Source organism: Rosa chinensis, chromosome 1, assembly GCF_002994745.2.
Source record: "Rosa chinensis cultivar Old Blush chromosome 1, RchiOBHm-V2, whole genome shotgun sequence".
Classification (NCBI taxonomy): domain Eukaryota; kingdom Viridiplantae; phylum Streptophyta; class Magnoliopsida; order Rosales; family Rosaceae; genus Rosa; species Rosa chinensis.
Window position 1 is genome coordinate 28,005,873 of NC_037088.1, and position 72,089 is coordinate 28,077,961.

The 72,089-nt window shown below is 37.4% G+C and overlaps 4 protein-coding genes, 1 long non-coding RNA gene and 1 pseudogene across 6 annotated transcripts; 1 reads left to right on the forward strand and 5 right to left on the reverse strand.

Moving 5' to 3' along the window:
- Positions 1-471: 471 nt before the first annotated feature.
- Positions 472-7,368, reverse strand: LOC112164280 (annotated as a pseudogene).
- Positions 7,369-13,713: 6,345 nt separating this feature from the next.
- Positions 13,714-14,088, forward strand: LOC112164290. Its single transcript, XM_024300512.1, has one exon. It carries the CDS (start codon positions 13,714-13,716, stop codon positions 14,086-14,088), a length of 375 nt encoding a protein of 124 aa, XP_024156280.1.
- A 1,177-nt stretch (positions 14,089-15,265) lies between these two features.
- On the reverse strand, positions 15,266-22,775 carry LOC112204010 (pentatricopeptide repeat-containing protein At5g04810, chloroplastic). Of its 2 annotated transcripts, none has more exons than XM_024344900.2 (10): positions 21,829-22,775; positions 21,440-21,567; positions 20,634-20,774; positions 19,624-19,710; positions 19,206-19,359; positions 18,596-18,655; positions 17,741-18,169; positions 16,769-17,064; positions 16,421-16,550; positions 15,266-15,931 (listed from the first exon to the last, which is right to left on the reverse strand). In XM_024344900.2, exons 1-10 carry the CDS (start codon positions 22,690-22,692, stop codon positions 15,404-15,406), a joined length of 2,817 nt encoding a protein of 938 aa, XP_024200668.1. In that variant the 5' UTR covers positions 22,693-22,775; the 3' UTR covers positions 15,266-15,403. The 2 variants fall into 2 exon arrangements, with proteins under 2 accessions (XP_024200668.1, XP_040372808.1); XM_040516874.1 differs by having other exon boundaries at positions 15,830-15,946.
- A 6,358-nt stretch (positions 22,776-29,133) lies between these two features.
- On the reverse strand, positions 29,134-31,119 carry LOC112182353 (rac-like GTP-binding protein ARAC7). The gene is made up of 7 exons (XM_024320838.2): positions 30,920-31,119; positions 30,534-30,621; positions 30,316-30,425; positions 29,992-30,055; positions 29,831-29,895; positions 29,680-29,745; positions 29,134-29,578 (listed from the first exon to the last, which is right to left on the reverse strand). Exons 1-7 carry the CDS (start codon positions 31,016-31,018, stop codon positions 29,468-29,470), a joined length of 603 nt encoding a protein of 200 aa, XP_024176606.1. The 5' UTR covers positions 31,019-31,119; the 3' UTR covers positions 29,134-29,467.
- An 18,024-nt stretch (positions 31,120-49,143) lies between these two features.
- On the reverse strand, positions 49,144-51,395 carry LOC112182544 (probable 2-oxoglutarate-dependent dioxygenase SLC1). Its single transcript, XM_024321049.2, has 4 exons — positions 51,024-51,395; positions 50,322-50,569; positions 49,506-49,866; positions 49,144-49,401 (listed from the first exon to the last, which is right to left on the reverse strand). Exons 1-4 carry the CDS (start codon positions 51,309-51,311, stop codon positions 49,150-49,152), a joined length of 1,149 nt encoding a protein of 382 aa, XP_024176817.1. The 5' UTR covers positions 51,312-51,395; the 3' UTR covers positions 49,144-49,149.
- Positions 51,396-59,454: 8,059 nt separating this feature from the next.
- Positions 59,455-60,360, reverse strand: LOC121050953. The gene is made up of 2 exons (XR_005804506.1): positions 60,183-60,360; positions 59,455-59,518 (listed from the first exon to the last, which is right to left on the reverse strand). It is a non-coding gene; the product is annotated as an uncharacterized LOC121050953 (long non-coding RNA).
- Between the last annotated feature and the right edge of the window lie 11,729 nt (positions 60,361-72,089).

Consider the following 72,089-nt stretch of genomic DNA (forward strand, 5'->3'; position numbering starts at 1 on the left):
TATGGTCTTAATGGTGGTGTGTCGCCCAAGTCACTGCGACTTGCTATGCAAGTTTACTTGCAGGCCACGCCGAAATGCATCTATAAATAGGCGACTCGACATCGAGGTAAATCATCAAATTCCAATTATCTCTACTCCACAACTAAGAAACGTACTGACTTAGGCATCGGAGGGTTTTCTGCAGGTAGCCCCTTCTCCTCAAGCCGACGGTCAAACTCGAGGTCAACGCTCGAGGGAAGCTTCTCGATTGTTCCCAGGTCAGCTTCCGCTCCAGTCCGCATTAATTGTTAGGTCAAACTCCTCTACAGAATTTTTCACCTCCAACACATAGCGACTAAACAATAATAAAGGTGGCCGGGTTACTGCATTTATTCTCAAAAGTCACAAACCAAATATTCTCTTCATAAAATGAAAACTAACAATCTTGAACAAAATCTCATTCAGAAAAGAATGATTAATTTAATTGAACGGGATCAAATGCAGAAGCCAATGATGTAAAAAGACATGGCATTCCCCCAAAGCAATCAATGTCTACTTGATCTTCTTCTTCACCTCAACTAGCTGGTTGTTGTGTCCACACTTCTTCCTATAGTTGACAACACCGCAATGAAGGAGTGCATAACACTTGCGGCAGATCATCTTCTCTTGGTTATACTTTCTAGTTAATGCCATGAGAGAAGGCTCGATAATACCACCACGAAGCCTCAGAACCAAATGCAGAGTTGATTCTTTCTGAATGTTGTAATTAGCAGGAGTATGACCATCCTCGAGTTGCTTTCTGATGAAAATGAGCATCTGCTGGTCCGGGGAGATACTTTCCTTCTCTTGGATCTTGGCCTTGACGCGCGTTGTCGATAATGTCGCTAGATTCAACCTCGAGGGTGATGGTCTTCTCGGTTACCGTTTTCACAAAGATTTGAATTTTCTCAAGCTCTGTCTCTCTCTTGCTCTCTGTCTCCGTGTAGGGCTAAAAGGGATGCAAATAGTATTCATCCTATGTAAAACGGCATATAAAAACATTCGTCGACTTATCCTTGACGTTTTCATTGCAAAATCAGCCTTCAAGAAATTGAGAATACCATAATTTCATAGCTCCAAAGTGTTTCAAAAAAAAAAAAAGTGTTTCAATCAACATGAGAGTATTTAAGTCATTTTACCTTACCAAAAGGTTAGTTTTCAACTATTTCTTAAATGTGGGTCAAAACTCAAAAGTCATTTTCAAGGCTGAAAATTGGTCATTTATCAAAATTTCTCCATTTAATTGTGGGAGGGAATTCCCACTTCTTAATTGTAAGGGCCTTTGGACGCAATCTTTCGAGGATGATGCTGCTGGCGTGGCATTCCCCAAGTACGTGCATGGCCCATGCCACAGTGGGCATGGGATTGAAAGCACTGCCCAAACCATATAGAATTGTTCCTCTCAGTCCATAGTGACCGCAAGCACGTGATGACGTGAAAAAGATGTCAATCAGTTCTCTTTCCAACATGCATGCCATATGCCCATATCAACAATCCAAGATTGGATTCGCCGCTGCATGGTTACGTGCCCTAAGCCCTAGAGGGCTATATAACCAAAAACATGCCACAATATTATTACAGTCTTTGAAGAGATGCGATTTTAACTCACCATGGCACTGATGGCAGAATGCGCAGTTATAATTTTCCAACGGCACCCTCTTCTTCTTTAGAGCTTCCTTCGTAGGAACAATTTCTCAACATAATCTCCACACAAAGCTTCTAACCTTAGGCTGAATTAGCTTGCCATATAATCTTCCACAACGCCTTCAACTCAACATGACCAGTAGAGGTAGAAGCCTGCACAGGCATGGAGGCAACTTTCCTAGCAACATGATACCCACTCTTGACTGTATAGAACCCATGCCTATCAATTGGTCTTAGCGAACTGAGAGGAATTTTACAAATAATTTTCACCTCCTCAGACTGATGAAAACAACTCTTCTAACCAGACTGGAGGCCCAACTCAGTCTGGGTGTCCAAAATTTTTTGGGTGGTCAAATTACATCCAAATTGGGGGTCAAAAATCATGGCTTCTGGTCTTATTGGGTTTCATATTTGGGATCCAGGACGATTAGCCCGACTAATCATTCTATCTGTAGTGGGTCTATGTACTATGTTTATGTTTTATAGTATTATAAGTTGGTTAGGAATAAGTGAGCACTGGTTGTCTAATGAGTGGTGCTACCACGTCTTAAACTTGCCGTAGAGTTGGTAAAGGAAGGTATGTATTTGTGCAATTCTGACTTGAGTTGAATGAAATTGATGACGAGAAATTCTTAGGTGGGGGTTTCCCCACCACGTGGCTTTAGGGCCAACTAATCAGAAGAAAGAAAATTTTCTCTCTTTTCCGAAACTGCCCATACTCCCTAAAGTGTAATACCCAAAACACCCCCCTATTGGGCAGTGATTGGTCTGCCCCATCACGTGGCCGTGCGGTTGCCCCACACAAGACATCCTCATTGACGACTTTGGTTCAAAAAAAAAAAAAAACGCATATCTTTTTTCATACACCCAACATCAAATTTTAAGAGTACGTTAAAGTACCAAAAGAGACATTTATATCCAAACTAAAGAAACTTTGGTTTCTAGGTTAGGCAAACAAAACGACTAATGGTACAAGAGCAATTCATGTGTAATGAAATTTGCCAAAAAAGAAAAAGAAAAAGAGTACAAGAGCAATTAATGGTACAATTCCAGGAAGGAGTTGTCGCATTGGGTATCAATGAATTCAAGCATCTACAAGAACAACACAACAATGAATCTATTAATATAAGGACAAACCTTCTCATCCATTCATACTCATTTTGAGCACGTAAGAGTAAAAACAAAAACAATAAATCTAATGAACGAACGCAACTAAGTGAGGACTCTGTTGCTGCTAGGTACAGACTGAGGATCTCATGTAGTGAACAAACTGAAGAAACTCTTATTAGTTAGACCATACATGAACTAGACCGACCATATTGCTAGTATAGATCTCGTTGCGCTCTTCATCATAGAAGAGAGCAATATTATCTTCCAATGTCATGCAATGTGCAATGATTCTCAATTAATTCAGTATGCATGGGATTGAGCCTTCCTATCAATTACTTCAATTAATCCTCTGTTCATAAGTCATATATATAGTCTGTTTGTTCTTATCAAGTTTTTTTTTAATTATTTTTTTTATTTTTTCTATCAAGTTAAGATGGTATATATAAAAAAAAGGGATGTGTATTTAGTGAATAGGTATGGTGTATTGTGAATGGGGATAATTTAGGAAGTATGAGATTGTCACTACTACAAAAATTGCATCACACAACGGTGGAAATCTGTTGTGTGATTTGGGACATGTCTGTCGTCTATCTCGGTGTTGTGTGATGAGCACACTCCAACAACGGTGAATCACCGTTGTGTGTATATCATAGACACAACGCTTCAGTTATAACCGTTGCACCGATTCTGCCAATGTCAATGCCAGAAATTGGACTCAGCGCATTCAATTGTTGTTTCGATAGTGGTTAGACAACAGAAGTAAGTATGGACCGTTGTTGGTTAACTTCTCACACAACAGAAAAATGACACTCAGACAACGAAAGTAATACCATACTGTTATTGGTTAACTTCTCATACAACAGAAAAATATAGGAACCGTTGTGTGATTTAACATTGGACAACTGATACCTAGTTATTCTGTTGTGTGAGTATTAATGAGACGACAAAATTTTATAGATACCGTTGTGTGATTAAAATTGATTTGTTGTGTGATTAATGATATATACGTATCATACAACGTAATGTAATTGACTGTTGTTTGATTACTTTCAGTTCTTTACCTGAAATATTTGCTAAAAAATAATGCACAATACAAGATTTAGGCATTGGAACACTCTATTCAACCATCTAATGTACCAAAAGAGCTAGCATATGTCAACTACCAAAAAAGCTAGCATGTCAATCACCTATACATTCATGTATCCAGAAGGCATTCTAGCTAGCTAGCTTGATGGCTGTTGCATTCTAGCTAATTACATTAATAGATAGCAAAAGTTGATACAATCAAATAGTCGCGATCGAGAGAAACTTTGCCACTAACGTTCTCCCATACTTGCATAGTGTAGTGCCAAGGCAGCAGCACCTAGTGTGTCGGGTGGAGCATCCAACAGCTTGTCCTCCAATTCCAACTTCTTTTTCAGAATGATCTCTTTGAGCTTACTTGACTTGAGCTTCTCCAACCTTTACACTTCAATTTCAACCTGCAGAAAGAAAGTTAATACTATTAATTAGCTCATATAGAATAGAGAACTCTAATTTTTGTATCTCTAATGAGAGAAGATTAACTAGATTGTCGAGCATCATCTCGATTGTCCAATTATATGTTTATCTCAATTTTGTGCGACAAATGAAAAACCAATTCAGACTCCCAGGGACTCTTTTTTAATAACAGCCAAGCATATAAAGATAATCAGTACTGTGCAGAACAAAAATCAAAAGTATACTGAATGGATGCTTCACTCTTGTTTTCAGATTCATTCCTTTCCTTTCTTTCCTTAAGTGGGAACTTTTCCAGTTTGCTTGTCCCTTTTCTGCTGTACTGAAAGACAATGGTTTTCAAAGACTAGCAATAGACAATTTGATTTTTCATCTAATAATGTAGGAAAAAACCTCCACATCTAGACTACAAATTGGTTGGCTATAAGGGCAATGCAATGAAACTACCATCAATTTTCAGAAAGTACAGTGCAAATTTAATTTGCGGCTTATAGCCTACATCATAGGCTTCATAGCTATAATCACTCACATAATAGAGGTATCAGGCATTGATGGCAATGGTATGTTGTCACTCCTCCTGCAGCAACTGCATTGTAGGGTTTTATAAAACTCCAAAAGATCCACTTGAATCATTTTCCGTGAGTCTCCAATTAACGGCTGAAATAAGTAAGAAATTAAGAATTGAAAGGAGGTTTTTAGAGTTCCAGAACTAAGTTACAAAATACAGAAGTGACAAGCATGCTAGATCAAGACACAATATCATTGATAAAAGAAATGCCAATGCTAATCAATTCAATTTTGTGAACATGATATAAACACAAACCTGCCAAAAGATACCTATATATTCTAATTTTCATTATAACAAGTTGCTTATATACTAGTGAGAGATGCCATCAGAATGCTTACCGATTGAAGGTTTTCAACATTTCTATAGCAAACAATTTCATGAAAAGGTGTACCTTCATGAAATCCCTGTCGGGAAGGATTTAAAAAGAAAATGGAAATATCTTAATCCCGGTCATGGTTGAAATACAAATATTGAAAAGAAACTTGGTTTCCGTATATGGTAGCCCCAAACTTTGGTCTAGCCTCAACTTCCAAAAGTCAGTTCATATAAAGACAGAGCGCAAACTTTTCCCATGATGACTAAAGATAGACATATAATGAATAAGAAACCCTGTACTGACTCAAGAGTATAGGGAATGCTTGAACTAAACCCTTTCTTTTAAAACTTTCTTCTAATGCAGATAAGACTTTAAGTAGTAAGTTTCAAAAAAGACAAGTTTTGTTACAATAATTACCTAACCATGCAATGTATTAGTATAGAAGCTTTTTCATTTATTGATTGTGATTCACCAATCTTTAAGCGACTCCGAGATGTATGTCTTCTGTCACATGAACAAAGCAGCATCGTCACTAAAAACAGAAGTTCCAACTCTCAAACATATTTGTCATATAAGTTTTAGTGGAAAAGAAAAGGGCAAAGAGCGAGAGAGAGAGAGAGAGAGAGAGAGAGAGAGAGAGGTGAAATTAAATAATACCTGGATATCTCCTTCAACTCCAATTTACAACTTCCTTCGTCAAATTTTAATATTGACTATAGCTCCTTTAACTTGTCATGAATCTATTTCAAGCACATGAATGATATTCATCAACCGATCCCATACAAATTTAGTATCAACAAATATCATAGTTTAAAGTATATAAGAGCAACAATTAGATGAGAAACATGAAATTTACGAGGTAACAATTTTATAACTACTCAGCCACTACAAGGCATTCAGAGTAGTAGACACATAGGCCACCCATATAAACTTTCTTCTACAAGAGTTAGGCACAAAGTATATGTTGGGTTAAAATAAAAGACAAAAGGATAACATGTGCATCAGATTCCAAATTATCTTCTGTGAATCTATCCATATTCAACTTTTCAAATGGTAATTACATATTCTGTGACAGAATTTTAATTCCTTCAAATACTTTCACAAAAAGTAGTCTTCTTTTCTCCCAGAGGCAAACTTGTCAAGCTACTACTGTTCTTGTTTACCCATTTTACTCAAAGAATCCAAGTATCTCCTAGGTTATGAAACAGGAGGGACCCAGTTCCAAAATATTTTCTCTACCGATGTAAATACCATCCACAAGCTCCCAGGTAACTACAAAACTCTATCAAAAGCTCTTAAGAAAAAGAATCCCATGTAATTTTCTTAGAGACCCATGTATTTGGAGAATTCAACAAGTATGTAATGACCTGACCCTCATGAAATTCTCTCACTGAAGTAATTAACCCATATGCTAAAGAAAATCTTATACAATGCTAGTACTCATGCTCAACTAACAGGGACTACAGAAAGCAAAGAAAAAGAATACAATAAAAATCGAACAAACAACATGAAAAAGAAAAACCCTGAGGCTACTTTATAGTCTGCACGAAAATGCCACTGATTTTACTGCCAATCAAGCAATCAGATACTTTTCCTTCTGCAATTATCATACAACCAGATATATAATCAGCTGTGTCTCTCCACAAAAGAGTTACACCCAACTCATAAGATCAAGCAATTCTCATGAAATCTATATACAGAAATAAAATCAACAAACACAATACCTCAGGAGAATGGCTTTGCATATGCTTCTTGAGATACGCAGGTTTCTTAAAACTAGCACCACATTCTTCACATGTATTAGACTTCTCCACCACAACTTTCCCACCAGCCTTTGCCATTTCCATCTCATCCTACAAACCAAAACACAAAGAACCCAAATTTAAACCACAATCAACAGACCCAAAACTAGAAACAACCCAATTTCAAAATCTGTTCCAAACCCAGAACCCTATCTTCCTCATAATTGAAAACCCAATCCTAAAAATCACAACTTTAATTGTAAAAACCAAACCTTGATGGGAGTGTAGAGAACGGTGACGAAGGAGATGGTGGCGGTGAGGAGAAGCTGAGAGGATAAGATGCCGTAGACCTTGCGTATGAAACCCTAACGGAGCTGGTTCTCGCCTTTACTGAGGTCGGGGTGCAAGACCTCGTCGGACTAGATGTCGACCTCATTGAGCTTGCCGGTGGTGCTCACCTCTATGCAGTGCATCGTGTTCATGGCTTCTCTATCTTTTTCTCTCGTTGATGTCATCCCACCAACAAGATCGATTTCAATCAAAGATGAAGAGCGAGCCCTAATTGGTGAATTAGGGTTTCAAAAATAAGAGTAAATCGGAGGTCAAGCAACACAGTGACAAAGTAGAGTAAATCGGAGTCGGGATAGAGAGACTTGGGGGAGGAGTTGGTGAAGAGGAGAACAGTGACGAAGAGAATTTGGGTCGAGATGTCGAGTAAACCTTAAAAATTCCTCAATGTCACTCCCAGACAGAGGAGAGAGAAAGTGGATCTAGGGCACTCTTATCTCCTCCATCACTGAAGAGGATTTTGATTTCAGGGGATAAAGAATAGAAGCAAGGAGATCGAGAGACTGAGATAGTGAGAGGGGTTTCATGGAGGGGGAGAGAGAGACAGAGGGGTTTCACGACTGAAAGAGCTCAAGAGGTGGGTTTCATGGAGAGGGGGGCAGAGAAAGGGATTTCACGACTGAAAGAGCTCGAGAGAGTTTAGGTTTCATTTTGTTTCATTTTTCTTTCGGACACGATGTGGCTGGGGCTGGGCAGGAGGCTAGGTACAATTAAACTTCAATAAATTCTAAAGTTGCTCACACAACAGAAGCCTAACAAACTGTTGTAAGAGTGCACTATATAAAATCAAAATGTCAAAACATGGAGGGAAATATGCTGCAGACCGCACTTTGGCTCAAAATGTTTCCGCCTATGTTCCCACTTCACACAACAGAAAAGTATAACTTCTGTTGTCTGATTTCTACAGCTTCCATTAGGTTTACCTTGTGGAAGACATTCAAGTAAGCTTCCTCAAAATTTGGCATCCAACTTTCAATCACACAACGGAAATCTCAAGTACTGTTGTACCAAGTAGCCCAAATTTCAGATTTCAAGAGGCAACCAAGACTCGAGAGTGGAGGAAAATCTGCCGCTAAATTTTTAAGACTCAGACAACGGATAATACTTAATTATGTTGTGCAATGTAGGTCTGAGAAAAAAGTTATCATTTTGTTGACATTCACACAACAGAACATCACTAATACCGTTGTGCAATAGAGTTTACTCAAACACACAACAGACGATTCTTGTTCTGTTGTGTGATTAGCTTTTTGTAGTAGTGTGTGTTTCTAGTACATGTTGGAAATTTGGTTGATGGATGTTACTTGAGTCACCATATTTTGATTCTCCTACAAAATCACACGAATACAACATATATTAGTAACAAATAATAATCATAATATTATTGTCATAATAGATAAAATAACAAGGATTATAGAACTTATCTCTTCAATTTATAGGCTTCCGAAGGACATATTACTCGAAAAGAGTTTTAGGTTGAGGCGTGTGAACACTGCCCTTAAGAGTAGATTTCACCCCTCGGAGACAATGTCTTAGTGTAGCAGGTTTGTGGCGCCCTACCCTCCAGGGTACAACAACCTCGATCCTTGTAGGTGTACACTCACAATACTCGGATCGTATCGAGCAGCTTGAAACTTTCTTTTAATGGAATAGATAAATTAAAGGAAATACATGAATTCTTTGAGCTTGGAAAGGTAATAAAGGAGATTGAATTTCTGCTGTGTGTTTTTATCTAGAAAGCTAGGGATTATATATATGGCAGGAATGATCAATGCGATGACAATTTAACAATAGCAATTAAGCTATGTAACTTATGTAACCGAAAGGAATATTATGACATTGATTAGGAAGAATCAAAACGTCAAAATAGGAATGACATTTAAAATCTGTAACTTATGTAACAGAAAGACAATATATATCTTGACATTGATGAATAAACCAAAACGGAAGAAAGCAAATAAAGAACCACTATAATTGCAGACTTTGAACAAATGAATGATATATGAGTAAACTGATGAAATCTTTGTGTCAATCACAATCAAAGAGAGTTAATGACTATTGTCATTTGCAATTAAATGTCCAATGGAGGTTTCAAATATAGCTGGTATTTTGAAATATTCTAACTAAATTCCAACAATCCCCCACTATTTCAAAATACCAAAATTTCAAGGAAAGTGAAAGATAAGGAATACCAAAAGAAAGTGAGAATCAATGCATCAGAACTGGTGTCTTTTGGACTATGAACCAGCCATAGGACAAATTAGTCGTGACCCATGAAACCTTGGTGAAAATAAAATTTTCTATGAATCAAAATTTCTAATTGTGAATCAGACAACTAACCATCCACATTAACTCTTGGATCAAGCTGTTCGAAGCGGGGTGGCGCGAATAGGCCATGCGCCCTACCTGGATATTCATGAATGCTCTAGAGAGTATGCCTTGCTCTCATAGGAAGCAGCCCCACTTCCACATCCATGTAGGTGAATCCATCAAGTGTGTACTGCAAACAAACACACCACCCAAATTTTTGGGCTATAAAACTCATTAAGAACATTTGTTCAACCTTACACATTACAGTTCAAGCACTATTTATTTACACCATAGGGAGGGACAATCAATAGTTTTATTTGATAGTGCAACACTGACCAACAAGTGACTTGTTCTTACCCATATGAACCTACTTCATGGGATCTCCAATCACATAGGTTGGGTTACCATCACTCTTGATCTTTGTCTATAGGCATAAGCCATATCCCCCTTGATGTATTAACCACTAGTTTTGGCCTTTAGCCTAGTGGTTTTGTCAGAGTATTGGCCAAAATCAACTCTGACGTACACAGCTTATTGAATAATCTCAACAATAAGTGATCTTTATTGGATTTTTAGTTATCCAATCTCATTTAAATATAAGAGCCGATTTTTCTTATTTTTCCTTGACCCCCGCATTTTTGAGTCTGCCTGAATTAGCCTCAGGCTCATAAATATAGGTAAGATAATATCAAGCCATATATATATATACACAATGAATCTTCACCGATCAAGGACTTAGAGAATTTAATAGGCAAAATTATGTATCCGATTTCGTGACTTTGGATACTTTAGCCACCCCCACATTTGTAGCCATCAAGTGTCTCTTAATTCTTGATCAAAATTAAATTTGTTCATAGAGATACATTGAATGTCTATTTTCTCAAAGCATAAACCGAAGGCAGCAATCAATGAGATAGTTTTTCAAGGCGTCAGCATAAGGGACAATATCGCGGCTTCAATTAATAAAAACCGCATATATTTATTTGTTTTGAAGCAACATTGACCGAAAGGCAACGAAAATTCGAAAGGCAACCCAAAACCTTAAGGCAGCATATGGAGCTAATCATCTTAGCAAATATGGCTAGGGAACCATGTTTAGAGAATTGTTGTCTTTGCATTATATCCGGAAACACCAATAATATAGAATTAAGAAACTATTTTCTCGGTATCCAAATTCCCAAGGCAACCATGTTCATTACCATTAAAGTATGAGGCAACCGTTATATCTAATCCATAGGATAGGGTCTGATTCATCATTCAAGATGTAAATGAGGCAATCCTTATTACTTGTAACCAAACTTTAAGGCAATATTTTTTCCTTTTTCGAGGACATCAAATGTAGGGACATTAATATTCCGAGGCAGCAAATTGTCATAGGCAACCATCAATGTAAAATTGACAAAATAATTTCTCAATGCATTATTCATGATAACACATTTATTTTTCAGGCAACCGAGGCATCATCTTAATCAAGAGGCAACGGAAATATTGAGAGGCAACAACTTTATTATTTCCGAAGAAACAATAATCCGAAGGCAACATTTCAAATTTTTTTTTTCTTCCTTGAAGAAAAAATACTTTGAAGGGACGTATTCCGAAGGCAAAAACAAATGAACAACTTTTCGAGTTATAACGGTAAAAATATATTTTAGTGCATATAAAATAATTATGGTTCAAATCATATAACAGAGAATTAAAAACGCTTGCTAAACCATAATATTAATAGCAATTAATGATGCACAATAAATGGTACGAAAATAGTAAAACGATATTATATATAGCTATTGATATAGAAAAGTAAATGTGCAAAACGGTTAGTTTTTAAGTTACATAATGCATTGAACAATGAAGTGAATGCAAATTAAACTAAAATTAATAGTTGTACACAACTTAAATTATCATTACACCATGCATTACTAACCCAAAAATGCACATTATAAGATCAACATTCAAATGCAAACTGAAAACCCATTAGCAATTAAAATATATACACTTTACCATCGTAACATATATTAAAAGACGATAAATTATAATAAAACCATGTATATAACTGTAACCGTGCAAAATAAATAGTATTCATAGACAAAATCTTATTGGAGCAAAACAATAATGTACGACTGCATGTAAAACGGTTTTGTTTTTCAAGGGACAACAAAGGCACCAAATGAAAGGAATGAATGCAATAGATTAATAAGAGTCCGAGCATATTGAGATCTTATTTGAAAAGCAAAGTAGACATTTAATAATCATAAGCCAATAAAAAAATTGAAGTTTAATGCACGATTAAGATGCAATGAACATCTTGCAATATGTGTGAAGCTAACTGCCATAATAATCATTCCAAACCAAAAGAACAAACTCTCTCCTAGATATAACTTAGGATATAGCGTTGACTCCATCCTCAAGACAACCCATAATATGTTCTTTTCAAATTTTAGCGCGGAAAATTAATATGTTTAATGAGAAAGAGTTATACTCACAACAACTAAATGAATATTAGACTTGTCTTTATGTCCAAGCTTTATTTCCAGAAGGGAAACATCCACCAACGATTTCGATGTCTACTCTTAAGATTGTTGGAAATTTGGTTGATGGATGTTACTTGAGTCACCATATTTTGATTCTCCCACAAAATCACACGAATACAACATATATTAGTAACAAATAATAATCATAATATTATTGTCATAATAGATAAAATAATAAGGATTATAGAACTTATCTCTTCAATTTATAGGCTTCCGAAGGACATATTACTCGAAAAGAGTTTTAGGTTGAGGCGTGTGAACACTGCCCTTAAGAGTAGATTTTGCCCATTGGAGACAATGTCTCGGTGTAGCAGGTTTGTGGCGCCCTACCCTCCAGGGTACAACAACCTCGATCCTTGTAGGTGTACATTCACAATACTCGGATCGTTTCGAACAGCTTGAAACTTTCTTTTAATGGAATAGATAAATTAAAGGAAATACATGAATACTTTGAGCTCGGAAAGGTAATAAAGGAGATTGAATTTCTGTTGTGTGTTTTTATCTAGAAAGCTATGGATTATATATACGGCAGGAATGATCAATGCGATGACAATTTAACAATAGCAATTAAGCTATGTAACTTATGTAACCGAAAGGAATATTATGACATTGATTAGGAAGAATCAAAACGTCAAAATAGGAATGACATTTAAAATCTGTAACTTATGTAACAGAAAGACAATATATATCTTGACATTGATGAGTAAACCAAAACAGAAGAAAGCAAATAAAGAACCACCATAATTGCAGACTTTGAACAAATGAATGATATATGAGTAAACTGATGAAATCTTTGTGTCAATCACAATCAAAGAGAGTTAATGACTATTGTCATTTGCAATTAAATGTCCAATGGAGGTTTCAAATATAGCTGGTATTTTGAAATATTCTAACTAAATTCCAACAGTACAATGTTAAATTAAAAAGGTTAATATGTGGTGTATTAAGTAGAAAGATGTGTATCCAGCATTTAGCAATGAGTGAATAAAATTTTTCTATATATATACAGATCCTATCCAGAGCGGACCTCCACTTTGAAATTAACGTGTGAAGTTTGAGTTTTTGGTCACTTCTCGGTCGCATATCCACATCTCGACCGTTCAGTTTTTAGGTACTAGTGTATAGATCATCTCTGTAAATTTTCAGCCAAATTGATGATCGTTAAGGTATCTAACTCGCTTAAATCAATGGACGGACTGAATCTGTTAACCTGAACCGTACTAGCTTTAAGGCAGTTATCAATGCCTTAACGATCAATTTTTTTTTTAACGATTATCATTTTGGTTGAAAATTTGTATAGATGATCTATACACTAATACCTAAAAACTGAACGGTCGAGATGTGGATATGTGACAGAAAAGTGACCCAAAACTCAAACTTCACACATTAATTTTAAAGCGGAGCTCCGCTCTAGATAGGATCTCTGTGTGTGTGTATTAAAATAGCTGTAGAACACGTCACATCCAGAATTCTAACACGCCAATGACTCAATCATTCTCTAACACGCTTTCTAGTGACCCACAAAGTCATACCAGTTTCTTGCTCAAGAATCTTCTCAGTTCTATAAAAGGAAGCCCTAGCCTCTTCATTAGTCACCACCATATTCATTTCTGTTGTCTTGTTGTTGTAGTCATGGGTAGAGTCAGGAGTTTGTCACTTGTAAGCCACCTGAAGAAAGCAGTGAAGAAAGTGAGACTCATTTTGCTTGGCCTTAAACTACAGAGGTGGCGCATAGCTTCAGTTCTTGGATGCGCTGCAACTAAAAGCCGGTGTTTGAGCTTCAATGAAAGATTGGGTTTGGAGGGCTGCATAGAAGTTGATACATCTGATTATCAGAATAGCTCCCACTTGAGAAGAATTCATAGCACAATTAGTCGTTCTTCTTCGATTGATTATGAGGATGTTGATCAAAGGGCTGATGCTTTCATTGCTAATTTTCGACGGCAGCTCAGATTAGAGAGACAGGTTTCTCTGGAGCTACGCTACTGCCGGAGTGAGAGCATTTAGAGACAACAAGGGAGTTCATTGTTTTGTTTAGCTTTATTTTCAAAGAAATAAGGATGTACAAATTTGATTCATTTATTGCTACTACTACTTTTTCTTTTGGCAAAGATTGCTACTACTACAGTTGTTGAAGTAATATATTGTTATTAGTTGGATAGAATTCTTTTACTTGTGTAGCCTGTCAGTGCTCATTTCAATGACCTATATGGAAAGATAATAGAAAGAGACAGAGAGTTTGTGGAAAACCTCACACAGAGAGGATCAATTGTATTGCTTATTTATATTACATCATATACAGGTAATAAGGTAAGTATTAAACACAGAGATTTACAGAGGCCTAAACTTAGGCATCAACTAGACTTGGCCTCCAAGGCTGGAATCATTTAGAGGACTCTGACAAGACACAACTGTTCATCATACCCCCGCAAGCTGATGGGGCAAGCACGCAGAGGAAGCTTGGAGAGCAAGAACAAGAAAAGAGCAACAGACAACCCTTTGGTAAGGAAATCAGCAATCTGGTCTCGCGTACATCGGTAACCAACTTGAAGCTCATTCCAAATAATTTTCTCACGCACATAGTGATAATCATCCTCAACATGACGAATGCGAACGTGAAAGCCTGGATTAGAGGCTAAAGCAATTGCACCAATGTTATCACACCACAATTTGGGTTTTGGGACAAGAGAGAGGAAGACGTAAGTCAGGAAACAAGGACCGAAGCTAAGAAATGTAAGCAGCAGTATATGCCAATTCCATGTATTCAGCCTCAGTACTAGAGTACGTTGCTTCTTAGAACTCCAAGCAATCAAGTTAGGACCCAAATAAATACAAAAGCCACCCGTAGAGATACGATCATCGTTCCCCAGCATAATCGGCATCACAATACAAGCTTATTTGCAAGGAGCCAGCGGATAAAATAAACCATGAGAAAACATGACGGTTGGATATTGTTATTACTTATAGACATTTATTGGAAGGAAAATTTGATAGAAAGTATTCCATAAATATTGAATGGACTGATTTTGGAGGGAAAATAATAGTCATTTCTGTGGTAAAATCTGAGCAAAATGTCTTGCCTGCCCCTGCACTGAACAGAGGATTAGCGGCGATTAGACGGAGTTGGAAAAAATTGAGACCTCACTCATGATAAAAACCCTACTACCTAAAGGGCGGCTACTCATCCTGAAAACTGATTTCTCAGCCAATCTACTTCTCCCCATCTTTACAATAACAGCCGGATCCATGAATTATGGGTGCATAAGGCATAGCCATTTCTTATGTTAATTGTTAATTACAACAAAAGCTTGATTCAGAACCATTATCCGTGCTTTAGACTATCCTCATCATTCATCATAACGTTATCTATTCTACTAGCAAACTCCATGTCATCATCATCACCATCACTAGTAATGTCAACTTCATCATCACTGTCTACGTCGGAACTCACGTACAAAGTATGACAAGAGTTCCAATCAGGAGGGAAGGTCTTCTGCAGGGCTTCGGTAAGCTCACCACCTGTTCTTTCAATTTTGCGTAAGCACCTCGACCAGTGAACTGCAGTTCCCATATCTACAGTCAATCCAGATTCTATCATCTCCTTGCAGATAGACAGAAGACCAGAATAAATGTAAGCTTCAGCAACAGTAGCCCTTGACAACAGTGACGTCATCAAGCAATGGTACACAGCTTTGTCTGGCTTCAATCCAGCCAACTTCATATCTTTGAAGCATCTCAAAGCCTTCTCCGGTAGAGAAGCACGCGCCCAACCATGTATCAATGTGGTATAAGTTTTAACATTTGGCTTCACTCCAAAAGTTTTCATTTCTTCAATTGTTTTTGCAGCTCTCTGAAAGACAATTCACTTAAACATGGAATGGCAGAACTAAATCGATAAATTGAAACTAAAAGGTTATCTGTGTCTAATTTTGGTGCTATAGGACCCCAACTGAAATCAGAAATATGATATGCAATAAATCGAATCACTTGGCCTGACAGGGTTCTAAAACACATATGGGAATGTGAATCATCTTACTTTGCTTTTTAATGATGCAAGACAGCCCAAAATTCATTTTGTAGAATATAATAATTCAAAAAATAAAATAAAAACACAAAGCAAAAGATATGACGGAGCCACATTTGGAAGCTTAAGTTATGACAATGAAGGAATGAGAAAAAAAAAACCTTGGGTATTCCATACCAAGGGTTGCTGGAAGCAGGGGAAAGGGGTTAGAATTAAAAAATGAAACAGGAAAAAACAAAAGTGTTACACTACCGGAAACCATTCCACATCAAACAGTACAATAGGAATATACAAGAATTTACTAAAGTGGATTACCTGCATGTCTCCGGCCTTGCAACAAGCATTTATGAAAGACGTGTAGGAGTGGATATCAGGTTGAACCCCTTCCCGTTTCATTTGCTGCATCAAGTCAGCAGCCTCCCAAACATCACCTCTTCGAGCCCATCTGCACCAAGGGGAAAAAATTAAGTCAGCAGACACTGTACAGGTCAAAAAGGCAGAAAATAGAATCAAATAAAAGGAATAGATTATACTGGACAAGGTCATATAAATTTGCATGAACATCTACAAGCCAACTTTTAAAATAACAGCAGGTTAAAGACAGATGACAGTGTGATTGTTTGAAGTATATCAGAGGACATCAAGATTTTTAACAAACCATACCCATCAACTAATATGTTGTACACGAAGGTGTTCCTTGGAATTTTTTGAGCACTCATTTCCTTGGTGACAGCTAAAGCACTCTGCATTTTGCCTGCTTTGCAACATGCCTTCAGCAATGCCTCATATGTGAAAACATCAATCTCTAGGCCATCATTCCTCAATTTGGAAAAATACTCAAAAGCTTTCCCAGTATCACCTAAAGATGCATAACCATTCATGATAGTTGTGTATGTGTGTTCATTTGGACTAATTCCTGCAAGTGTCATCTCATCCAATATTTCAACAGCCTTCTCCATCTGTAAAACAAAAGAAATGATGTGTAGGGTTAACACTGGAGTGAAGAGGCATTCTGAACAAAATGATATAAAATACCAGGGTAAAGAACACAGATGATTAATCAAGGGAGTGCTTCCAGACAATAAAAGTAACAGCAGAGTCCCGAATGGAACAGGAAATCTCGTGTCCAATTATCTTATGTCATACATTTTACGACAGTTTTGAGATAAACGACAGAATCATGCATTACTCAGGAAAAATTATCCATTTGGTAGATGTGCTAATTCTACCCCCATGCCCTTATTAAGAGGGATCTCTTTTAAATAGATGAAAACCATAAGGTACTACATGTCAAACCAACTCTATGAAATCCAATGATCTGAACCTGTTGATTTGTTGCATCCACATTGAAGGATCAATCCATAAAAAATATTTAACCAAATCAGAGACCATAACTCATGTAACTATAAAACAACAATAGAAAGATTCCCCAAAAGGAAACCCTGAAATGATATCATGATAATCAAATGGTCACCCGATGTTTTTCAATAGTTATCTAGATTTAAGAGGTTTAGATAACTGAACCACAATCTAGAGTGTCCAAAACAATGCGATTCCTTTTAGTTCTCATCAAAAGGAATCTCTCTTAAGAAGGGCCCTCATCATGTTAAAAATTATATAGGTCAAGAATATTACCTGCCGCTTCTCCACAAGACCAAGAACTAGAGCATTGAAAGTATGGACAGTTGGAATGCATCCACTCATCCGCATCATGTCAAAAATCTCTAGGGCTCTTCTCATATCTCCAGCTCTTGCAAAACCATGTATTATCGGCATAAACGTACGCGATGTAGGTCTATGCCTCTCCCTCTGCATTTCTTTGACGGTGCGAACAGCGCGATTCATGTTACCCATTCCACAAAATGCTGTTATAATGTTATTATACAGGACTACATCGGGCTTCAAACCATCCCTCATCAAATCTTCTATAACTGCAAATGCATTAGCCCAGTCTTTTAACTTCAAGAATCCATTGATCAACATGGAGTACGTCTTCATGTTATGTTTTATGCTAGCTGTTTCCATCATTTTGCTGACTTCCAATGCCTTAGAAACTTTGCCAACCTGAAAGTAGCAGGATTAAAAAATAAATATATAATTAAATCAGAATCTATACTCTCGCAAGAATCAAGGCATAGGAAGTATGCAACTGGAGGGAAATAAACTTGGGTCATTTTGGTAATTAAGAATAATGTGTTAGCTTCTCTTCAGAGTGAGAATGTTTTAACCACTGTTTCAAGTTTGACTGCCTGAGAGGATCAGCAGGTAAATTGATAGAAGATTTTCAAGTTTGATTGATTATTGATGTCATAAAAAGAAAGACGCAATACTAGAAGGTATTCTGACCCTACACTACCAAAAGTTTTTTTTTTTTGGTTGGCAAAGTGGTGTATTAAGTAAACAGAAACCCTTAATAATAGCTGAAAAGTCCTGCATCTGTGGAAACAATCAATCATCACTTTTATGTGAAAAGAATAAACACTGCAATACCTTGATGTAAAGATTGATCAGACATCCATAACTGATGACAGAAGGTGTAAAGCCGCATTCCTATTGACATCAGAAAGTGTTAGTGTCTATAATAAAAGAGACGAGTCATTATGTACATTGAACAAATATGTATTTTGTGTAATATATGGTACTTATCTCTTCTAGAAATATATAGCAAGTTAAGATATTTGATTACCGTAAAAGATAACTTTTGAAGTGTGAAATGAAAGAGTTAAAATTTGATGGTCAATCAAAGGGGCAAATATGAAGGATAGGCTACTTCCCTGTATCCTACCATGCATCAGGACTAGTTTCTAGGGAGAGTTATTATTTAGCTGGCAACTACATGTTCATTTAATGCTAATTACTGTTCTATAAGATGAGAGCGTAGACCTTTTTTCATAACTAACCGGTAGTTTTACATGAAATGCTTTTGCATTTCTATAACCAAGATTTAAAAAGAAAAATGTCCAGTTAACATCTACCAATATTTCTATAAAAAAAATCATCACTTATTAATCACTTCAACATTGGACAATGGACTAACGGCACAGGCACACACAAACGCCTATCCGCATACGCATGAGAACTATTTCACCTAATATTGTACCTTCAGTCGCTCAAACACAATCAAACATTTATCTTCATTGCCAACCATTGTGTAACCATCCATCATGGTGTGATATATGTCGATAGGAGCATCTATACCTGCTTCTTCCATTTCTCGTACCAATGCCTCAGCTCGATCCATATTACATGATTGACTGTAGTTTAACAAAATATATTGAAAAAAGAGAAATCAACTTGACATAAATGCAAGAAGTCCTCAACATCGAACTTGGAGCAATACTGCTAGATAGCAGACGATAAGGTAACTTGACTTAAGACAATTTCAACGAAGACTTCCTAACTTCCTCATCTTTGAACTTAGGGAAACTGGGGTTGTAATACTAAGAATTTGTCTATGCATAATGACCAGCAATTATACAATTATAAGAATATGGATGACTGAACTTTGGAACACTCACCAATGAGCATAAACAATATTCCCATAAATGATTGCATTTAAAGTTGTATGTCTCTCTTTGGCCTCCTTAAACCAGTGATCTGCAGCTCTTTGAAATGACATAAATGATATTAGAGCATGATACACTTCAAATAAAGTTCAGAACAGAATTACTAGAGAATGTAATCAGTCAGCGTATATTAATGAAATGAAAGCCTAAATTGCTGAAGTAGTATGTAGGAAAGAAGCAAGGTAAGGCAAGTGGAAAAGACACTATCCTTCGATCAATGTCGACATAGTGGTTCTTCTTTTCTATTTTTTTCTTTAATTAACTGTAAGTAGTTACAGCCTTTTCCTTGATTTTCTTTTTTATACATAAAAATCCTCAAATCCCCCAAACCTACTTTAAAGATCTGGGCTTAAAATCATCAGGAGGCAGAAAACCTTGCAAATAGCTCGGTAGATACCATGAGGAGATATTTCAACTCCAGACAATAATATCGGAACAAACCTTGTATCATGACCATTCCTACAAATTCCTCATTGGTTTAGTACTCCAACGTTTAACAACCAGAAAGAGCCAGTGCACTAAAATAGTACACATTCTTTTCCATTCATAGAAGAGGGTTAGAAAAAATGAAAACTTTTCTATGAATTATATATCTTACTTGCAGAATCCCTAATTTCAGGAAAAGAAAAGAACAGAAAAAAAGAAAGAAAGATATAGGACATGTATGGGAAGGGATTTAAATCGCCGCAGGTATGGCTTCTTGGTCGCTAACCTATGGGGAATTGACATCCCTAGTCATGCTCAACTCAGAAAACCACTTATGTCAACAAGCTTAATGGAAGTTAGGATTTGGACCAATCAAACACCTGATTAAATGGTTACGGGGTTAAGTGGCACATGTTAAATGTTAACAACTATAATGAGACAATGGGCAAAAGTTCAGGAAGCGTCACTCAAATTGATCGACCTGAATTACTACTTTATTGACATAATGCAGACTAGTAATGTACATGGTTACTTACTCGGCATTGCCAACTTTTGCAAATCCCCCAACAATAATACTGTAAGTCACCAAACTCATTTCAATGCCCTCATCCTTCATTTTTCTAACACAAGATAATGCTTCTTCCATGTCTCTGCCAACTGCATAAGCGTGAATCAGGCTGCAAGCAGGATAGAAGCTTTAATATTGGAAAGAGTGTGGTATAAAGTCTACCTATTAATATTATATCTTTGGATGTTGGACATATTACAATTCACAACTTTAAGATATTTGAACATCTACTGATCCGGTAACTTACTTAAACATTTTGAATTCAAATAACTTACAGGTTCCAGAACCCAAGTGCTTGACTTTACTTGGATAAGAATCACTGTAACATGATTTCCAAATTTTAAGGCTATGCAACATGAAGTTAGTCCACACAATTCCCACCCTCCCATGTATTGAACCCATAGAAAGAAAGAAAGTTCATTGCAACTTAAAAAGGCCAGATGCTTAAAAATCTCCTTACGTAAACAGGCTGAAATATATCTTACTCTTTAGTAAACAGATGTGAGAAATGAAACATTGATACTATTCCAGTTTGTCTCAAAATAGTCTAGTACACCTCAATAGAGCCTTTAATTCAGGAGAAATGATCTGAATTAAATAACAAAAGAAAACCGATTACACTTTACTGAACTCAAATTGAAAAATCTCTAATTCACATCAAAAGTGGGATGCCAATCACATCACTCCATATAGACAGTACCTAGAGTCTGGCAAAGTATCTCTAGCATCACTAACTACCAACTGTAATAGACAATATCTTATCTGGGGTATTACCTTGTGTATACATGTGAAGTCGGCTCTATTCCTCTTGCTCTCATGCTCTCAAATGTTTCACGAGCACGATGCATGTCCCCTCGCCTAGCATAATACTTGACCATCAGACCATACTCTCCTCTAGAAGGCTGAAATAAACAAGAACAATAAACACAGAATTAAACTTTTGTATTACTTTTTGACCACATTATTAGCTATTCATCATCATCACGCCAATGCAAGAGCAGTGTTCTTATTATTAACATGTGCATTTGAACTCATTGTTCGAAATCACTACCACATACTTAAAAGGAAAATGTAATACCGCATGAACTAATAGCACAGAGAATATACGGCATAACAACGAATCCGAAATGCATATGAACTGCAAGCATGTATGTTAATGAGACCTTGTTAATCCTCTCAAAAGTCTGAACCACAGCCTGCCAGTTCTCCGGCTCCGTCTCCATAACCTTGCGCAAGGCATTGCGAGAGCTCTGCCTCTCCTTGTGCCACTTAGACCGAGCTCGGTACTCAACACCGTCGCCGGAGTCTTGCTCAATCCACCGCGTCCTCTGCTCAGCTTTGTCCTTCAATCTGCCCCCATCGTCCAACTTAACAGTCAGAACCCTCCCGTGAAACTCCACGCCGTCAAACTCCACCGCCTTCATGGCAGACTTGGTCGCATTGGGGCCGCCGTATATAACGAATCCGAAACCAGCATTTCTCTCAGTGCTGTCGTGGCCCTTGATCAGAATCACATTCGTTATCGGTCCGAATTGCCGGAAAAACTCGGAGACCTCGTTTTTCTTGAGCCAGTTGGGCAAATTCCCCACGAAAATCTTACCCTCTTGCCGGAACTCGACTTTGGGTAGCTGCGATTTCTTTATGGGTTCATTGTACTTGACTGCTTCTTCTTCGTCGTCGTCTTCTATGTCTGGTGGCGGTGGAGGAGGAGAGAGCTTGCTGGTGAGCCAGAGCTTGTTGGTGAGAGAAGAGGTGTTAGAATCGGTGGTGGTAATAATCGGTGGAGTGGGGACATGGGTGGGATTAGTGAGGTTCTTGAAGGGGTTAGAGGGGATTTTGGAGATGGGTTTGGTGGGCTGAGGAGGAGGAGGAGTGGTGATGGTTTTGGGGCGACGAAGTGGGTTAGATGAGGAGAGAGGGGAGGAGGAGGCTTGGGAATTTGGGGGTTTGAGAGAAAAGGTGGTGGTGGTAGTAGTGGGTTTGGGATTGGGATAGTAATAGCGTGGGGTGGACACTGAAAACTCCATTATCTGCTTCTGCTGCTTTACGAGCTCCCAGTTATCGGTACCGACTTCATATTTTAGTACAGTGTTCACTCTTTCCCTTTGGACTTTTGGAGGCAAGTGTACATGTATAATTATTTATTTTATTTTATTTTTTAAGCAAGAAACTATTAGGAAACATGCTGGACTACAAGTGGGACGGACGCTGCATGATTTCTCCTGATAATAGACGGTATCAACAACATTGCGGCGATTCAAGCGTTGAAACTTTTGATTCAACAGAAGCATCCCTCAATCATCTTTCTTTCTGAAACCAAAGTGGACGATTGAGATTACATGAATAACTTGCGGCTGCAGTTAGGACTTTTGAATTGTGATGTTGTTTTTAACGTTGGACTCTCTAGTGGAACCGCTATCTTTTGGGCTGATAGGTTGGATGTTCGTTTTCGTTTAAAGTCGACTCACCACATTGACGTGGAGATTAGGGCTACGCATGGGAGTGGGATTGCCTATCCCCTTACTCTATGATCACCCTATTACTACAGATTGACATTTGACGTGGTCCCTGATTTGTTCCTTGTGCGTAGAATCCTTGTTGCCATGGGTGGTGATTTAGGATACGAATGAGTTTAATGAGGGGTTGTGCGACGAGAAAGGCAGATGCAACCAATCCAGAATGCACTATCTTAGTTTGATCTCTTCAATTTAGAGTTTGTGGGTTCCCTATATACTTGAATTCAAAAAGAGAAGTAAGTTGGACCGTGTTATGGCTACTGCTACTTGGACTGACATATTTGCAACGGCGCTGATTGTCCATCTACCACCCATACATGAGGATCATATCCCTTTTTTGCTAGGTGTGCATTGATTCAATCCTCATTGTCAAGGCCAACGTGTGCACAGGTTTAGGTTAAAAAGCTTTTGGACACAACACACTACTTGTCAGGCTGCAGTGATGCAGGGTTAGTATACTCATGTGGTATGGTTACGAATGTTTCAATTAACTAAGAAAATTCTGCATACCAAGTTCTCCTTGAACTATTGGCAGAGATTTTCTTTTGGGAATAGAGGATGGGAAATTGAGTTGTCTCGGGAAAAGTTGCATGTTTTGATTGACTTACCTGTGACAGATCGAAGAACATCAACATGAAAACATCCTACTAAACTTCAAGTTGGATGGACTTTTGGAGGAGAAGAATGCGTACTTGAAGCAACATTTTAAATTTACATGGTTGTCGAAGGGTGATTGAAATACAAAGTTTTTTCACCGTAAGGCTTCTAACTGTAGAGCCAAGAATAGATTACAGAGATTTTTTTTTATCATAATGGGGTATGGCAGGATTCGATGGAGGGTATGGAAAGTGTTGCACTTCATTACTCTTGTGAAATTTTAATTAAAACTCACAAGTGCACGAATCGTTGTTAGTATAGTGTACAAGTACAAAGTCGTTCCAACTGAGAATTGATAATCAATTTAAATCTTAACTCAATTATTCCAAACACAAAATCACATAAACAATCAAGCTAAAGAAGATATGATTTTTGAATAAAGAAATAATGTGAATATTAAATAAAGAAACAAACAACAAAATATAAGTTTAAAAAGCAGAGATGATACAACTTAGGGTATCAGAATGAACCACTAATAATTCTATTTATGTTTCAATGCAATTAACAGATTCTTTTGTTTCTTTTTATGACAATTCCCGTATCTAGCTCTAGGTACGGCACTTAGAACATAGGTTTCCTTAAGTGTATGATTCTCTCCAGATACGGCAAAGATCGTATATCCTAGCATGCAGTCTATCCAAGTACGGCATAAGTTTAACACATAAAACTCATTACATTCTAGAAAACAAGGGAATCATGCAAACTGTTACTTCAGGTACGACAATAATGTAATTCACAACTCTTAATCACAAGAAGCTAATTTGAATTATATTGTTGGTACGCCTTAAATTCATCTTCTAATTACTAGATGCAAAGCCCTAAGGTGATCAATCAAAGAACTTTAACATAAAGCATCAATTCAATTAGTGACTAAGAATTCATCATAAAGAAACTATAAATCCATCAATAAATCATCAAAGTACATAAACAATCATGATAGAGCATCATCCTAACCCTAGAAAAAGGTTTAGCAAAAAATAACTAAATAAAACAGGAAAAATTTAAAACAATGGAAGGGAAAAGAAATTCCCTGGATGAATTGTCTCTGCTCCTTAGGTATCTTCAATGTACTCCTGAAACGTCCTCCTCATGTGAAATTCGTGCTCCCTTATAAAGGGAAGATTCCTACTCATCTTTGGCTTCAAGTTTCCTTGTAGGACTTGGGAGACTCCTTTCTTGATTTGAAATGGGAAAAGTTTGAAATATCTCTAGTAAAAGTAGGAATAAGTTTATCATTGAATTGTCATCTAAATTAACATCCTTGAAATATTGGGATTGATAATCTTGTGCCACGGAACTTGAGTTCTCCACAAACGTTTGTAAAATCCCGAGCAGATTTCCTGTTCTGACCTATCTGCACTCAAATGGACATAACTTTCTCTAAAAGTATCGAAATTAAAATCTGTAAAATTATATAGAAAGTAGACATCTTTAGCTTTGCGATGATATAAGGCTCATTGTCTGATTCGATCTAAGAATTTCCCAGTAATTCGGAGAAGTTGGATGTTCTGCAGTGGCAGATTCTGGATCTTGGGATTGCAAATCGCATTTCAATCCTGGTTAGCTCATTTTAGCTTCTTTTCTTCTTTTTGCGAAACAAACCTCAAAAACACTATAAGATGTAAATGAATCATAAATAAAGAGAACTAAACATAAAAACCAAGATTAAGAGGCATATAAATATAGGATAATATGAGCACATCAATTACTTCTCAAAGAAGTTGACCATAATCATATGCATGTTGTCGTTGACCTACTTCAGACCACAGTTACTGTAAGAATGATCGAATGAGGAATCTAGTGCATCCTACTCGTCAGTTGAAATCTAGGCCCAAGTTTTCCAGATATATCCCATAAAGGCTTCTAGCCCTGATAAGATACCTCCTTGTTTTTTTCATAAGTATTGGGATGCATGCTGTGAGAGGAGATGTACGTTGTCGAAGCAACTCGTATTTTTGTTGAGTTGAAGAGAAACATCCAAATACGTACGTGTCTTATTTTTTTCAAGGATTAAATTCAGTTTACTCCCTCAAACATAGGGTCAAAAATCAGTTTGGTTCCCCTTTTTTTTTTTAATCACGATGGTCTTTGTACTTCTAATTTCCATCACTCCCAAATTTCAAATTTGATTCCGAACATGACGTCACAAGCTGACTTGGCACCGACAGCAAGGCCCACTTTTCAAATTTTGAACCCTCAATAAGGACAAACTGTCCAAACTAACCTTCATTTTGATTTTGCTTTAATACACACCGTCACACCTTCATTTGATCTTCCACTACATTCTTCCTCTTCCTCTGGTAATGGGGTTACGCTCGTTCCAACAATCAAAACAGATTTACTATCTATTCCAGCAATCACCATAGCTAAAAGATTGATGCTTGTTACTACTCAAAGCTAAAACTGACCAGCCAGAGCAAGATTATGATAAGCACCAGCAGCAACTCACACAAATTTGAGCCCCTTTTTCTGGTTTCAATTTCATCGGAACCGGAAAGAGCTCGTCGGATTCCTAACCAGTTTCGAGACGCCTAAACATGCCTTTCCCCCATGAAATCATCCACATTGTATTTTTTGTCGATTTTGGACCATGTCGTTCTTCCCTTCAAACTAGGTTCCTCATTTTATGAAGTTGCTGAATTAATCAAATTAAACAAGAAACCATAAGCTTTTCTCCACTACTACAAAAATTGAATCAGACGACGGCTAAAAACCGTCGTCTGATATGGAGGCAAACCGTCGTATATCGAGGCGCCGTCTGATGAAGGTCGATTGTAGAGAACCGTCGTGTGAAGGGCTCGGCAGCATGGCAGCAGCATGTCGACAGCATCCCAGCAGCCTGTCGACAGCATTAGCTGTTGCGTGACTATTCTTCAGACGATGAGCGACTTTAGAAACTGTTGTGTGATTGCAACTCAGATGTCGTTTTATTTTATACTCGTTGTGTGACTTTCATTCAGACGACAGTTTTTCAAAATATCCATCATTTATTTTAAATTCAGACGACAGTTTTTATTTTTGGGTCGTTGTGAATATTGTGCACATACGACAGTTTTTTTGTGGTTATTGTTGTCCTAATAGAATGATTCAATGCATTGTATTTGCTGAAACTGAAATAAAAATGATCAAATTAACAGTAGCTGATCAATATATAGAAGAAATTGTTATATATAATCCACATCATGCACCAAAATAGATTGTGCAAAGGCAACCTTTCATCCACAAAAGGAGTACATATAATACTACTTTCCTAGCAATATACATCCACAAATTTACTTAAGGAGTCTAGCTTTGCAAGCTTTATTGCTCTCATGGCCTCATTGGAGTCTAGCTTTGCAAGCTTGTGTAGGAGCTTTTGGCTCTCTTTCTGTAGTTCCAGCTGCATATAGATCAATAGTTCAGCGCGGGGCACACATGCCAGACCTGGTGCTTGCATGTTGCTCATCGTATCCAGATCATTCTCATAGTTTATATTCACCTTTCCCAGGCATGTTATACCAAAATCATGATTCCATAGTAAACGCTTGTTAGTCCATAAATTACTAGCATCATGATTGTGAACAGCGTAACTGCAAAATAACTTATTTTCAATCACAACATCGGACACATACAAGCTATACATATCAACATACACAATTAACCTTTGCTGGCACGAGTACCACCGTTCCATCTTTTTGAAGGAACAATGGTCTTTCAAACTATTGGGCATGAATTTAGATTAAGAAAAGCATAACAAGTGCAAATCACATTCCACAAACTATCGAAATAGCAACAAACAAGGAATGGAAACTGATCTAACCTATAATTTCCAGCAATAGCAGCGAGGCCATCAGTGGTAAAGCTTTCATAGCTAACAATAACCAAAGACTAAACAACTCGAGGAATGAAAACTGATCTTACCTTGTTTGAGCATATTTCTCAGACTCCATCAGAAACTAGGCATACATCCAATGCAGACATTTCTAAGCTGTCCATCTTGGTTTAAGACTAAATATTACCAAGCTATATGATGGGGCAAGGTTCCTTAAGGCACTAGGCAGTTGTTCATTGGATGAAAACCTACTGAAGATGTTGAGATACAATGAAGTTGGCTGTTACAACTTACAACTCAGTATTTCAAATAATGACTTCTGAATTATGATTGCAAAACAAAATGAGATCAGAAATTGGCCCAATTGTAATTCCATAACATGTGACAAGTGAAATAGGGGACATATCTGGTAAATTGGACAGTGAATAATGATAGTAAAGAAAGAAAAATTTTAAGAGAAAGCTATATTCACTTGAACTTCAAAGAATAGACAGCAATGAGTTATTCAATTTTATAGCACATGACAATGAGGAAAGAAAACATACTACTATGTCAAATTGTCCACATGTCCACTTCGTTGGAGCAAAACTAATTGTGGAATAATTGCAACTGTCTCCAAGTATATCGAAAATGCCTAGAAGACCTGAAAATAGTTTTACTTCAGCATTAGAAGCAGACTGTTGCAGGTGCTCTGTTTAGGACGTTGGAGCAGGGACATATGTGAGCAAAATTTAAATACGTGCTGATACTATAACTATACAAAATCTTACAACATATATTCGGGACCAAGAATAAAAGTTCAAAAATTTAGATTCTTGCCAGAAAATACTTGCTGATACTATAACTATACAAAAATAAAATAAGAAGTCCCAATCAATTATGTAACTAGTCAACCTGTCCCGATAAGAAGGTATTGCCCATGCCGATTTATACTTTTTAATAGGAGAACAGCCAAAAGTAGCATATTGATTCTAAACCTTTTACAACAATAAAGATATAGATAGGCATTATGTCCCACTGCTGGCTCATTTTGAAAGCTTACAATCCCATGCCAATTTATACTTTTTAATATCAAACTTATCCCTTCATCGAAATCATGGAAATAAATTAAACATCAAGTTCATGAGCATATAATCCCATATATGGTCACTCACATCTATTCCAAGAACCATAGTGACACCATACATGTAATCTGTGTGCTTATCGGTAGTTCTACAGCAGTATTTGCTCTGCTTTAATAAATAACTTCTCTGACATTCATATGTGCATTACACACAGAGTTAAACAGAGGGTAAACTATTTTAGCATGCAACACATGGACTTGTCCAGCACTATTTATTACGAGTTATCAAATATATATATATATATAGACACCCACACACACTCCAGATATCTACAAGAATAACAGAGAACACAAGCATTGAAATTACATTTGAACTATACACAACTGTATATTACTCGCATACATTTGACACCCTGGTATCTTCATGTCTTTTCATATTAGTTCCTTGGACCACAGGAGAGACTACGGCAATGAACCGAAGCAAGCAAAGCATTTAATGGAATTTTGTTTTTTAACAAAAGCAAGCATTTAATGGAAGGAAAGATACAGATTCTAACCACTTTTGTCCTATGAGGTCTTTTGGCATATTTGATATTGTAAATGAAGTTATTTTTACTTTTTCTTCCATGTTCTCACATGAATTTGTTACCTGGTTGATGAAACAAATCAGTCTGGAGGGGATACTTGTCATGTTTATTATCCTAGAGAAAAAGACATTGGAGCAACAGAAAACATCATAGGGATGCAAGAAATACTTACACAAATGAGCAACCAGACCTTCGGTGCCTTTTCTGCTTAACTATATCCTTCCTTCTTGGAGGTTGAAGAACAGCCTTGATGGCAGTGTCAAACACCACTTTGACATTCTAATCAATCAAGTAGAGTTCATCACTCAGTTTTAGATTCGAGAATATCCTTTAAAAAGATTAGACATGAAATAACCCCAGAACTTAGGCTTTAACTCTACCTGTTGGGTCTTAGAGCTGCATTCAATATAAGCTGCGGCTCCTATTTGCTTTCTTAACTCCTCTCCCTATATACCAAGCATAATGAGCTTCTTATGCTACGCTTTTATGAAAATACAATACGAAAATGAACCAATACACACAAATCAGTACCTGAGCAGAAGTTATGATGTTCGATCCCATATGATCAGCTAGATAGTGCATGTCCTCACGAAGATCTAATACAAAGAAAATATAAGCTTGGCAATAAGAATATGAATTCTAAATGCATTACTTGTTGGGAAAAAATTTGCAAAAGTTAAATTGTTGCCTACCAAGCTTTGTCCCAACAAGGACAATTGGAACATTAGGCGCAAATCGGCGAAGTTTTGGCATCCACTGAGAAGCACATTACAATGGACGAAGTTAGTCAGTGAACATCAAACTAAAACCAGAAGAACACAATTCAATAATTGATTTAAAATGATGCTTTCCCCATTTGAAAACTCCTAAATTGCAGAGCAAAAGTAAAGTAGTTTGAAATGAAATGGCTTTACTTTTTTTACAGCTTGATCCAAGATCATATAAAGCGCAGTGAACCTTTTAAAGAAAAAGTGCAGTGAAAAGAAAAGAAAAGATATTGGCCATGAAGTCAGTACCTTCTTAAGAACATTCTCATAGCTAGCTCTACTAATTAGAGAGAAAGCCAACACAAATATATCTGCACCTCTGTAACTTAGTGGCCTAAACCTACTGTAGTCCTCCTGACCTTTAAACCAAACGCATATAATTAGTCAAAACCGAAAAAATTAGCCGAAACACCAACTCCAAATCTTGAAGACAAGAATAAGCACTACAGAAGAAAGAACCAAAATACCTGCAGTGTCCCATAGCCCCAAATTGACAATATTTCCATCCACAGCCACATTTGCACTAAAATTGTCAAACACTGTGGGTATATAATCCTGCCACATAACAAAGAACAGAGATTTACAGAGATTACTAAATTACGAGCCCAATCTCAACATTCATTACATACAGTAAAATTAACTTTTCACCTTCTTTGTGGTTTTTAGCTCAATGTATACAGTAAAACTTCAGTACCCAAGACAAATAAGCAAAAAGAGAGAAGAAATTTGAATTAAAAAAACAAACCACTTTGGGAGTTGAGGCAAACCCAAAACAGAAATCTCATGAAATATCCATAAATGCAAGAATTAAAGAAAGAAAGAGAATTTCTTAGATGGGTATTTAAGGACTCACAGTAGGAAACTTGTTGCTGGTGTAGCAAATTAGCATGCAGGTCTTCCCTACAGCTCCATCCCCAACAGTAACACATTTAATGAACTTTGAAGCACTCATTCTTTCAACCCCACAAATTCAAAACAGTAGCTCTTTAGCTAAAAGCACTGGGACTTGTATAATCTTCAATAAAAGTTATGTCCTTTAAGGAAACCCAGAAGAGGAGACCCCAGAATTAACCGTCCAGTTGTGTCCTTTAATGTACACAACTGTATACATTACTCGCATACATTTGACACCCTGGTATTAACCGTCCAGTTCTCAACAATCTCATCCCCAAACTTGTCATCAACACTAGTTTTTTGAACTATACACAACTGTATCACCAATTACAGATGAAACCCACAATTCGTAAGATCTGAGTAACTGTGTTTATCCTCTCCACGACACAATATTCAACAGCCTGAACTGAGATGCACACACACACTAGAGATTAGGGAGAGCAAAGAGGGCAAAACGCAACCAGACCAATCAAAACGCAAATTCAAGACGAATTGAAGAAAACCAAACCCTAAAGATCGGATTTTGAAACTGAACAGATTAGGGGAATCGAAAATTGGGAGAAAGATGAAGTAGATGACCTGATCGGAGACCCCAGAGAGCACCTCTATTTCGAGGAATTGAGCCAAGCTCTCGTCCTCGTCCTTGATATCGTCATGCCGGTACCGGCGGGAGATTGAAAAACCAAAGAAAATTTCAATCTGAGAATGGGTGGTGAATCTGATTATGTGCAGATTATCAAATGTATCCAAGCTCGTATCTGCAAATAACAACAATCCCAAAATCATTGACAAACCGAAACCAACCTCAAAATCCCAAAATTTAGAAAATCAAAAAGTTAGGTCATAATAGAAAAGAAGAGAAATTGGATGAACAGTTTACCGGTTACTGCTGGAAACTAAAGGCTCGATTTGAACGAAGAGAGTCATCTTTGGGGCCGGAAAGACTTCTTGCAGATTAGGTTGATGTGGAAACTGGTTTGGTTGTCGGAGAGAGGTCTCAATATGCTGGATTTGGGGTGTATAGGTGTAGAAGATAGAGGGAGAGAGGAGAGAGGTCTAGGTTATGGGGAGATGCTGTCGAGAGAGTGAGGGTTTGGCTATAGGTTTTGGTTTTGGTTTTGGGGAGACGATGTCGAGAGTGAGGAGCTTTGGGTCTGTGTCGAGAGAGAGAGAGTGAGGCGCTGTCGGAAGTTGAGGAAGGAGCTGTGGGTTTTTTTTGTTATTTTTTTGTTAAGTGTAGGGTTTCAACTTTCAAGCCCAGCCTATATCAATTTGAACAAGGACTCACACAACAGAATTTAATAAAAACGTGGTATGAATGCAGCCATTTAAATTTTAGGCTTGTCTCTTAACTGTGAATTGGACTTCCCTCGAGGGGTTGGAGAAAGATATGGTGGGAAATTTCCCTCCTTTATGTCAGACATATTCATTAGACCACAGTTTTATTGTTTATCGTCGTATGACTAATACATGTTGGGGAAAATTTAGGGCTTCAGGTGAGTTTGGCACCACATAACATGGTGGGAAACTTGGCGCTCAATTTTTTGTAGGGTCATACAACGGTTTTGTCCTTATATGTCTTCTAAACTAATTCATAATTCCATATCAGACGACGGATTTTTTAAAACCAACGTCTAAAAAAATAAAAATCAATCAGACGACGGAAAACTACAATGCGTCGTCTGAGAGGCGTCGTCTGATTCAATTTTTGTAGTAGTGCTCCCTCCAAATCAATGTCCACATAGTACGTTTCACTAATAACGATCACTTGCAAGTAACAGAGAGATAAATACACATACCCATCACCTGAAATCAAGGACGGAGTGGGACTGAAACAAGGCATTTCGAGGTCGTTTAGCCATACATGGATCAAGACCAGACCCACCATATCCACCACTCCAAGCATGACCATCACAACCTGGTTTTCAACCAGAAACCCGAACACCAAAACGAAGTACTCTCCATTGCTTCCCTCACCTTCTCACTCTAAAACCCAGAGAGCCAGAAGAAGAAGAAGCAGAGTGACAACGACGAATTTTGAAGTCAAAGCAGCAGAATTCCGAGCAGGAGAGCGACGACGAAGGTAAGGATGGATCGGTTGAGTGATTGTGCTAATGGAAATGGAGGTTGGAGAGGAGAGATCTGGAGGCCACAACTTCCAGGGTTGGGTTTTTTGTTTTAAGAGAGAGAGAGGGTACATTTTTTTGGTTTTTTTTTTTAAATCTTTTTATTTGAAAATGTCAATTTTGCCCTTCTCGTGGGCCATTCTGTTGGTACCTAGTCATCTTGTGACATCATATTCGGAGTCAAATTTGAAATTTGGACGCGGGTGATGGAAATTAGAAGTACAGGGACCATCGTGATTAAAAAAAATTGGTAACCAAACTGATTTCAGACCCAAAGTATGAGAGAGTAAATTGAATTTAATCCTTTTTTTAATAATCCATATTTATAGCAATGAAGCATGATTGATCATTCGAACCTCTCCATTGACTAATCAAGTCTAGAAGAGTACAATATCAACCAGTCAAATCCAAAGGAGCACAGTATCGACCAGTCGAATTTTGTGGCAGAAGAATGTGAGGGCAAGTTTGTGTTTTGGATCTTTTACAGCAGGGCCCTCTTGATTAAGCGAGACTAGGCCCGAAATTGATCAAAGGTTTGACCTGAGAACAACTTCGTTGTGACCAGCTGGATGATAACAGCAGCGATTGGACCAGATAATAACAGCAGCGATTGGGTTAGATGATAACAGCAGCGATTGGACTAGATAATAATAGCAGCAATTGGATTAGATGATAACAGGAGCAATTGGAGTTAATTTCACGAGAACAAAGCGTATAGGTAGATATGGTGTGAGAGTTAGATGCCTGTGAGTTTAGTGAGGAGGAAATTCTAGCAGTGGCATGGTTTGGGGTTGTGGGATAAGACTATTTGGGTATTGATGGCAGAGTTTTTTAGAGATGAAGCTTGATCTCTTTCTTGAAGTTTTTGGGTCGTTCTAGCTTGGTTTCCAACAGCACCAGACCACCTTTTTATAGCGAAGGTGGAAGAAGAAGGTTGGTGACAAGGGCTGAGGGTTTTTAGAGACCACTCTCAATTTTGGGAAGATAAATCGTGAAAGCTATGGAAATTTCTTTAAGCTAGGAGACTGAAGGGCTGTGGCACAGGTTTAGGGGTGATCATCCAGAATTTGTGCTGCTGTGATCTTTTGAAGATTTTAGTTCCTCAATTTCTGGTATTGAAACTTGTGATCACAGAGTTAGAGGGCTATTGGAAATTGAAACGGGGTTGCTGGGTATATGAATCAGGAAGCTTCTCCATAGATGTTGGGTTCTTGCTAGAAATGGTGAAGCATTGATCCCAGCAGCAATTTTGATAGAAACGACGTTCTGGTTTGGGGAAGGAGATGACTCCAATGGGCTTTGGGTTAGAGACTAATCTAATGGACTTTGGGTGAAATGATTCTAGTGGGCTTTAGGTTTTGTTGGGCCTGCTTTGCATCCCTCTCACTAGCCCATATTAAGAATTTGGTCCGTCAAGCGTGAATTTTGGTTCCCAAGTCCAAAATTATTGATGAACTTTATCTTAATGATAGGCCTCACAAGATCCGTTACCTTCCACACCACATCCCGCCATATAAGCCCCAAACATAGCTTGGGCCTACGTGTATTGCGTGGTAATTAAGCATATCGCACTACTAAAAAAAACCTCAATTGCTTCGCCTTTTTACTTCGGCATCAATTGCCGTAGCAATTGAGACCCTATTGCATTATTATTTGCAACGGAAAATCTTTGCCGTAGTAATTTTGTAATCAATTGCGACCCTTTTTCCTTTTGCCGTCGCAAAACCAATTCATATATGTATATTAGAAAAACAAAAAATCTTACCACGGAAGAAAGCCGTCGGAGAAACAAATAAACATCTTGGCGCCTATCCTAATTTTTTTCCCTCTGTTTTTTCTTTTGTTTTTTGTGTCAAATTTCCCACTAACTGAAGCCCTAATTCTTTTTCCCTTTACAACCACAATTCACTCTCTCCTCGGCTCTCTCTCTCTCACACCCAAGCACCGAGTCATATCTGTTCTCTCGACTACCGCCGACTTCGACAGAGACCCAGATATAGAAAAGCTCACCCAGAAGGGTCAAATTGCTGCAACCAGAGTTCTCTTGGAGCTTCAAATCGTCGCCAGTTGCTTCTACAGGTGAATTGGTTTCTGGGTTTTAGTGTTTGAGTGTGGTTTTGGTATTGCACACCATGTGTTTGTGAAAATTCCTGAATGAAAATTATGTGCTTCAAATGAGAGTTGATAGTTGTTTTCATTAATGGCGGAAACTTTATGATTCTTTGTGGTTGAACTGTTGGATTCTAGGCTCTAGTCGTGTTTAAATCTTGTTTCATTTGCACCCAGAACCCTTCTTTCCCAATCAAGCTCTTAAATACAGGAGGAGCTCCAAAACGGAAGACACCCAACAAACTGATTTGTCTCTCTTCAGCTTCACCTCCAAATTTCAATAGAGAAGCTCAAAATTACTTCCTCTCTTAGAGTTCGATCCCCCGCAATTTGTCTTGCAATTTGAAAACGAAGGTAAGCAATTTCTAATCTTTGATCTTGTACTTGCAATTCTCATTCATTTTGATTGTAGTAACTACGGGATTTCCATTAACTCAAATACAAGATTGATTTTTCTCTACTGGGTACTCTAGTGAGTTCTATTTTTGTTGGTCTGATTCATTTTCCTTCTGGGTTTGTTTGGGCTTGGTTTCTTGCTGGTATTTTGTTCGTTTAATCTGAGGTGGGAGCTCCTTGTATTGTATATGAACTGCTTCTTTTGTTGTGTCTCTGACAGGACATGAACTACTTGAAAAACGGCTCACTTACGCCACTGGGTTGCTTAATTGATGTAGCAATATTTATTGATGATTAATACATCTATGCTTTACAAAAAGTGAAAGTAACACATACATAAGATTGGTGAATGAGTGCAAGACTGGCTAATATTAAAATCTACGTGTTGACTCTTTCCCACCGAGTCTTTGTAGTCTACTGAAAATGGTGTTGAGCTATATTTGAAGGACAAAGATTGATGATGATTTCCCTCCAATTGGGTAATCAAAATCGTATTTTGCCACTTCTTTTAGGATTTGAGAACTGTCTTAGCCAAACAACCCCCTCTCAACATGTTGCCCCATCACTCTCAGGCATCTTTCCTTAGGCTTCTCAATAATAACAGTATATACAGTTTATGAATAACAGAATATAATGTCTTGATCGTGATCAGGCCCTTTTTGTTAATTTATATCTATATTTAATTAATTATGAGATATATATCTTTTTCATGACGTTTTTCAAATGTCATTAAAAGTGTTCTGTGTAGTAGTGTGTTCAAGTGTGGATGAGAAGGGAATTGAAGATGAAGAGAATTGGGAAAGAAGAGGGTCATAGTTGAAGGGAAGGGGTGAGGAGATAGAGAAGTGGGTGTGGGATAATTGTTGTCTGTTCATAAACATGTTTGGCTGTTGGAGTTGGCGGAGTGAGCAAATTTGTTTGTTGCTGGTGAAGATGGGGGGTTTGGTAGCGGCAACTTGAAATCACATTCTTCTCCATTTAATTTAGATTGCTTTTTTTAGCATGCTCATTTTAGAGAGTAATGTCCTTATTGCTACACATAGAGGTTTCTGCAGCAATTTATTTCAGTCCTTCCCTTCCTGTTTCCTTCATTTTGTTTTGGTATTTGGAGAAATTGTGGTGCTAATGCTCTGGCTCTGATTGTGCAGATGCGCTCAGTTTCTCTGGAGCTTGAGATTCTTGGCAGGCATCAGCACCCTGAATTAACGATTCCCTTTTTAAAGGTAATCTTATCATTAGTTTTCATTGTGTTACTGGGAAAGCCGGAGGAAAGAAGAGGATATTAATTACATTTTAGATATTTTTTTCCCTATCTTTGATTTGATCAAAATTATATTCTTTATTGGTACATTCATATTTTTATTATTCTAATTTCATGTAAGCAGATTTCTGATATTCTGATTCATTAATCGGAGACATGAAAAGTTAGGAACTCATTGGAAAAAAATTGAATAGTTTTGCACAAAGTGGGCATCTGTAATGCTATTGTAGTCTTTCTCTTTCCATTTATTTGATGCAGTGCTTTTGTTCCTGGGACCCAAATCCAGCTAGCTAAATAGGGGGTTATAAAGCCATTTGAGAATGGGTGAGATGGGAGTGTAATGAATTGGAAGATGATATTTTGGTCCAATTTCTTCAATTAAGTAAAACGTAGTATAGAAGCACTGCATGAGCATAAGTACTATTGCAAGATGTGTTGAGCTATAGTTATTTTTCTCCATGTATTTGTTTATTAATTCAGGCAGAAATTTTTCTCTTACTGGGTATTGTTCTGTGAAGCTCTAGCAGCCTTTATACAAGGTGACAAGGTTGGGGTTGGACTTGTATCTTAGTTTGGGTGCATGATGAAAGCTAATATGAATGTAATTGTTTATTGCAAATATGAATGTAATTGTTATAGAGATACCTTCTCTGACCAAACTAGATATATGTTGATGAGATCATAGATTTCATTGCATTCGCAACTTCATTTATACATTCAATCTAAGATGCATTTTTGTCGTTCTGATATTCTGTTCATATATTAGTTATTATTCAATAGTCTTATGTTGTACCTGACATTCAGTTCTTGTGGTTCAATGTTGATAGGCACGCAGCAGCAGCGTTTCTAGTTTGAAATCGGTTTCTTTTTCCATTACTGGGAATCGCTTCCCATCTCTAACTTCAAGACTTGGACCCTTTCAAGTTTCCTAGTCGGTAGGTTATATCATTGTAATACTACTGTGACTCTTCTTCTTTGTTATGTTTGCCTCAACAATCTCATAGATAAATTTTTAGATTATTGGATTTTAATCAATAGGTCCAGTTTAATGGTATGGGCAGTAGCTTTTTGTTCATTGTGCTTCTCTAATCACAAGAAACACTCATATTTTAGTTTATGCTGCAGAGAACACCATCTATTATTTGAAAAGGCTGGTCATCTTCACGTCAGCAGTGACGGATTTGGAGTTAATTTTGGAAATCCAAAGCCAAGAGCTTGATATTACCAGGTTAGTACTTCTTCCCCATTTTTATATTTCTGTTGGTCACAAGAAACATATATTTCTGTTGTTTTCATTTCTGTTGTTTTCAAAATGGAACTCAAAGGGTAATTCTCCAGACTTTTGTAACTTTGCGCTTTGTGTTGCAAATGTTTGATTATTGATGATGTATTTGTGACTTTGCACTTTGTGATTTGTTCTGGTTTTAATTGAAGGATATTGATGAACTTGTATTTGCCGTAAGGTTTTAACAATTGCATTTTGTAGTTTTTGACCCAGTTGCCTTCTTACTAAAAACTGTACATTTTGGCTGGGTATTTGAACTTGGTGTCTTCATGAAATTTTCAGTAGCCATCTAGAAGATCATGTCAAAATTGAAATCTCATGAAATTGAGTTTTCTAGAGTAAGTTATGAATTTTCGAAGTTGGGGTCTGCATCAGGAAATTCTTCAATTGATACTATGTTTCTGTTTGTACCCAGGGAAGTTGGGACTTCGTGTTTCTATGTTTTGTTCATGTATTGATGCATATTGTGTAAGGTGTTTACTGACTAAGCCTTTCAAAACGTTTATTGTATGAATTAGTCGAACCTTGTTCAATTGCCTAGGCCTTTTGGCTGGTAAATAACAGTTGAATTTGTAAATGGAAAACCGGTTAAACTTTCTGCTTTAGATATTCGTGTTGAAAGCTTATACTTTAGGCCTAATATCTTTATAGTTTCATACAGTTTCATTTAAGATTTAGTGGTTAATTTCGAGGCTAAATGACAGAAGTCTGCATTTTGTAGTTTTTGACCCAGTTGCCTTCTTACTAAAAACTGTACATTTTGGCTGGGTATTTGAACTTGGTGTCTTCATGAAATTTTCAGTAGCCATCTAGAAGATCATGTCAAAATTGAAATCTCATGAAAAGGAGTTTTCTAGAGTAAGTTATGATTTTTCGAAGTTGAGGGTCTGCATCAGGAAATTCTTCAGTTGATACTATGTTTCTGTTTGTTTCATTTGATTTTAATAATTTCCCATATTCAGACTTGTTCACGAACTGAACATAAACATTCTTAACTTCCCTACAAAAGTATACCAATATTTCAGACTTTATTTTCAGATAGTTGTGTCATTGTGAAAGTAGCTAGCCATATCGGTTCGCACGTAAGAACTGATTTATAACCTTAAGGCTAGTTATCGAGGTCTATACGTATGATTTTTTATGTTTTTTTACATGGAATTTGGTTATCTGTGTGTTGCAAATGTTTGATTATGTATTTGTTTGTGACTTTGCGTTTTGTGATTTGTTCTAGTTTTAATTGAAGGATATTGATGAACTTGTATTTGCCGTTAGGTTTTGACAATTGCACTAATGGCTTTCAAACAAAGATAGAGCTCCAGCCATTAATTACACTAACAATTCCAAAAATTTTATTGGAAATTAGTATGTATTGTTACTATTGATTGAGGTCCATCAATGTCTTAATATTTTTTTTTTTTTTTTTGTATAGACACCATCACGAAAGAATATGTGCATTTTGTTGTCTATCTTGCTTACTGGACATTAAGGTAACATTGGTTTTTCTATGTTTATATTACAGGTGCTCATGGCAAAAAGAGCAAAGCAAATGAAAGCAAGTGCAAAGCTCACAAAATGACAAAGTAAAATGGTGCACTTGTGATTGTTGTTTTATTTCAAGTGTGGTTATAATTTTCAATACTTGAAAATGACAACACATTTATTTTCAATTTAGTGTTTGTATTTGAATATGGTATGATGACTCAATAGATATGTTTAACTATATTTTTCATGAATTAATGTTAATTTCTGAAGATATTTAATTGCTTAATTATTATTATTATTTATTTGTTTAATTTTGTGGAAATAGGAAAAAATAAAAAATAATAATAAAACAAATTAGCGTTTGCGACGGCCATTTCAGCGTCGCAATCGGTATAAAATTATATAGTTTTATTTATTTATCAAAATATTTTAATAAAAATTTATAAATATATTTGTGACGGCAAACTAACCGTAGCATCAATTTTGGCGGCAAGGTTTGGCGGCAAGGTTTGGCGCTTATTTTGTAAATATTACACTTTGCGACGGCAACATAACCATAGCAAATACCTGCACCTGGGCTACCCTAATGGATATTTTGCGACGGAAGCCTGCGTAGCAAATAGCCGTCGCAAAACAATAACTGATGCGACGGCAAGAGAATACCGTCGCAATTATCTTTTGCGACGGCATTTTACCGTCGCAAATGGATTTTGTGACGCCACCTATTGCAACGCCAATATTTCCGTCGCAAAAGGCTCATTTTTCCGTCGCGAAAAGTTTTTTCCGTCGCAAAAGCCCAAATTGCCGTCGCAAAATAGGCGTCGCAAAAGCAATTTTTTTTAGTAGTGTCGGCTCCTTTGAAAAGGAATGTTAGTTGTTTGAGAATTTGGGCTTGTTGTATCTCTTGCTAACTAGAAGGCTTCCTTTTGGCATGAAATGGGCTTGCTTGAAGGCTCAACTAGGTTGATGACTCGTCCTTTTTGCTTGTCATTCGTTAAATTGATCTTGTGGAAATTTGGGTATCAACAAAGAACACATAACCTTTTTTGACATCGGAAAATCAAGTAGAAGAACCTTTGACAATGACTCCGCCTTCTCCATTATCCCTTATTGACCAAGATTTCCCAACTTCTGGAGATCATCTAGAGGTACATTCTGAGCCCATATCTAAATGTAATAATAATGTTGAACCCGCTTATGTTGGGTCTAGCCTACTAGATATACCTTACCTAACCGGTCAATTCATGATTAATCTACCAAGAAGTATGAGCCCACTCTTCATGCTAAATCTAAATATCCAATTGTAAATTTGTGTCAACCATAGATTGTTGAAGTCATATGAATCTTTTGGGCATCAATATCCCCTGTGTCTTTGTCTAATAAAATTTAGAAGGCTTTGAGATATCCTAAGTGGACCAAGGCAACGGAAAAAGAAATGGATGCATTAGAGACTGAAGAACCACACCTGGGAACTTGTACCACTTCCACGTGGCAAAAATACAATTAGGTGTAGGTGGAACTTCACTATGAAACACAATGCATATGGCACAGTGAGCAGATATAAAGCAAGGTTGGTGACTAAGGGGTTCACTCAGACTTATGTGATTGACTGATAAGACATTTGCTTCAGTAGACAAGATGAACATTATTCATGTATTGTTGTCCTTGGAGGCTAATTTGAAATGGCCACTCCATCAATTTGATGTTAAGAATGCATTTCTTTATGGAGACTTAACCAAAGAGGTGTACATGAATCTTTCTCTGAATATACAGCTGATACACCTGGTGATGTTGTATGTAGATTGAAGAAGTCTCTGTATGAGCTGAAACAGTCTCCTCATACATGGTTTGTCAAGTTCACTAAGTCTATGAGGCACTTTGGGTATCAACAGATCAAATCAAACCATACCTTATTCCTGAAACACCAATAGGGGAAGGTAACTATTCTTATTATATATGTGGATGACATGGTAATTACAGGGAATGATTTGGTAGAAATTGGAAGTCTTAAAAAAAAAAAAATTGGCCTTAGAATTTGAAATGAGTGATCTAGGAGACTTGAAGTATTTCTTTGGGATTGAGGTAGCCGGGGGGAGATATGGGATCTTCTTATATGCCAATGGAAGTATGTTCTTGACCTGTTGACATAAACTGGTATGTTGGATTGTAAACCCATTGATATATGCATTGAGCAGAACCACAAGTTGGCAGAATATCCTGATTAAGTTCCAAAATACAAGGCCAAATATCAAAGGTTGGTTGGAAGATTAATTTATTTGTCTCATACCAAACTAACGCATTAGTGCAGTTTGACAGGACCCGCCCCGGATTTCACTTTGAAATCCGAAGTGACCCTGCGGGGCCCACCTTAGAAGAAATTCTACCAAAAATTTGGCAGAACTTCCCCTAAAATGGGCTACCCAAACCTGTAGAAAACAATTACACTTCTCAATCAATTCATCCTTATGCTCCTGGAGCCACCCTGCTCCCCAAATCAACATCAGTCTCCAATTCACAAAACACGCATCTCAACTCGAATATCATAAATCCCATAGGTAATCAGAGCAATTCTAACAGAAAGGTATAAGAGAAAAACCTAATTCAAAGGCAGATGCGGAAGCCATGCTGTTGACTATGCCTCAACTCCGTGTACGCCCGACCTCAACCAATTCGCCTGCAAACTGGGCATTTGAAACCGAAGGGCCCAGGGGAAAGTACATAAAATACGTTAGCGTGAGTGGACAAAAATAAACAATTTTTAAACCAACTGGATTTTATACTTTCCCACATATATATTTCCTTAAAAACTCTCGATGCATGCAACGATTCAGAAAACAAATCACGAGAAGCCCTGCTCAAGAAAAACCGACTAGCCCCGCTAGTCACAAACAACCGAGAGGAAAGATCGAAACTCCGATACTCAACAGGATAAAACCAGCCCCGCTGGTTACACGGAAATCAGACTAGGCCCCGCTAGTCGAGAAATGGTAGGATATGGGGAAGAGATATCACCATACGGGAAATAGAGCCTCTCAGGCTCTACCTACCCTCAACTGCCACTCACACATAGATTGTGCGAGGAGGAGAACTAATAACCTCAACTTCCACTCACACATAGATTGTGCAAGGAGGAGACCAAATGACCTCGACTACCACCCACGTGAGGAGGAGAATAAATCACCTCTACTGCCACTCACCAACACAAAGTAGGTGAGGAGGAGAACAAGCTACCTCAACTGCCACTCACTAACACAAAGTCAGTGAGGAGGAGATCTAATCACATAACCCGCGTATGGTAAGGAAAAATCATCGAAAACCAGTAAATCCATGTAGCTTCCCCAGATTTCTCACGAGATAGAAATTATGTATTCAACGACGTGACCCCGCACGCCAAGATTACTCTCAATCTCAAAATGGATAAGTGAGAAATAGGAATAAATCGTCGGCGTGTCCCACACGCCCAAATATTCTCAAATCCGAAACCAAAACCGGAAATTAGTATAGGTAAATCTCATTTCCACAATCTCTCAAAATCTCCAAGAAGCCAACCAAATCCAAAATCCTTAATTAGGCATTCCCGATGCCAAAACCGAAAGTCGATAAATATATATAAGAAGTAAAACGATAACTCAATGGAGTGTCCCACACGCCAAAAATATTCTCGGGTCAATAATGATTTAGCAAAGAAGTTCAATAATGAACTAATATTCCATCGAAATCCTATTTCAAAAATCTCATTAAATAAAAAAATAGGAGAGAAATAAGCATTTTAATGACGTGACCCCGCACGCCATAAAATCTTCAAATAATCATATAACCAAATCCCTTTTCCGAAAATAACCATATGTTCGAAAAAGTAAATTGATAAATAAATAGAGCATATTCAAATAAATAAACGCATGCATCATTTGCTTAAAAAAAAAACAAAAGTCCACTCACAGTACTATTCCGACGATCACGTATACGAGTTCCTTTATCGAGCCAGAGCTCGGTACGACATCCTGTACACGATTATATTCCGTGAATAATTATTCAACAATTTAATATGATTCCTAAACTCAATTCCTCATAAATTACATCTCCCATTCTCCTCGGGTTCAGCCCAAATTATACCACTAATACCAATTCATTAATTTAAAGGTTCCAAGGCAGAACCGAGAGATATCCGACGGTCGGATTCTTGTAATTCGATAATCGAAACCCTAAACTTAAAAAATTCATAATTAATTCCAAGCTTCTCCAAAATTCACCAAACTTCACATACAAGCTCTATGATAATTATAGAATTTAACTAGCCAGAAATTGAAATTAAAAAGCTACCCTAGCCGCCGCTACCGCCGCCCACAGTGGCGGCGCCGCCGCCACCGCCACCATCTCCGATGGCCACCAAAATTTGGCAGTAGCACCTTCTCAACACACCCATTAATTCTTTCAACTGTGACCAAGTTAGAAAATGAGCGGAAGTACCTCAACAATTAAAGAGAAGTTTGAACCCGAATTGTGAATAGTAACTCGGAATTCCAAACCTTCGATTCGACCTCCACACTGCAAATCGTGGCTCAAGGCTAGGGGCAACATGATCCTTGGGAAAAACCGCTCCTTCGACGCCGGTTTGGTGGCCGGAGATGGCCGGATTCGCCGAAAATCCCAAACTGCTACAGTAAACTTTCACTGGCCGATGCCTCATTTTCCGGCCAAACCACCGTGAGCTACCACCACCGGTGCCAAGAGGGGGCGGAGGCGAGTCCAAAGATGTCGGCTTTATGCCACTAGGTGGCCGGAGGAGGGAGAAGGCCGGAGTTGCAGGCGAGCGAGACAGAGCGATAGCTCGGGGAGAAAGAGAGAGAGAAAAAAACGCGGGGAAAGGGGAGAGAGAGGAAAATTACCCAGCAACAGTAAATTTTCAAATTTATACTTTCTACCAATGAACAGTAACTTTACTATTTCACTTGTAACTTTCGCATACGAACTCCGATTTTTACGCACCACATATGCACGCGCTCGGTTTAACGTCCTCTACGACTTCCATGAAGAACATTTTCCCAAATTTTGACCCGAACAAAAAGTCAACTTTAGGGCCACTAAAGTTGCTGAAAAAGAGTAAAAGTAAAACAAATTACCGTTTACTGTCCAAATGACTAGTAAACCGGTGAATTTGGGTTCGGGACGTTACAATCTCCCCTCCTTATAAAAATTTCGTCCTCGAAATTTCATATCGCCGAAATAGAAGTAGGACGCACATAACAATCTGAAATACAGCATTCTTCAGAAGATAGTTCGTCGACTAAACAAAAATGACGATCATTGTGCATGAAAAAAAAATGTGCAAGCCTGCTCAAATCATGTAGAAATTAGCTTTCTTAATCAGTTAGGAAAACTCTCTCTTATAACTACTCCACCATCCCTAAATATAAATATCTCCAACTAACTGTCTGACAAAATCTCATTACAATTCATTACAATTACGACATTGCGGAAATTTTCCAAACCCTGTATGTACCAAATCCTTTAATGGACTACGATGTCTCTAACAACGTACACTAGTAGATGCTCCATATCTGATCCAAGAGTTGACCACTAGATTAGAAACTCAATACTTGAAATGAACGATTCTCAAACTGAAACCTTGCCAAACATTTTAATTTGATCGATTCATAGCAACCCCGCCGAACTCAACAGCCAAAAGAAAGGTTTACTTCAATTCGTGACTGAAAAACCCCATGTGCAAAGCAACCGATAAATGGTTCGATAGGTAAGCAAAGTGCATCGTATTACGTGAGCGTAAAGCACCTCAAATACTGCAAAGAAGAAAATCGACTCACGAATTAAGGAAATAGCTATCGAAGTTATAATGAAATCCACAAGCAGGAAAGAAATTCTTTAATAGTCCCCAAAGGACTCATCGAGAAAACCATCATTGAATGCTGGCAGGATCCCAAAACTTGTTGACTAGCATCGCCCCGCAAGGAAAACTATCACCAAACCTTCTTCGTTATTCTGAGATTCAAAACTTTGATCATCACCACATCACATAGGAATTTCACTTGCATTACTACGGACGCTCCGTGGGGTTATTACGACCCATTCTTGATCCCAAGTTCAATGATTTCACCCACACGGATATCCAATGATACCAAGTAGTACCTTCATACACCATAGAAGTGATCAAAACCGTCGAAGACGATTCAAATGTCCTTAATTTCTGAAACCTTTCGAATCCTCTATTCTCACTTTTGCTTTTAATCGATTGCAAATTCCTTAATTTTGCTGTACCGGTCATCTTTCCCTGGCAACATCACCCATCATAAGATGGATACCCGTCCAACATTATGTATCGCTCTCAACGATACCAAGATCCGAAGGTGGTCCCACCACTTTTCCAATCAAATTCCAAGTTCAACCCGAAAGAGGTTTGACTCAAAAATATAACTAGAATTCTGGTCAATCTATGACCTGAACTACTTCATGAATCTGCTGGGAAAATCCACGTCCTTACTACTCTTACAAAATCTCCATCATTCAATCTATCAACTGTTCCATTAAGAACTTACTACATTTCAATTCCTATGACCCCAAGATTCAGAATTCAAATCAAACTTCGTATCACATAGTAATTCGTTTGAACCACTATGGATACCCAACGGTGTCACCACCGTCAATCCCCGAAGTTGTATTAAACCATTTCACTGTAATCAATAACCAAAAACACTCAATCTCGAACAATATCCTTCACTTGGACAAAACTATGTCCACAAGTCATTGTCAGGTCAACAGACCAAGGTGTCCAATTAGAGGAAATTTCCAATCTGGTTTTCCTTGTGAATTGCAAAGTATCAATCCAAAATGACTCTCACAACACCAACCACGTCTACATGACACATCCCCCGAAACTCGGTTCAAGGTTAGAACCAATATTACTATTAGTCTCACATTCAACCGCAATTCTGATTCCAAGTAATCAGAGACAGTCCAAAGCTATAATCACTAGTCTCAGATACTCGAACATGAAATCAAACTCCGTTCTCGCACCTTAAACCCAGCTCCAACAACTTACCTGCATTGAGGAAGAAATAACCACAACATTTCCTCGAATTACTCCATAGCACAATTCGAATCTGTAGAGTAGCCTTACTCTACCATTACTAGGGAAAGGTGCATGACATGAGTCAATCCGATACGTAGCGAAATTCCTATGAGGTCGGCGTACAGGAGGCATAGAATCCAAGAAAAACCAACAAGACATGTACCGTACACACTTGATGAGTACAACAGCACCGAAGAGTATATGATGGGGAACCGCTGCAGTCGGGCCATCACTCGGGAGGTACTGAGTAACAACAAGCATATACGGTAACACGATATGATCAAGTCTACAGAATCTGACAACCTAATGCTCTGATACCAACTGACAGGACCCGCCCCGGATTTCACCTTGAAATCCGAAGTGACCCTGCGGGGCCCACCTTAGAAGAAATTCTACCAAAAATTTGGTAGTAGCACCTTCTCAACACACCCATTAATTCTTTCAACTGTGACCAAGTTAGAAAATGAGCGGAAGTACCTCAACAATTAAAGAGAAGTTTGAACCCGAATTGTGAATAGTAACTCAGAATTCCAAACCTTCGATTCGACCTCCACACTGCAAATCGTGGCTCAAGGCTAGGGGCAACATGATCCTTGGGAAAAACCGCTCATTCGACGCCGGTTTGGTGGCCGGAGATGGCCGGAATCGCCGAAAATCCCAAACTGCTACAGTAAACTTTCACGGGCCGATGCCACGTTTTCCGGCCAAACCGCCGTGAGCTACCACCACCGGTGCCAAGAGGGGGCGGAGGCAAGTCCAAAGATGTCGGCTTTATGCCACCAGGTGGCCGGAGGAGGGAGAAGGCCGGAGTTGCAGGCGAGCGAGACAGAGCGATAGCTCGGGGAGAGAGAGAGAGAGAGAGAGAGAGAGAGAGAGAGAGAGAGAGAGAGAGAGAGAACCCGGGGAAAGGGGAGAGAGAGGAAAATTACCCAGCAACAGTAAATTTTCAAATTTATACTTTCTACCAATGAACAGTAACTTTACTATTTCACTTGTAACTTTCGCATACGAACTCCGATTTTTACGCACCACATATGCACGCGCTCGGTTTAACGTCCTCTACGACATCCATGAAGAACATTTTCCCAAATTTTGATCCGAACAAAAAGTCAACTTTTAGGGCCACTAAAGTTGCTGAAAAAGAGTAAAAGTAAAACAAATTACCGTTTACTGTCCAAATGACTAGTAAACCGGTGAATTTGGGTTCGGGACGTTACACAGTTAGTCAATTCATGCACAACTGAAGATCATAAGGATGCTGTAGTAAGGATTTTAAGATACAGGCTGCACTTGGAAAAGGTTTGATGTTCTCTAAACACAATCACTTTGAGATGAGTGGCTATACTGATGCAGGTTAGGCATGTTGTATTATTGACAAAAAGTCTACAACAAGGTGCTTCACATTTGTGGGAGGAAATCTTGACACTTGGCGAAGTGAGAAGCATAAGGTAATAGCAAGGTCAAGTGCTGAAGCTAAGTATCAAGGTATGACTCATGGACTGTGTGAACTCCTGTGGTTGCGTAATATACTACGTGACTTAGAGTTCAAATCTAAACGTGTCATGAAGTTAATTGTATTGTGACAATAAGACAACAATTGACATATCACAAAATATGGTACAACATGATCGTACCAAACATGTGGAGGTTGACAAACATTTTATTAAGGAGAAACTTGATGCTAAGTTGGTTGCCTTTTCGTTTGTTCCTACTGAAGAGCAATTAGCTGACTTGTTGACTAAAAGAATTCCCACCAAGGTGTTTAATGACTAAGTTGACAAGTTAGGCACATGTGATTTGTATGCTCCAACTTGAGAGGGATGTAAGGATGTTGGTGTTGTTGGTATAATTAATAGTTTTCTTGTAGGAAAATTTTAGGAGAAGAATATTTGGAAAAAAAAGATTGTACAATGTAATACGGTACTGTAGTTCAATAAGACTAGTACGTACTCAATCGTTCAGTTGATTTTTTTTTTTTTTTTTAAATCGTTCAGTTGATTTGAAACACAAAAGTACGTAGCTTAATAAGACTAATATATACCATTTGAACACCATTAAATTAAATTATTCATTCTTAATATTCCTTCTTCTTCTCAACAATATTTGACCTACACAGCAAGAGGTGAAGAGGCTAGTAAGTGATTTATTGATAGTGTTACATGCATGTATCATGTATTTGCATGTGCGCGCCACAAAGTAGCAAATTACAATAGTTATCCACCCATTTGTTTATTTATTTTTCCTTAATAATACGGAATTCCCCTTTTATTTTCCACAAAAGCTGGGTCAAGACATCCCATTCCAACAAAATTAATGTTGAAACTTCAATTTTCTAGTGTTTCCTATGATTCGCAGTCCAGTCACCAAGTCAAAATGCCAAAAATGTAATGATATCTTCTTTTTTTTTTTTTTTTTTTTTTTTTTTTTTTTTTCTGTGCTCGATCAATCAAGTCAATTTCCTCGATTGCAAGAAACTCTTACTGTTCGTCTGGTGGTCACGCGAAGCAATATACTCGAGAAAATTGGCAAAGTCTGTGTCCCTGTAACGAATAGGGTTGGCTTCGTCGACGAGTTTAGGTGAAGGCCGAACAACGGTGTCGAATGGCATGCTGTGCAATGAAGCAACAGAGATTCGAGACTTGGATGAGTTGACAACAACCCTATGCAGCACGCTTTTGTATCTCCCATTGCTAAATATCTGTCAATGCAGTTTGTGCATAAGAGTAAATTAATTTGCTATTAATTGCATATATAATTAATATGACTGTACGTACGTACGTAATATTAGACCTAGATAGCTACCTCAAGATGATCACCAACGTTGACGATGAATGAATTCGGAAGTGGTTCCACGGTCACCCATTTTCCTTGGTGCTGTATTTGAAGACCCTGGACTTGGTCTTGAAGGAGAAGAGTGAGGATGCCATAATCAGAATGAGGTGGAATGCCTAGGGTTAAATCAGGTTCAGGGCATGCAGGGTAGCAATTCACCACAATCAGTTGGCTTCCATCTTCAAATTCATCTAAAGTACTGGTCCTGGTGTCTATTTTGTCTGTACCAGAACTCTCTGTAGTTTCCATCAATCCAAGGCTCTCCATGACAGCCTCCAACAGCTCTAGATACAAAAAATTCGTGTTCTTTGAATAGTTCACTACTGTTTCCCTACATATTGATGGAGTGGTTAATCTTTGAATTAGAATTAATAGCAACATATGAATTAACCATTGAAAGAACCAAACTCATAATAGCTATACGTCTCTCTCAATGAAGTGTATATATATTGGATTCATCATGACTTGGTCAGTGTTTAATTTTGTTTATCCTAGCAACACTACTAGAAAAAAAAAATCCCCATTGGCCACTGATCATGCAAGAAAATCCTTTAAAATGTGGGCAATGTTTAATTTTTCTCATCTTATTAATCGCTTAATTAGGGTTTAACTTATACTAGAGTTAACCCCTAGGTAATATTTATAGATTTATACCCTAACATTTCAAGTTATCAAGTACTAATTAAATTTTCAAATGAGCACATGCCAAGGGAAAATTGTATATAATATATAGAGAACAAATTTATTGTTGCACGTCTCGTTTTAGAACTGAGATCGAGAGGTCACCTTAGGTCCACAGGAGATGATGGCCAAGAAGGAACACTGTCTGATAAAGGATGGCAACTAAGCTTGAGAAAGTCTCTCCAGCAGAACACTTCATCATTGTTTTGGTTAAAGCTTGTTCCATACCTAGCTGGGGAAGCCATATCCTTTGACATGTACGTTGATCTCTCATCGAAAGGAAGCTCAAAAAACCTTTTACTTACATCAGTCATTGTTGATATAACTTCATCTGTGATACCATGGTTTATCAACTGCATCAATCAAAAAATTGATTAATATATTACGAGTTTAATTTGTTTTTAAGTTGGTTAATTCTTCACACTGATTGATCAATATATGGCCTCAGGAGATGTTAGTACACGGACAAGGAAAACGTATATATACATAAGAACTAAAACGTATGAATACAGATCACCCAGAAAGTACTTATTACCAATGAGTTATATACATAAGAACTAAAACGGTAAGTTTTCAATCAATACTATCAGACAATGGGACATGTTATATGGTGCGGAATTAAGTCTCTTAGTATAAATATCACGCGAAGGAGAAACATTACTCAACATACATGTTCTTGGCATAATTAGTATTATCTAGTAAAACACATGCTCATGATCAAACTAATATACAAAAACAAGAATGGATGTATACTTGATGTTAACATGGTCGACAAAGGAAATTAAGTGTATGGACTCAAAGATCAACCTGAAAAATTCCAAATTCTTCGCAAGCTTTTGCGAGGGAGTTCAATGCTTGGGATCTGCTGCTGGAGCCTTGCAACTGAGCGAAATCAATAACTGGTAACTTGAGAATAGTCTCTCCTCCTATTGCTGAATTGGGTCGTTCCTCCTTGGGCAGTATGTACTTGGTTGGAACTCTAGTCAGCCCTCCTTCACACAAGTGTCTCACTCCTTTCTGCAGGTATTGATCATGGGTTTCTGTTGCTTTATTTTCTCTGTAATTGGTGTCAGCAACAGCACCACTTGAACCCATCGCAGGCAACGAAGTCTAAAGACCAGGTTATTCTCTACCAAGAGCTCAAAGAAAATTCTTTATATCCTCAATATAAAACCACCTAGCTAGGTTTACGTATAGCAAGAATAGCTACCATGCAACGTACTAAATTCTGAAGAATAATTTCAGAGGTGAACTATTTATAGGGGAAAGGAGAAGGATCGAATAGGAATAATAGCTATAGGTACTACTGGTCCCATATATGTGCAATTCCATGCATAATTTCATTTCCATGGCTAAGAAACCTTATTGACCGTATACCGTTTCAAAGTTCGAGGTGGGTGGTGCATGACTGCTGGTGATCGATTATTAGGAACATACAGTAGACTAAGAAATAATTGAGATAGTCAACAGATCTAGCCTCTTCCATGTGAATAGGCTTTGCTCCAGTCAGTTCCGTCCCTCTAAGGCAATTAAGAATTTCTTTAAGGTTGAAAACTAGCTATAATGATGCCAAGACAAATACTAGTTCGATGAAACCTAAAGGGAGGAGTCTACTTTCTAGCTGATGCCAATTGATGATAAGGATTGATCATGATGATGGTTAATTGATAAACCTTTGTTCACTTCTGAAAATTTTTCTTTGGTAGAAAATAGTCTATTCTAATTTCCGCATGGCGGATAATAATTTATCAATTTGAATTTGAATCAACTATTTGTTTCACATTGATCTGTTCTTAGTTTGAATTTAGAATCAACTATTTGTTCCACATTGACTTGCTTTTCTGTCATGTCTCCTTCCTCTTTATTTTGGTATAGTGGCTTGTTTTTGTTGTACTATATTAGCTATGTGAGAGTTTTACAACATTAATATATCAATACTGTTTAAGTGAAAATAGAATTGCAGAGAGAATTGTGTTGTATTATTGATAATAGGAGCCCTTTATATAAGGAGTTACAGAGTACATGAAAGGTAATAGAATCCGATCATAACTATGAATCTAGAACCTTCTCCTATTACAACTCTACGACTAAAACCCTAGTTTGAAGAGGCACACATGATGTCGACTTCCTTCAACACTCCCCCTTGTGCCGCTCAAACTTGGTGATGACGCTTTGATTGTTGCCTCGTTAAAAACCTTGCTAGGTAACAAAAACCCTGTGGGACAAAAATAACCCTGGTCGAAAGACAAAAAGAGCACAACACGTCCTTCACTTTTCGAGATCGAACATGTAGACATCAAGCCTCCCCCTGATATTAATATCTCCCCCTGATTGCTACAATCATGGGAGTTCGGATAACTTTCTCAATCCGATGCTCTTCACATATTTCTCGAAGGTGGATTTTGGTAACGACTTAGTAAATAAGTCCACTACATTATTCTCTGATTGGATTTGGTTCACTTCAATATTTAGAAGTGCTTGTTGTTGTTGATTGTAAAAGAACTTAGGTGATATATGCTTGGTGTTGTCGCCCTTGATGAAACCTAATTTCATTTACTCAATACAAGCTGCATTATCTTCATAAATGCATGTAGGTTCATCTGTGGTAGACTTCAAACGACAAGTTCCTCGAATGTGTCTAACTACAGACCTTAGCCATATGCATTCTCGCACGGCTTCATGTAGAGCAATAATCTCTGCATGATTTTAGGAAGTTAAGGGTCTTCTTTGTAAACCTCCAAGATATCGCTGTGCTTCCCATGGTAAAGACATAACCCATTTGGGAGCGACATTTGTGAGAGTCAGAGAGATACTCTGCATCAGCAAAACCCATCAAGACATCGTTGTCATTTTGATGGAGGGGAGGAGGAGGACGTCGGCCACCATGGACGGTGTCACCGGTGTCAACATCACGGAAGGTGGTATTTTGCCTTGTGGGGTCCGATCTCACACTTCCATTATTTCTTTTCTCTCTGTAGGGATAAAACAAGCCCATATCAATCGTACCTCTCAAGTATCGAAAGATTGTCTTTATACCAATCCAATGGCGGCGTGTTGGCGAATAGCTATGTCGAGCTAACAAGTTTACTACGAACGAGATGTCCGGTCTTGTGCATTGAGCTAAGTACAATAATGCGCCTATTGCACTTAGATATGGCACTTCAGCCTCTAATAAGTCTTCGTCCTCATCCCTTGGACGAAATGGATCTTTTTCGGGCTCAAGACTACAGCCGATCAAGGGAGTACTCACAGGCTTTGCTTTATCTTCATTAAAGCACCTCAGTAATTTTTGAGTATATGCTGACTGATGGATCATAATCCCATCACTACAGTGCTCGAGTTCTAGTCCGAGACAAAACCATGTTCTCCCAAGATCTTTCATCTCAAATTCGGATTTCAAGTATTTAGCAGTTTCCTTTAACTCATCTAGAGTTCCAATTAGGTTCATGTCATCGACATAAACTACTACAATTGCAAATCCGGAACTTGTCCTTTTTATAAACACGCATGGGCATATTTCATTATTGACATTTCCCTTCCCAATCAAGTAGTCACTTAGACGGTTATACCACATCCGTCCGGATTGTTTCAATCCATATAGTGGGCATCTCAATCTTATTAAAAACGCACTCTGTGGTTTAGAGCCACTTGATTTGGGTAATTGAAGTCCATCTAGAACCTTCATATATACCTCTGAATCTAGATCCCCATAGAGATATGTTGTAACCACATCCATAAGCTGCATGTCAAGTTTTTTGGAAACTACCAAACTGACAAGATAGTGGAATGTTATAACGTCCATTACGGGAGAATATGTCTCCTCGTAGTCGATTCCAGGACGTTGTGAGAAACCTTGAGCCACAAGGTGGGCTTTGTATCTAACAACCTCATTTTTCTCATTACGCTTTGTAACAAAGACCCATTTATGGCCAACGGGCTTTATATTTGGGGGTGTCAGCGTTATAGGCCCAAATACCTGTCTCTTTGTTAGTGAATCCAATTCAACCTGGATTGCATTTTTCTATTTAGGCCAGTCTGCTCTTCGTTGACATTCTTCAACGGAGCGAGGTTCGATATCATCGTGTTCTATAATTCCTTGAGCAATAGAATATGCAAACACATCATCAAAGATAATAGAATCTCGATTCAACATCTCATGTACACTAGTGTAATTCATGGAGATCTCCCTATTCTCTGGAATTGGTTCTAACATTGGAGCATTCCCCAATGATGTCTCTTGGACATAACCATAATCCGGAATATCTTCATGAGACGGGTTATTTATGTCGATGATTAATGGATCTTTTTGTGCCAAACTCGCTTTCTTTCTCGGGAGAGAATCCATCGAACCTTTGGGCCTCCCACGCTTCCTTGCTGGGAGCCCGGCTTGAGCCACATATCAATCACCATTAGTGGTGGCGGCGCCATGCCCAATACCGTGGCGCCATATCCATTATTTTTAGGGACATCAATCCTTGCAGGTACGTTTGCAGCAAGTATATGTGATCTTGTCACTTTAGCGATATCAGAAAACGCATCAGGCATAGAGTCTGCTATGTTCTGAAGATCGAGAATTCTTCGCACCTCAATTTCGGATTGTGCGGCTCGGGGATCAAGATGAGACAAAGTGGGGACAGACCTCTTGTCGTTCTTGTTGAACATTATTGTTCTTATCTCCCCCTAACGACTGGAAGACTGTCTCATCAAAGTGACAATCCTCAAATCTAGCGGTAAATAGATCGCTTGTCAATGGTTCTAAGTAGCGGATAATGGTTGGGGAGTCATATCCAACATAAATTTCTAATGGTTTTTGAGGATCCATTTTGGTGCGCTGTGGCGGCGCAATTGGCATATAAACTGCGCACCCAAATATGCGTATGTGTGAGACATCAGACTCATATCCAGTAACCATCTGGGACGCAGAAAAGGGTTGAGTGGCAGTAGGTCTCAGACGAATGAGCACAGCTGCATGCAATATTGCATAGCCCCAAGTAGAAACAGGGAGATTGGTGCGCATAACCAATGCTCTAGCAACCATTTGAAGTCTTTTAATGGCAGCTTCTGCGATACCATTTTAGGTGTGAACATGAGGAACAAGGTGTTCAACCTCAATCCCAATGGACATGTAATAGTCATCAAACGTTTTTGATGTAAACTCTCCAGCATTGTCAAGACGAATTGACTTAATGGGATGATCAGGGTGGTGAGCCCTTAATTTAATGATTTGTGCTAGGAGTTTAGCAAATGCAGCATTTCTTGTGGACAAGAGCATGACATGTGACCAGCGTGTCGATGCATCAACCAACACCATAAAATATCTAAATGGTTCGCAAGTTAGTTGAATAGGTCCACAAATATCACCTTGGATTCTTTGTAAGAATGGAATATTTTCCTTAGTGTCATTTGCATAGGATGGTCTCGATCCTAATTTTGCTAAAGAGCAGGATTTGCAAAACGAAAGATGGGCTTTAGAAGTAACCAGGGAAGAATCCGGTTGAGCCACGAAGTCACAATTGACTTTAGAAGTAGAAAAAGGAACCAAGGAGGCATTAGTGGTGTTAACACCACTTTTGGGCCGCAGGGGGTAGGCGGCTCTGGCCCTACCTTGGATTGAATTTCGGTTCTGACTTCTTTTCGTTTTCGTTTTAAAAAATGGATGTCCGTGTGAAGTCTTTAGTATACGGATCATCATATCACGACGTGGGTGTCCCAGACGGTCGTGTCAAAGCCTATATGTATCAGAATCCCATAAGTCATCTCTCATGACATGGTTGGATTCAATTACTCGAATAGTGGTTGCATACAACCCACTAGAGCGACACATAAGTTTCTCTAATACTCGTTTATGTCCGTAGTCATTAGAGGTGATGCAAAGGAACTCTTGTCCATTCTCACAATGTGTGTTTCCACATGAAAACCATTGGCTCTTATATCTTTAAAATTTAATAGGGCCGTTCCAGCCCTAGGAGCATATAGAGCTTCCGTGACATTAATACTTGTGCCATTTGGCAACATAAATTGAGCTGGTCCTCGACCATGAATCAATTGTGATGGTCCAGCCATTGTAGTCACAGAAGATCGACTAGGTGTCATCCATAAAAATAGTTGCCTATGTCGCAATATATTATGTGTGGTGCCACTATCAACAAGGCATTCCAACTCTCCAGGAAACATATTGATGTTTTGGGGCTTGAGAACACGCGCGTGTTGGAGCAAGCATGTTGGGGCAGCAGTAGCAGGGATCGGTAGTAGCAGCTATCAACAGCAGGTATCGGTAGCAGCAGTAGGTTTCAGTGCCAGCAGTAGCAGCAAATTTCGGCAACAGCAGCAGTCTCCAGCAGGGACGTAGGGTTGCGGGCGTGTTGCGCAAGGGCTGCAGGGGCAGCGGTGGCTGGGCACGCACGCGGGGTAGCCGGCGGCAGTGGGGAGGCTAGCTCGTGCTAGGGCTTGCGGCTAGGGTCGAAGGCTGCGGCAATTTTACGGTTTTGGTTGTAGGTTTTTTTTTTCTTTTCAGCTAGGGTTAGGGCTCGTGCTGATAACTTGTTTAAGTGAAAATAGAATTGTAGAGAGAATTGTGTTGTATTATTGATAATAGGAGCCCTTTATATAGGGAGTTACAGAGTACATGAAAGGTAATAGAATCCGATCATAACTATGAATCTAAAACCTTCTCCTATTACAACTCTACGACTTAAACCCTAGTTTGAAGAGGCACACATGATGTCGACTTCCTTCAACAAATACATCAAGTAAACTATATTTGATACAGAATTAGAACGGCTTCATATATTAGTAAGCTAGTTTGACTTGATCTTGAAATAGTATGTCTATCTCTATATTGAACTAGTTTATTTCTATATCAAACTAGTGTACTTAATGTATCAATACATTAAATGTATGTAGATAAACCTCACTAGGTAATTAAATAATTAATTAAAATTGAGAAAATCGTCTTAGTTAACTCGATTTATGATTAACTGATTCACTGTAGTTTCGTTTGATTATGCTGATGACGGTCGTTATGGAATGATGCATACGCATGCCCTAGACTGCTGCAGATCATAATAGAACCACTGTGGGCGGCGGCGGCAATAAACCAATATCTGGCGTCTTAAATAGGCATGTATGAAATATATCTGGTTTCTTAAGTATACGTTCTTCATGTTAGAGTGGTTCTCCTGCCGGCATATAAATCTTCTCTGTTCGTGTTGATCATTTCAATTCTCATCATTCTCAATAGCCATCGGTACAAAATTCTTTGATCGATCGATGCGGAATAAAGACCGAGAACTATTCTTTTATTTTCTTATGCACGTGGCTGTTTCTCTTTGAATGCTACTAGAAGTATCAAATGTTCCTCCAACTGTCCAATCTATCCAATTCTGCAGGGTAAGGTACGTAGTTAGTATAACGTGAATTTCCTTTGATAGGGAGGTGCAGATATAAAGCGTGAATTTTTTAAATTTAAATTTTTGATTAGGAAGAAATATAAAATTTATCTTATAATAATATCTTTTATGTTCCCTGAAAGAATATATAGTTGGATCTGTTCTGGGTTCGCTGTAGGCGCGCGGAAACCTAAGCCTACAAATCAAGCCTACCTCGTTTGCCGATGAACATGCCCACCCCAAAAACGGCACCGTCTGTTTCTCCAGCAGAAGGGAGCGAGCCCCAAGTGAGAGCCAGTCAGGGTTGATGAGGAGGGAGCAGCATGGGTTTCCTTCATAGCGAAACAAATAGCAGGCATGATGCATGAGTACTCCATTGAGGAACTCCGGAATGGCTCAAGCGTCAGAGAGAAAAAGGGCTAGATATTTAGCCTAATATGAAAAACCAGCCCCAGCGGAAGCTATGTCTGGTGCTTTGTTCATAATCTGAAATTCTAATCAAATCTATTAAATAATGTGAAACCAATTATACTTACAATTTCACCAAAGAAAAAGAAAGTGCGAAAGAAAAGCCACGGGACGTTACCGTAGCGAAGCTGGAAGAAGGGTACGAATTGGCAGCATGACACTTGGTTTGCTTGTATGTGCACTCTTAATTACTCTACAAAGGCTACCAGACAGAGGGGGTACCAATTCTTGAATACGACGGGTTGAACCAGATCAAGTACTGAAACTCGGATCTGCACCTCCCTATCATCATATGCAATACTGTACCTATCTAGCCCAATGTAGCCCAATGAAGGTGCCCATAGAAGGATCATATGACTTTTAAGAGTCGTCAGATTCAATAAATCCGGAACCCCTTTAAGTTTAATCAGCAAAGAATGATCGATTAGACTATCAATTATATCTACAAATTAAGGTACATTTAGTTACACCTCTTTGGTTAAGCTCAGAAAGATCGATACAAGAGACATGAACACTACAACAGAAAAGCTAATTTGCGAGGAACAATTTTGTAGCTGAAAGTCAAAATTTCCTCGCCATAGTGTTTTCACGAGGAAAATATTTTGGTCGTCAGTTCCTCGTAGTAGGGTGGTCAAGAAAAGTTTTCGCGAGGAAAAAACTATTTTTTCACAATACCTTTTTCACGATGAAAATAATTGTTCTCGCCGATATTCTTTAGCGACAATTTCTTTCCTCGCCTACACTCATACTTTTTCCTCGTTAAAAAAGTTTCAGGTGTCAGAAAATCATATTTCCTGACAAAATAGATTTCGTCACTAAATGTATGATTTCCTCGCTAATGTCAAATTATAATTTAAAAGTACAAATAATAATAAAAAATACAAACTACGTTTTCATCGTTGTAGATATCTTTCCACAAGGAAGTGTTTCCTCGCTATAAGCTATCTTCAATGAGGAAATTTATTTTCATCCTAATATGTATATTTTTAGCGAGAAAACTACTCTACTCACCAAAGGTACTCAATGATGAGGAAATTTACATTTGTCAATGTAGGTTTGTTGGTCTATAACGAGGAAATTAATGTCTGTCATTATAAGTTTTAGTCTATAGCGAGAAAATTTACTTTTTCGATGTAGATCCAAAATTTCAGGCTTTTGACTTTTTGTTCATGACTAAACCTCAGTCACGTGCATTAGTGACCATGCCAACAAACCACTAAAACATTAATCATTGAAAAGAAAATATAAATCTGTGAATAATTAAACAAATAGCCTTTCTACGCTATTGATTTTGGGTCTCCATTACACTTGAACATTTGTAATGTATACTCATCAATAAAAGAAACCATCTGTGCAGAAGTCTAACAAATTGTTTTTTTTTGAACATTAGAAGTCTAACTATTTGAGAGATGCTGCACTTCTGAGTTTTGTCCACCCAACACCATTCTGCAGATGAAAAACATAAAGCAATATGATTTACTGTGAAGGAGAATGCAACAAAATACACTGCTAAGCAATTTCATTATACAAAGAGGTAACATAAACTTCTGAAAACAAGAAGGGCATGAGGGTTATAAAAAGTAAAGACACTTGCAACAGCTACAACACAAACTACATTAAGAGATTGGTCAAAGCTAACCCTTTCACCATTTTCTTATAAGCAAATTCATTACAAGGGCCAACAGATACTTCGTGCAAACAAAAGAGGCAAGGGGTTCTAAAAAAGCAGAAACACGTGCGACAGCTACAACACAAACTAGATTCAGAGATTGGAAAAAGCTTGTTATTAATAGCAATGCTAATTCAGACAAAACGAAATGCAAAGATGCAATGGTTCACTGTTATTAATGTCAATGTTATTAATCCCTTCATTATCTTCTATTCCATTGAAGGTTCAAGGTCAACCTTGATAAGACTGGGGTATCTGCTCATTTAGAGATTCTGAAACATGAAGAACTTTATCCAACTCTGTTGAGATTCAGGATATTAAGATGAAAATGCATCAAGTATCTAAATCACTGACCATCTATAATATGATGAAGTATATAGTACTACGATAAAAGTAAAAAATTTGAACATATAAAAGGAACAAAAAAAGTTGTAGCTTTACCTCATAAAAAAGGCCTGCAGGAAAGACTTGAGCTGTGGTGAGTTGTTGGTCAGTATTTTCCTAGCAATCCATGGGTATGTGCTACCTAAAACCTTGTAATTTGGGTTAAAGTCAATAGCAACACCTTCCAAAACAGCAAGACCGTGCCATAAAATTTTTTTAGACAACACCAATATTGAGCATTAATTTGGCATGAACATGAATAATAGAAATTTGAACAGATTTAATAATGTTTTGCGCCTGGTCCTAGTCAACCCAACAAATGATACGTATCTTTCATGCTTCCATAGCTTTCTTTATATAAATCCTCCCATTCCAATTTTAGAGTTATATACGAAAATTTGGAAGCTTAATGAATGTATTATGTACAAATTTTGCTAATAGGTGGCCCATGGGAAAAACGATACTTGTGGTAGGATTCAAAAAACAAAAGTTAAAATTGTTTACCTGTGAAAATAGTGTAAAGTGTGCCAACCTCCCAATGTGATCAGTAATTCAAATCGTCTTTTGCAGTTCTTTCTTCAAGGAACATCCTTTTAAAAATAGGCCATATCAGAAACCACAGTCATGAAAAACATTGAAATAATCCTTATCATTCTCAAGTAAGTTGTACTGGTTAAACTCAAACACGCAGTGACGCGGACTACAAATCATTCTTGGCAACCTTGCTTCCAAGACTTCTTTATAACATCATAGTCGTAAACTCTTTTCTCAATCAGTAATCCACACCCAACGCAATGAACTGAAATCATAATGAGCCCATCATGAAACAGCACAATTCATTAACTAATTCCCTTCAAGGTTAAACCTTTAAACAGTAAAAAGATTTAAATTTTGAACGGTTTTAGACTGTCAAAATTAAATTGCACAATGTGTCGCATCTAGTGCACGACCCTCTATGCAATCTTATTTCGATAATCCAAACCGTTCAACTTGTAGGACACCACTTCTTGATCATCCATGCAAAATTTCAACTCAACCGGGAACCATTTAGCTATTCATTATCATGATGATAATAACAATTAATATTGAACAAAGTGTGTTCGTTGACTTATGTCTTCCAAGTTCTACACCTTAATGAAATATAAGGTGTCCTAAAAATAAAACGGTTTGAATCGTCAAATTATAGTGGTCCCATACGCAAATTCTTAACATGTGAAGATGTCAGGTATATTTGTATATAAAGTGAATGCAAGATCAATGACAAAGAAACGGAGAATATAAGTCATCTAGGTGTGTGTGTGTATATATATATATATTTATATACATATATTTACACACACACACACATATATATAGGGCCCTTCTAATGAGAGATCCTTTTTTTTTTTGCCATTTTAAGGGATCGCTTGTGGGACTCATTTTTGGATCACATATCAGCATCTTGACCGTTCAGTTTTTAGGTCTCTCTGAGTAGATCACTCCTGCAAATTTTCAACCAGATTGATAATCGTTAAGGTACCGAACTAGATCAAATCAATGGATGAACCGAATTTGTCCAACTTGAACCGTTCATGTTTAGAAATGGAAATCACAACTATGAATGCCTTAACAATCATCAATTTGACTGAAAATTTGCAGAAGTGATCTAAACATTGGGACCTAAAAATTAAACAGTCGAGATACCGAAATGTGATTGAAAAGTGAGTCCCACAAGGAATCCTTTAAAATGGCAAAACAAAAATGATCCCTTAGTGAAAGGGCCATAAATAAATAAATATATATATATATATATATATATATATATATATATATACAGATTTGCTCACCTAAGGGACAGTTTTAAGGGACTATGAGGGACAAATGCATCTTAACCACATGTATTAAATATAAAAGCAGAAATTATAATAACTTAAAACTGTGCATTTATTTTCAGCCGAATATATATATATATATATATATATATATGATTTTTCTCAGGTGCGGACGTCTGTACCTAAATTTCGGTACGGATTTCCGGTTTTCACCCACTTTCCGATCACATATTTTGATCTTATACTGCACTTTCCGGTTTCACCCAATTTCGGTTCCGGTTCGTTCGTGTAAATTGTAGTTTTGGATGCCTTAACGATCACCAAATTGGCTGAAATTTTGTAGAGGTGATCTATACATTAGGACCTAAAAACTGAACGGTTAAGATGTAAAAATGTGATCGGAAAGTGGGGGAAAAAGGGAAATTTGTACCGTCCGCACCGTAGCCGGACTCTGTGTGTGTATATATATATATATATATATATATATACAGATTCTATCCAGAGCGGAGCTCCGCTTTGAAAATTTACGTGTGAAGTTCGAGTTTTGGGTCACTTTTCGGTCGCATATCCACATCTCGACCGTTCAGTTTTTAGGTACCAGTGTATAGATAGTCTCTGCAAATTTTCAACCAAAATGATGATCGTTAAGGCATTGATAATTGCCTAGCTAGTACGGTTCAGGTTGACAGATTCAGTCCGTCCATTGGTTTAAGCGAGTTAGATACCTTAACGATCATCAATTTGGCTGAAAATTTGCAGAGATGATCTATACACTAGTACCTAAAAACTGAACGGTCAAGATGTGGATATGCGACCGAAAAGTGACCCAAAACTCGAACTTCACACGTTAATTTCAAAGCGGAGCTCCGCTCTGAATAGGATCTGTACATATATATATATATACAATCTTTCTCTGGTAAAGACCTCCTTACCTAAGCTAAGGAACGGATTTCCATATTTGACCCATTTTTCGATCACATCTTAACCCTTCAGTTTTTAAGTATATATGAGTAGATCATCACTGCAAGAAATACTATATATATATATATATATATATATATATATAAAATAGATGAACTGAAGTTATGGTTAACCAAGCAATCATGCATTCCTAGTAGTCCTATGATTATAGAGGTCAGGTGCCTAAATTCAAATGAGAAAGTATTGTTTAAAGAATTACAATCATTGTATTTATTTAAAAATAGTTTTGAAAAAAATTATACGATAGTAGGAATCATCTCTAGACAGACAAATAAAGCAAAACTTTAAGTAATGTCAATTACCTTGGCTTTCACTTTGGTTTATTAATTAGTCACCCATAAAATAACAACTAATACATCGGGTTCTTCTACAAAAATATAATAAAATATTAATTATTATATTATTTTAATAAATAAATAAAAAAGAACAATGATGAGTTATTTAGTTCAGCTCTAATTTCAATTTTTGGCTAGTAAATTTTTTTCACTGAATATCAATTTTTAACTAGTAAATCATAGTTTTATCGTAGTTGAATTTGATGGTTTCACACAATTTTCTGCCAAGTCTAGAATGACGAAATTGTTATTTTCTCGCTAATTGCTTCTTTTGACCAGGAAATTGTTCCTCATAGCAAATTTTTAGCGAGGAAACCATAGTTTGTCCCCATTAAAATTTGGCGGGACATACACGATTTTTTGCCAAACTAATAACAAGGAAAGCGCTATTTCCTTGTCAATTGCTTCTTTTGACGAGGAAATGGTTCCTCGTAGAACACATACTTTTAGCGAGGAAACTGAGTTTTGTCACCATTGAATTTGGCGGGTTTTACATAATTTTTCGCCAAACAAATAAAGACGAAATCGTTATTTCGTCGCTAAATGCTTCTTTTGACGAGAAAATAGTTTCTCGTAAAACACAGACTTTTAGCGAGGAAACCATAGTTTTGTCACTATTGAATTTAGCGGGTTTTACATATTTTTTTGCCAAACAAATAACGACGAAATCGTTATTTCCTCGCTAAATGCTTCTTTTGACAAGAAAATAATTCCTCATAAAACCCCGACTTTTAGCGAGGAAACCATGGTTTTGTCGCCATTGAATTTGGCGGGTTTTACATAATTTTCCGCCAAATAAATAATGATGAAATTGTTATTTCCTCGCTAATAGCTTCTTTTGATGAGGAAATAGTTCCTCGTAAAACACAAACTTTAGCGAGGAAACCATACTTTTGTCGCCATTGAATTTGACAGGTTTTACATAATTTTTCGCAAAACAAATAATGACAAAATCGTTAAGCTAATTGCTTCTTTAGACGAGGAAATACTTCCTCGTAAAACACATACTTTTAGCAAGGAAACCATAATTTTGTCACCATTGAATTTGGCGGGTTTTAAATAATTTTCCGCCAAATTAATAATGACGAAATCGTTATTTCCTTGTTGAATGTCGTTTTCGCGATGAAAAAATTCCTCACTGAAGTCTCCTATTTCCTCGGTAATAACATGATGATTTAGGAGACCAATTTATGGTCACCTTTAGTGATGAACTGAAATATTAGTCGTAAAAAGTGGTGTATAGTGAGGAAAATATGTTTTTCGCAGAAAACCTAATGACATTTAGTGAGGAATCAACATATTCCTCGTACAAAGTGACATTTACTGAGGAAAATAAATTCCTCGCAAAAAACTTGGTCGCTAAAAAGACTTTTTGTTGTAGTGAAGGTGTTTGTCTCAAAGAGCAAGTTAAATTCCTAAACATTTTATAAATTAAAGTTTACCTACTTCACTATGCCAATAATGTCTTTTGACGACCGATGATATCTATCGTCTGATATGTAAATTTTCTGTTGTGTATCCAGTTGCCGTCTCTTACGGCATTAGACAACAGACATTGCCCATCATCTCATTTCCTTCACACAACAGAAGCTTCACAAGGCTCTGTTGTCTTAACAACCCAACTTTGAAGGATTTGGGACTTTCTGTGGTGCCTAATCACATAGAGCGGCACATTAATGTTGTTCATATCAACTACACTATACTGTTTTAATCAAACTGCTATTGTTTGAAATTAGATTAGAACACATTTATATGTTATCTGAGGTTACCAAAATAAAGGCTTGTTTAACATTCTATTATTTGAATGCATTTTTAGAGACATTTAAGTGTTGATATAACTAGAAAACAACGTCACTACAAAATCACTCTTCTGTTGTTTGATTGAGGTCAGAAACTCACTCTTCTGTTGTTTATATCAAGCTTTTTTGTTGTGTGATAATTAAATGAACTTCGCTTTTCTGTTGTTTGTTAGAAGTATTTATGTTGTGATAGGAGCATTTTAATGCGATGTTTTAATAGTTATTTCCTCATATTTACTTAGTTATTTCCTTAAATAAATAAATTTTAATTTAGTTTTTATTTTCTAGGTACATTGGAATAAATGAAGAGAAATGATAAAAAATGAGGAGTCCTGATGACAATAGGATACCTGGGTGGACTAGGAGAGCTCAAGAACAAGGTCAAGATGTCCTCTACAAAGGTGATATGGATTGGGAGTCATTTTTGGCAAGAAAAGATGGTTAAAAATCAGATTTTGGGTCCGTATTAGATGCAAACTGATTTTGGCCGAATTTCAAGAATATATATGGATAATGACATCTCAATTAAATCCTAAATGCATGATTATGGCCAAAGGGAGACTTCAACAGATAAGGAAGGAGAAATTCAAGGGATTACAACAAGAAGAAAGGTTGAAAACAGGTCCAGATACATTCCTTGATCTCCACATTCATTCTTGGCCAAAATTGAAGAGATAAATCAGAAAATAATCATGTAATTAATTCAAAAATAATCTCTCTAAATCAAGGTGTTAAATTGGAGACTTCTCATTGGTTGAGTGACATGGCAGAGCTGACGTGGCGTTATCTGATTGGCTAATACTGTGTGGATCATTCTTGAAGACTTGGAGACTAAGTTGTCATCCTCCTATAAATAGGAGCATACTACACGATCACCATAACACATCATCACAAAACCACAAAACACAACAAACACCACCACCACACCACAACACCAACACAACAACACCACAACACACCTCTCCCCCTCAGTAAATAAACATTAGAAAAATTCTCTCCATTCTCTAGTCTTCAGAAGCTCTGCGTCTCAACCAAGGAGGAGGAGAAGTCATGCCATACATCAAGATCCTAGCCACCATCCACCCTTGTGTCATCCCTAGAAGATTGCTTGCTTTCAAGGATCTTCGAGTTCTTCGTCTCAAGGCTTGTCATTCATCTTTCATGGTGTATTTCATACTTTCTTTTCTTTTCCTTTGTTTGATTCGTAGAGTTATGAATTCTAGTTACCATGACGTTAAGGGCAAAGTTTAAAGCCCGTTTATATGTTTTGAAATAAAGTTGTGATTTCTTTATATTGATTTATATGTTGCTTATGTGAGATTGCTTGATTGATTTTGCTTTATAGAAAACTTTTGCATGTTTGTGTTCTTTGGTGGCCAACTTAGGATATATATATGCATGTAATTGGAGCTAATTTAAGTAGTAAAGGCTTTGGACAAAAGTCAAAATCAATTAAGGAGGATTGCAAATAGGTGAACTTATTCATAACTAGGTTGTGTACTTTGGTTGACATCCTTTCTCTATGCTTCATGCATTGAATGTGTTCTTGATTAGCTAACTTTCTAGACTATGATTGCATGTTCAATAGGATTGATTTAGGTGCTTTCACTTAGATCAATTATTCAAGGAAAGTAAAAAATGGGAAATCGTTTGCTTTCTAACGTTTCACATGGTCAACTTCTTTCTCATGACATAGAAGATCAACTATTGGAATTGTGATTGGATTTCGTTCATATGATTGTGGATTTGATCTTTGTTCCTTGCATTCCACCCTTGTATATGTGTTTTTATATTTTCTTTCTTTTATTTATTTTAATTTTCAAAACTCTAATTCTTAAATCCCCCTTTTATTTAGTTATTTGTATATATTTTGTAAATATTATACTTTGTATTTATTTTAATTCTTTATTTGTTTTTACAATTACAGGTGTACCCTCAATCCCCAGTTAGAACGACCCCTACTTATTCTATACTAACAACTTTATGCAGGGTTAAATTATACGCTTGCTTTTAGCGTATCATGTTGTTTGATAATGAATTGAACTTCAGTTTTATGTTGTTACAAGTATGTAGGAATGACATACAATTGTTCTTTTTTATTGTTACTATATGCATTTGTGGTATATCATATCATAAACCTGCATGTGTTAGATTTGAACCATATCAAACCTCATTCATTCTGAACAATCATCAAAGGCATATTATAGGACCTAAAATCAGCAAATTTCTCATTGCATCAATTAACCCACCAGAATACAAATCCCATAAGTACCACAATACTAAACTAGCTAGCTAGCTAGATTTTACATTAGCCAATTTCAAGTATTGTCATTGTTGTGATCAGCATAATATCTTGATCCTAATTTAACTAAGACAAAAACCTAGTAGGCATCTATAGAGTAGATAAAGCAACTGCATGCATAATGTTGTTCAACATTTTCCATCAGTTCTGTCAAAATGCACAAAAGCAGTTCCTAAACGCTACTACTCAAAACCTACCAGAGACAGAAGCAAAGCTAGCTATATAATCCTTTGACAGATTATAATTATATTCATGAACTTCTTAGTCACTTGGCCAACAACATGAGAAGTCTTCTTTGCTGCTCCAATTACGCAGGCCAGTTTGCTCTTTTGAATTCCGTGTTCTTAGAATGTACAGAAATTCGTTCAAAATCTGCTTTTCGATACCTACATTGTCGTGGATCCTACAAGTACCATCTCTCCATAAGTTCCAACAAAAACAGAAATAATAGATGCATTATATTATGGATCAAATCATCGTGAGACTGAACATATTAAGTGCTACATAAAGGCAGGGCAGCTTGATACGCTTAAAGCAAGCGCACAATTTAACCCTGCATGTAGTTGTTAGTATAGAATAAGTAGGGATCGTTCTAACCGGGGATTGAGGGTACACCTGTAATTGTAAAAACAAATAAAGAATTAATAAAAATAAAAAGTAAAAATTTACAAAAAGAATATATACAAATAACGAAATAGAAGGGGGTTTAAGAATTATGGTTTCTAAAATTAAACTAAACTAAATAAAGAAAATACGAAAACACATGTACAAGAATGAAACGTAAGAAACAAAGATCAAAACCAATTCCATGTAATCAAATTCGATTCAAACCCTATAATTGATCATCTAAGTCATGAGAAAGAAGTTGATCATGTGAAACATTCGAAGCAAATGATTTCCCATATTTTACTTTCCTTTACTAATTTACCTAAGTGAAAGCACCTAGATCAATCCTATTAAACATGCAATCATAGTCTAGAAAGCTAGCTAATCAAAACATGTTCAACGCAAGAAGCATAGAGAAAGGTTATCAACTTAAGTGCACAACCTAGTTATGAATAAGTTCACCTATTTGCAATCCTCTTCAATTGAACTCGACCTTTGTCCAAAGCCTTTACTACTTGTGATTTAGGTTCACAAAACTATTAGGTGAATCATTTACCTAAATCTAGCACCAATTACATGCAAATTCTATAAGTGTCTATAAGTGTCGACCCAAATAAGATAAACATATAAAAGTTTTCTATCAAGCAAATTCAATCAAACAAACTCACATAAGCAACTTAGAATCACAATTATGAAATTCAAAAACTTTATTTAAACATAGAATTTGGGCTTAAATTTTTCCCTAAACGTTATTGTTAACTAGAAACAAGTTCATACGAAATCAAACAAGGAAACCAAAAAGGTTACAAGGAAAAGGAACGAATTACACCGTGAGTGGAGATCGAGATGGAGAGCTTGATGGTTGGATCTTGAATCTTGGAAGCAAGCCTTCAAGGTGGATGATGGAGGATATGATCTTCACGGCTCCTTCTTCTTCTTCCTCTCCTTGCTTGAAAACGCAGAACTTTGCAACCAGAGAATGGAGAGGGAGGGAGAGCTTATGATGGAGATTTTTCTGAATGAAAGTGTGTTGTGGTGGTGTAGCATAGGGGGGTTTATATAGGGGAAGGCAAGGCTTCATGAATTTAATTTCTAAGGAATTTTCTGGTTGCACCACATATCTCCAACCAATGAATTTATGCCACGTCAACTCTGCCATGTCACTCAACCAATCAAAAAGCTCCAAAATAATTCCATAATCTTTCCAAATATATTATTGCTGATTTTCCCAAGATTTAATCTGATTTTATTCACCATTTTCGGCCAAATATCTAGGCATGAACCTAGACAATGTATCCGGACTCATTTTGGACCTTTTCTCCCTTAAATCTCTCCATGGCTTTATCCTTAACATCCTCCCCTTGATTTTCTCTTGATTTTCACATTAAAATTGCAGATTTAATTCTCTAATTTCAGCCAACATATCTTGAGGGAATTGAGGAACGAATCTGGACTTGTTTTGAACCTTTTCTTCCTTGAAATTCTCCCTTGATATTCTCAACGTAATCTCCTTGATTTCCCATGCAAAAATCAGATTTAATCTCCCAAAATATCTCCCATGTCATCATGTGGTCTCCTAATGCCTTCAGGTTTCCTAGCCTCATCAGGATTCCTGCGTTTACTGGGATTCCTAGTCGGACCAGGAAAACTCAATTTCTTCATTTCAGCTCATTTCTGCTCCATTTATTCCAATGTACTAGAAAATAAAAACTAAATTAAAAATGATTAAATAAAGGAAATAACTAAGTAAAATATGAGGAAATAACTATTAAAACATCGCATTAAAATGCTCCTATCACAGCTCTAGCTCTATTTTACTGTTGCTAGAGAAAGTAGAGCACTACAATATTGTCAATTTAATCTCAAATGTTGGCGTATTGTTTTTGTTTTTGAGAATATGTTTAGTTTCTATGCCTGCATTGTGATAACCAAGATTGTTTCTTTTGTGTCGAATTTTCTTCTAGTGTTCTAAGTGCTAGACTGCTAGTGCACGTGCTTCCCACTTCGGTGAAAAAAGAGAGAGAGAGAGAGAGAGAGAGACATTTAAGTCTATTACTTTTGCCTTAAATCTCTCTTTAGTAGACAAAAAGAGGGGGGGAAAAATAGAGAGAGAGAGAGAGAGAGAGAGAGAGAAGGAAACAAAGACACAACACACTTGTGTGAAAACTGAAAATGTTGGTCTTTGTTGAACCTTAGATTAAACAATATCTCTTTCCTAGACCTCAAGACCATTAGAGCTATTGTTATTGATGGGTGTTTACACTACTCATCAACCTATTGATGGGTTGGTAATCCCTTCAAAAGCTCCCGTCTTCACTCTTCAGTACTTGAGGTAAGGCTTCTAGTATAGCTACATCCTTTACATGTCGATATGAAAATTCGGAGTTCAGATATTTTAGTATTTGAGTTATATTGCTTCTCTGATTAGTCTTTTCTTTCTTATCAGTGGAGTTAGGCTTTTTAAATCGGGTGGACTAAATATATATATATATATATATATATATATATAAAAGTTTACTAATGCTTTAGATTTTTTTTTTTTTTTTAAGTCTTAAAAGTAACATGTTTTATTGTTGGGCTAAATACTGGTTACTACCCTGTTATTTAGGTCCAAAATCAATTCAGTCCCTAGACTTCTAATTTCATCAAAAACACCCCTATACTTTCAATTTTGATCTAATAGGTCCAATTCATTAATATTCTGTTATGGGTTCAAGTTATAGTTGGATTATTTGTTGAAAAACTATTTATTTGATAGATTTCTAATAGTGGGACTCACTCCAAAATTGACTATGCAGGCCACCTCAACACCACATCATAAAACATAGGCCATATATGAGCCACGTCAATAAGTTAAATGACTCAATTGTCGGAAAACTAACAAATTGGATCTATTAGATCAAAATTGAAAGTGCAGGGGTGTTCTTGATGAAATTAGAAGTTTAGGGACTGAATTGATTTTGGACCCAAACTACAGGGTAGTAATCAGTATTTAGCCCTTTATTGTTTCATTAAATTAAACCACATCATATATTAAATACATATCAAATAATTAAATAGCTAACTGATCCAAAAAAATCAACATTATAACGTTTGATAGAAACTCGATAACAAAAGTCTAAGACAAAAGAATATACCTACTCAAATTGTATCATGCGCTCTTGAATAGAGCTGAAAATGTATAACTATTGAATCTGTATCATAATTCTCAGCCAACCCTTTTTCTAACCTAATTTACCCCAAAAAAAAAAACAAGCTTTCTATGTAATTATGCCTCATAAAGCAGAATAGAAAATAATATCAAATTATATTAGGGAAAATTAGAGAAAATAATTTAACAACATATTTTTTAAATATCGCTATGAGACGGAATCTCTTCCGCTCTCTCTCAAACCCTAGCCGTCATAGTTGGGGGCTCTATCAACGGCGCTTGACGCCAACACCAAGCAGAGGCTCTCTTTCTGCATCTCGTTGCCTTCTCGAAACCATCCAATGTCAATTCTTTTCGACAAGCTTTCAATCGATCCTCCTCACACCAAAGTACAATCTCGCATGTGTGGGTGCCGGCAACTAGTGTGGGAGATCATGGGGAAATCTAGTTGTTTTTCTGTGTCAAGTTGCAGAGCAGTGTTCTTCAATTGATTGGGGCTGAGTTAGGCCATCCAGAGCATGGCTTAAGGCTGCCAAAAATTGGAGAGTCTGGCCGATTATGATCGACAATTTGATTTTGTTGATGGCGGAACAACGGATCAATTAGGTATGAGGAGAAATTTCTGGGCCCAAAACAGAGGAAATCTGGCGGTAGTCCGATCTGTGGGTATTACGATGGCAGTGGCAACGGTTTGGACACGGGAGGTTGACGGCGAACTCAGCTTGAAGTGGATCAAATGTGTTTTGACAGGTTATGGCAGGTTGAAGAGGAACATGCATGGCAAGGCTCGCTCTTGCGACGATTGGACTCACGATAATGAACGGCGGGGAGATGGAGAGGCGAAGACGCTTCTGGAAAGGGACGTCAAACGTCATTCGCCGAAACCACGGTGTAGAGACTGCGATCGTGAACAGTGCATCAAAGGGTGAACCCAATTTGGGTTGGGTGCCCAGATCAGTTTTGTGGCCCAATTTCCGTT

Bases quoted from the DNA above. Each gene is read 5' to 3' on its own strand.
- LOC112164290 (XM_024300512.1), top strand. From the start codon at position 13,714: ATGGGTAGAGTCAGGAGTTTGTCACTTGTAAGCCACCTGAAGAAAGCA.
- LOC112182353 (XM_024320838.2), bottom strand. From the start codon at position 31,018: ATGAGTGCTTCAAAGTTCATTAAATGTGTTACTGTTGGGGATGGAGCT. The intron at 30,622-30,919 runs GTGAGTCCTTAA...GTTATGTGGCAG, and splicing joins CCAGCAACAAGTTTCCTACT to GATTATATACCCACAGTGTT. The intron at 29,579-29,679 runs GTAGAGTTAAAG...TTGATTGATTAG, and splicing joins GCAGCTCTAAGACCCAACAG to AATGTCAAAGTGGTGTTTGA.
- LOC112204010 (XM_024344900.2), bottom strand. From the start codon at position 22,692: ATGGAGTTTTCAGTGTCCACCCCACGCTATTACTATCCCAATCCCAAA. The intron at 21,568-21,828 runs GTCTCATTAACA...TGTTTATTTCAG, and splicing joins CTTTTGAGAGGATTAACAAG to CCTTCTAGAGGAGAGTATGG. The intron at 19,360-19,623 runs GTGAGTGTTCCA...GTTAAACTACAG, and splicing joins AATATTGTTTATGCTCATTG to TCAATCATGTAATATGGATC.
- LOC112182544 (XM_024321049.2), bottom strand. From the start codon at position 51,311: ATGGGTTCAAGTGGTGCTGTTGCTGACACCAATTACAGAGAAAATAAA. The intron at 49,867-50,321 runs GTGACCTCTCGA...ATCAATATGTAG, and splicing joins TCATCTCCTGTGGACCTAAG to GGAAACAGTAGTGAACTATT. The intron at 49,402-49,505 runs GTAGCTATCTAG...CTGCATTGACAG, and splicing joins ACGTTGGTGATCATCTTGAG to ATATTTAGCAATGGGAGATA.